Here is a 72,089-nt window from a genome sequence, read left to right as displayed (position 1 = left end):
GATTTTCGACACGTGTTACAATCTGACGGGGTTGGAGAGCGTGGAGGTGCCAACGGTGGCGTTCCACTTCCCGAGGGGGCAGGAGCTGCAGCTGCCGGCGAAGAACTACCTGATTCCTGTGGACGATGCCGGGACCCACTGCCTGGCGTTCGCGCCGTCGTCGGTGCCGGCGAACATCATCGGCAGCGTGCAGCATCAGGGGATACGTGTCAGCATCGACCTCGTTCGATCCCGAGTGGGTTTCACTCGACGCATGTGTTAAAAAATGACTTAAAATACTTTCTTTTTCTTTAAATAAAATAAACAAGTACGGCAATAAGTACCTTTATTAGCCTTTATTTGTTTATCTTCTTAGATTTATGTATTAAAAAATTTGTTGACTTAAATTGATAAGCAATAAAAAGTAAAGAAAATGAAAAAACAAACAGTCTCTTATTACCGTTTTAAAATAATATTAAAACTACGTCTTATTCTATTTTCCTTTTAAAAAATATTTCTGTTTTTTTAGTATTATTGCAATAGTTTTTGACTAAAACTAATAATCTTATAGTAGTTTTAACCAATATTTCACAGACGGATCTTGTCTAGGGCTGTCCGATACTCTAGTCCAATTCCCAATTTTTTTTTATTACCTATTTTAATTTTTTACTTAAAACTTCTTCGATACTCAAAGTTTAGCCTATCTCATTAAGTTCAAGTGGCATTGTAATTTTTGGATCCGTCCTTAAATATTAAAATAATAATATTTAGGTATTTTAAATAAGTTGATATATATAGAAATAATTTTTTTTTTTATAATGACCACCAGATGAGGTTGATGGAATATTGACTGAATCGCGATGTCCCAAAGGGGGTATACTGAGATGACTTCTATATTGACCAAGTCGTCAAAAGTCCTTTGGTCAATGCTACCTGCAGCCAGTGACCGAGTTACCCTGGTCTTTGGTACCCCGATGCTCGAGGGAGATCCAATGAATATATAAGAAACAATCTAAGACGTATAATAATGAAATGAATGTAGAGTGAGTACGCAGAACGTACCCTGGCCCAAGGGGGCGCCCTCAGGTGGGACGCTGCTCGAGTTGTCGTGACCTGGAAGAGCAGATGACTCTGAGCAGGCTGGAACTGGATCCGACGACACCTTGTAGAGCACGACCTGGATCCGGCCGGCTGGAAGACGACATGCAGACTAGGACCTAACAGCGACGCGCAGGCCGGGATATAACATCGGCACGCAGACCGGTAAATACCAACAACTCACAATCATAATAGCAGTGTGAAGAGCGAAACACAGCAACTCATGGTCGGCACATTGTTAGGATCGACGGTCGCGGCTAGAGAGGGGGGGTGTGAATAGCCGACCCCAAATCTTCGTTTCTTCCTACGATTAGGGTTAGCGCAGCGGAAATAACTAAATAGAAACGCAAAAAGAAAAGATCAAACCTCAAACTCGAACTCGACGATGTAACGAGGTTCGGAGATGAAACTCCTACTCCTCGGCGTGTCCGTGAGGTGGACGAAGCCTATCAATCCGTTGGTGGATGAGTCCTCGGAAAATCGGCTAATAAGAACTCCTTCTGGGTGGAGAAACCTCGCCACAATGTCTTGCAACAGCAAGATAAACAGGAGTACAAGAATACAGCAGGAAACTAAGTACAATACAAAAATGTAATAACCCTAGCTAGCCTTCTTGTCGACTGGATGAAGCAGCAACTTCACGGGAATCCAACCACAGCACCAACTGTCCAGTTGAAGTCCCAGCCGAGGGAAGCTCACGCGAAGCTTCAGCGAAGAGGAGCTCAACAAAGCTCAAGCAGAAATACTTCAGCAGTCAGCAGGAAGAAGAGGAAGAAGAAGAAGTCTCGCTGTAGAAGCCCTCGATCCTTTTATAACCTCTGATATCCTGAGCCAACCTGCGAACCTGCAAGCAAAAAGGCCAGAACACAGACGCCCGAAATAGCCTAGCCGTTGAGTCACAACGGCTAGGCTTGGACCGATCAGGCTCCACCCTGATCGGTCCAGAGCCTATCTGATCGGTCATGGGGACCGATCAGGCCCTAGCCTGATCGGTCCCCAGACCGATCAGCTGTTCCTTCCCGAGCCTGTTGCCTCCCTCTGATCGACCTTCTGATCGGTCTCCAGACCGATCAGATAACACACAGAAGCTCACTGTGTGGTTACTGATCGGTCACCAGACCGATCACTCGTATCGCTGGATAGGTCACCAGACCGATCCAGGTTTAGAGCTCCAGCCCTAAACCCTAAATGGTCCTGAGAACGAGCTACCGAGCCCTCTCTTGACCTAGTCCGGAGAACGAGCTACCGAGCCCTCTCCGACTTCGTCCGGTCCAGAGAACGAGCTACCGAGCCCTCTCTGACCACAGTCCGGAGAACGAGCTACCGAGCCCTCTCCGACTTTTCGTGCCATCTCCGTGCCAAGTCTCCATACTTGGACTTTTCCCGTGCCAAGCTCCCTGCTTAGACTTTTCACCAGATGTCTGGTCAACCTTGACCCATCTGGATTTCCCTTGCCTGGTTTCACTCATCAGGACTTTCCAACTGCCTGGCTTCACTCACCAGGACTTTCACAACTGCCTGGCTTCACTCACCAGGACTTTCCTCAACTGCCTGACTTCACTCACCAGGACTTTCCAACTGTCTGGCTTCACTCACCAGGACTTTCACAACTGCCTGGCTTCACTCACCAGGACTTTCCCCAACTGCCTGGCTTCACTCACCAGGACTTTCACTTTCACCTAGCTTCACTCACTAGGATTTTCACCTGGCTTCACTCACCAGGATTTCCTGACTGCCTGGCTTCACTCACCAGGACTTTCCGAACTGCCTAACATCCCAGTTAGGACTTCCCAGTCAAGTATCCGGTCAACCTTGATCTACTTGACTCTTCTTCTTCCAACCTGATCAGACCCTGATCAGTATCTCTCCGCATGAACAACTGCACCTGCATTGTCCATGTCTACATGTCTTTCTGTATTGTCAAACATTGAAACCATGACCAAGGTTTACGCTTGGTCAACTAGGTCAACCTTGACCTACTGGAAATTGCACCAACAATCTCCCCCTTTTTGATGTTTGACAATACCTTTAAGTTAGGCTAATCCACTAGCCTCAACTTCCTCAATGTCACTAGGTAGTGAAACATAAGTTACAACCTTACATTCTCCTTCTAAGAAAACAACCTCCTTCTTAGATAATGAAGGCCTAACTTAAACCCTTCATTCTCCCCCTATTGGCACACATCAACAAACTCTCCCCCTGAAGAGTAAATTATCGTTGTTCACAACTTCACTCGTTGTGATCAACAAACTCTCCCACTAACTCCAATGTTCTTCCTTGAACATTCTCTAGACATTCTCTCCCCTTTTTGATACACATCAAAAGGAGTAAATCAAGGTCAAGAGTTTCTTCCTAATGAAAGTCTCATACCTTTCATTGAAACCCTTAATTTCCCCCTTGACACTAGAGTCAACAATTAACTTAGTGATAATCCCATATCACTTAAGTCTTTTAGGAGTAAAAACTCCCCCTAAAAGTCAACTCCCCCTTGACTAATAGGTAAAACTCCCCCTAAAGGTCAACTCCCCCTTGACCATTGCACCAACAATGTCTTGGAGAGTTTCAACCCTTTAGAAATCCAAAACATCAACTTCATTGCTGAAATTTCAGAAATTTCAGACAGCACAGTCGAAACTGGCACGCCCTGATCGGTCACCAGACCGATCAGGTCTTCCTCTGGATCGGTCACAGTGACCGATCCAGGCTCCCCTGGACCGATCAGAAACCCTTCTGATCGGTCCACAAACCTGATATCGGTTTGATTTCCTTCCGAAATTCAGAAACCCCTACAAAATTCCAAAAAATTCCAGAAATTATAAAACTTTGAGGATACATTCCTCATAACATATACTATCAAGGAAAAATAGTTTTCTATGAAAATATCTTCCACTTTCAAATCTTGATACAAAGTTCAAAAGTCTTTGAAATAGCTCAAAGTTAACTCATCTTTGTATCACTTTGCTCAATGATGAGAGCTATCACTAGAAAAGCTTCATCAAGGTTTTTCAAATCAATTTTGAAATGATTTTAAAACCCTTCAATTTGGGACCACAATCTTAGGGCTAAATGTACATGACTTGTACACAAGCTTTCCCTATGATCCCCAATTAGAATTAGGCTCATCTAGGTACAAGAACTATGCACCTTGATCCTAACTCACAATCCTAATATCTCACACACATCTAAGGTGTATCAAACACATCCAAGTCAATTTTGATGTGAGATATGGGTTTAGGTTAGCTTAATCTAAGTTCTCATGCATTTTCTAAACAACAATTTGATCTCCATATCAAATTGTGTTTTAGTCCTTAAATCAATTTCATTGATTATAAATGCATGAGATGATGACATGACATAAAATAGTATCATAAATGGAACATGTGCCAATGTCATGATGTCATGACATAAAGTGTGAAACTTAAATAAAGCATGACATTTAACTAACCTAAGCATTATCATGACATTTCAAATGATGATAAATTAAGTATGATGTCATGGCATGGCATATGACAAACAATACATGGCAAATAATATATAAAGGTATAGAAAATACCTAATTCTAGCCTTAGTTGCTATTTTTGATAATTTTGATCATTTTGCCATAAATTCTATATTCCTAAGTGTAATAGACCTAAAATCATATCCTCAAGACTTTTAGATCACTATGTGCCAACTAGATTGATTCTAGAAAAATCCTCAAATTTGATTGGCACATTCTAATCACCTTAGGAATAATTCTTAATTTCATTTTCAAGGCTTGATTATACCTTGAAAAATCCTAAAGTGCCACCTTTTGCCATGATTAGGTTAACTACCTATTCAAGTAAGGTTGGCACACCCTAACTCATCTAGCGTGATGAAATCACGCTCCTAGGAACCCAATACCTATTGGAGCTCATTGGGTTCACTAAATATTCACTAGGGATGTCTTCCCTAGCAACCCTCCTAATGACCCTCCTAGGCTTTAAAGCCTTGGTCATTTGGGACTCATCAAGATCCACTCTAGGGGTGACTCCCCTTGTGACCTTGGTGATGGTCTTCCTAGCCCTAGATTTTGTTCCATAATCGAATGGAACATTATGATAAGTGGGCTTGACCACTTGGGACTTAGGTTTGTGACCCAAACCTTTCTTGTCCTTGGACATTGGTTTTTGACCCTTAAACTCTAGAGATGACTTCTCCAAGTTCTTAAGAGTCTTTTCCAAAGTATCAAGTCTTGACCTCAAGACTTGATTCTCCTTCTCTAATACCTCAATTTTTAATTTTTAATTTTTCTTTGAGGTATTCCTAGGCATGTGTCTAGTTGTTTTGGGGTTTCTACCTAGATTTTCCTTAACCTTAGATGAATTAATCCTAGGGTTGACATTTCTAGTATTATCCTTATCTAGGTTAACATGTTTGGCTCCTAAGCTCATATATTGGTTCCTAAAATTAACATGCTTATCATTATTAGCAATTGCAACAAAACTACTAGCATGTGTCTTATTGCAAGAGTGAGACTTAAATGTTACCTTAGGGTTTGCCTTCGCTCCCCCTATTGACGTGCTCAGTCTTTTGTCCTTGTGAGGTTGCCTCCCCCTCGGACATTGACTCCTATAGTGTCCCCTTCGCTTGCATTGGAAGCACACCACGTGCTCCTTGCCCATGCGTGTTGGGACTCCGACTTCCTTGACCTTTGGCGCCGGTGGAGTCTTTCTAACCCTCTTTGGACATTTACTCTTGTAATGTCCAAATTCCCTACACTCAAAGCACATTATGTGTAATTTGCTAGAAACTAAATGGCTTGAGTTACCTAGAGTTGAGGATGGATGAACGCTCTCTCCTTCATCCCTTCCGGAGGTAGAAGCTTCTTCTTCTTGCTCCGAACTTGAAGAAGAACTCTCCTCCTCTTCTTCTTTAGATGTTGAGTAGCCCTCAACTTCTAAATCCATCCCTCCATGATGTGAACTCCTTGGCTCACTTGACTCCTCTTCATGGCTTGAAGTGGAGTTCCCCTCATGGAACTTAGCCAAGTTGTTCCACAACTCCTTGGCATTGTTGTATCCACCTATCTTACATAGAATGTCATTAGGTAATGAGAATTCAAATACTTTCATTACCTCATCGTTGATTGTGGAATGGTGGATTTGTTCCCTTGTCCACTTCTTCTTCTCGAGTGGTTTTCCTTCCTTATCCATTGGAGGCTTGAAACCTAATTGAACACAACTCCAATTTTCAAGGTTAGTCATAAGAAAATACCTCATTCTTACCTTCCAATATGTGAAGTCATCGCGGTCATAGAAAGGTGGAATGGTGATGTCTTCTCCGAGTTGATCCATCTCTAGCTTGTGCTCCCTCGGGTGTTAATCCGGCGAAGAGCGACCTCGCTCTGATACCACTTGTTAGGATCGACGGTCGCGGCTAGAGAGGGGGGGGGTGTGAATAGCCAACCCCAAATCTTCGTTTCTTCCTACGATTAGGGTTAGTGCAGCGGAAATAACTAAATAGAAACGCAAAAAGGAAAGATCAAACCTCAAACTCGAACTCGACAATGTAACGAGGTTCGGAGATGAAACTCCTACTCCTCGGCGTGTCCGTGAGATGGACGAAGCCTATCAATCCGTCGGTGGATGAGTCCCCGGAAAACCGGCTAATAAGAACTCCTTCTGGGTGGAGAAACCTCGCCACAATGTCTTGCAACAGCAAGATAAACAGGAGTACAAGAATACAGCAGGAAACTAAGTACAATACAAAAATGTAATAACCCTAGCTTGCCTTCTTGTCGATTGGATGAAGCAGCAACTTCACGCGAATCCTACAACAGCAGGAACCCAGCCGAAAGCTCAAACAGAGCTCAACAAAGCTCACAAATACTTCAGCAGAAGAGAAGAAGAAGAAGTCTGCACTGAAGGCCCTCGATCCTTTATAACCTCTGAAGAAGAAACTGCGAACAAACAAGCCGTTGCGACGCGAATAGCCTAGCCGTTGAGTCACAACGGCTAGGCCTGGACCGATCAGGCTCCACCCTGATCGGTCCAGAGCCTATCTGATCGGTCATGGGGACCGATCAGGCCCTAGCCTGATCGGTCATGGGGACCGATCAGGCCCTAGCCTGATCGGTCCCCAGACCGATCAGCTGTTCCTTCCCGAGCCTGTTGCCTCCCTCTGATCGACCTTCTGATCGGTCTCCAGACCGATCAGATAACACACAGAAGCTCACTGTGTGGTTACTGATCGGTCACCAGACCGATCACTCGTATCGCTGGATAGGTCACCAGACCGATCCAGGTTTAGAGCTCCAGCCCTAAACCCTAAATGGTCCTGAGAACGAGCTACCGAGCCCTCTCTTGACCTAGTCCGGAGAACGAGCTACCGAGCCCTCTCCGACTTCGTCCGGTCCAGAGAACAAGCTACCGAGCCCTCTCTGACCACAGTCCGGAGAACGAGCTACCGAGCCCTCTCCGACTTTTCGTGCCATCTCCGTGCCAAGTCTCCATACTTGGACTTTTCCCGTGCCAAGCTCCCTGCTTAGACTTTTCACCAGATGTCTGGTCAACCTTGACCCATCTGGATTTCCCTTGCCTGGTTTCACTCACCAGGACTTTCCAACTGTCTGGCTTCACTCACCAGGACTTTCCAACTGCCTGACTTCACTCACCAGGACTTTCCAACTGCCTGACTTCACTCACCAGGACTTTCACAACTGCCTGGCTTCACTCACCAGGACTTTCCCCAACTGCCTGGCTTCACTCACCAGGACTTTCACTTTCACCTAGCTTCACTCACTAGGATTTTCACCTGGCTTCACTCACCAGGATTTCCTGACTGCCTGGCTTCACTCACCAGGACTTTCCGAACTGCCTAACATCCCAGTTAGGACTTCCCAGTCAAGTATCCGGTCAACCTTGACCTACTTGACTCTTCTTCTTCCAACCTGATCAGACCCTGATCAGTATCTCTCCGCATGAACAACTGCACCTGCATTGTCCATGTCTCCATGTCTTTCTGTATTGTCAAACATCGAAACCATGACCAAGGTTTACGCTTGGTCAACTAGGTCAACCTTGACCTACTGGAAATTGCACCAACACACATAACAATGGTCGAATCTGTGCCGGAAGCGGCGACAACGACTATAGAGGTGGTGGGGTTGGCTGTAGTGGCGTCGAAGGGTGGCTGAAGGGGTGTTGGAGAAGGCGGACAGTGGTGACGAGAAGAGGGGAAGCGGTGGTGGTGTTATGAGGCCGATGAAGATCATGGGTAGATCGCTGGCTACTGTTGGAGGCGGCGGCTTGAAGGGGGCGGAGCCGGCGCAAAGCACCGCAAGGGGTGCATGGCTACAGCACCCTGGAGGCCTGAGGCGACGATGATGTCTGACTGCTACTGCTTCCAACATCGGCGGATCGTCGACGTCGAAAGCTAACGGCTTTGTCTTTGAAGGAGGCCGGTAGCCGACCAGGGACGCGCCCCATGCTTGGCGGTGGCGACAACGCTAGTCTAGCGTTGTTGGCATGAAGAAGGAAGAAAGAGTGAGGGGATATCTGACGGAGCCGGCTTCGCCGGACTTGAATGGCCGCCTACAAAAGAACATCGGAGAGGAGAAAGGAGAGGTAGCATGCGTCGCTGTGGTGCCGATGGTGGTGACCACCTAAAACCTCAACCTCTCTCCCCTTGTGTGCGACCTTGGAGGTGGTGTCGGGAGGAATATCCCTGGGTGGAGATGGCAACGGGAGGAAGAAAAGGAGGGGAGAGATCAATGTCGACGAGGAGAGGAGCGTGAGAGGGAGGAAGAAGGTGACCCCCTCCTTGGCGGCGGGACGAAAGCACAAAGAAGCTCCCCCCTTTCACACGTGAACAATGCCCCTAAAAAGGGATGCTACAGTAAAATGGTAAAAATACCTCTCTCCTCTTTACTTACCGCATCACAAACCTCCCCTTCAAGTCTAGTTGAAGGAGACGCAAGTCCGACTAACTAGACCAAGCCCAACATAACGTAGAATCGCCCCTGAATGCGGAGTCAGATCGCTAGGCCGGTTGTATAACATCAAACGAATAGCTGTGATGATGCCGAACAAGTGACGAAAATAATACTGACCGAGCGACGAAAGATAATACCGAGCAGGCAAACAATCGAATGACAAGCGAGAGACCGAGCGATACTGAGCAGACAATTGAGCAACATTGAGCCAAAAACTGGATCGATGCCAGCCATGCTATCAAATGGGACAAAATTGTTGGTCCAATGGGTCGGCTGGAGATGGTTGAGTTACCTAAAACACTAAAATACCTTTCTCGATCTTCCAACTTAGGTAGCAGTAATAGCAAATAAAATAATACAGAAATAACAACTTAAATAAAATTAGTAAAAGACACCAGAATTTACTTGGTTACAACCTAGCTAGTTGTTAATCCAAGCCAAATGGGCGCTGTTAAAAAGTCTCCTCAACCGAAGGCGGAGAAGCCTTTTACACTTGTTAATAGCTCAGACTATTGCTAGGAAATCAATACAGAAGTTGTTGTTTCTTTCCTAGGTTCAGGGCTTTTTTATATCCCTTGAAAAAACTTATCCTCAGGCTGATGGCGCCTTCCATAGGGCTAGAAGGCACCTCCAGCGAGGCACAGGATAAACCTTTATCCTTTCCGCCAATGGCCAGATTATATTGCCTAGTCGAAGGCACCTTCCATGGCTGGTTGAAGGCGCCTTCTGCCTGAAGGTCGCGGAGGCGAGTTGAGTTGAAGGCGCCTCTAGCAGCTCCATAACTCCACTTGAGCTCTTCGACTACTCCGATCGCTTGGGTGATTTCAGCCAACCGAAATAAGGCTCACCCTAACCCAATTTTGGCCTTCTCCTCAAGCAGGCTTCCGCTCCGGCTTCTCATCCCTCGAACATCGCACACGTCCTTCTCATCCATCGGTGTACTCTTCTGCAGTGTCTCGTCTCTCGAACGCACCGAGCCTGACGACTCTCTCCCGTGTCGCCCTTCTCGCTGGTCGCGTCTTCCGCTCGACTTCTTGTGCTCCTAAGCTCCTACACACTTAAACACATGGATCAGAAAATAACAGGACCTAACCTAACTTGGTTGATCACACCAAAAACAACCTTGGGGTTCCAATAATCTCCCTCTTTTTTGATGTGAGCAACCCAAGTTAAGTTAGGGTAAACAAATATAAAGTTAAAGCAATAAAAATATAAGTATGCAATAAAGTGCAGAAAGATTTTCAAATTAAATTTTTTAAATTTAAAATGTTAATTACTACCTCCCCCTAGACTTAATTTTATATTCTCCCCCTTTGATCACATAAAAAAATGGGTATATATATATAAAAAAAAAAATCTAAGGGCAATTATTAAAAAAACTTACAAGTGTTTGAAAAAATTTGAAATGTATTTTGATATCACTTAGAAAAATTGCAACAATTTTTGAAACTTTAAGTTTTGAAAAAAAATTTTCTAAATTATGAAATTGATAAGAATTGAAAGCAATATTTTAAATAACTATTTCATGCTTATTAGTTTGTCAATTAAATATTCAATTCAGTAATTGACTTCCAGCTTGTGGCGAGGTACTAGGTCTTCTTGGCTATTGGATCATCAACCACTTCTAGACAAAGCCTCTTAAAGAATTCAAATATTTAATGTACTTTCTGAAAGCCCTAAGTCTAATTAAACTTTTAATTTAGACAAGTCTTTGGAATCTAATATAGGTTCCTTCCAACTGGGTTAATTAAAAATTTCGGGGGTACGTAACTTTTGGATATTTTTTTGATTTGACCCCTGTGAAAGCTAAGATACTAGTTCAGATTTTTATATTTCCTAATATTTTTATTATATGAGCATGCATTATTTTTTAGATATTCTATCTCTATTTTCAATTTGTCATTTTCTATTTTCAAATTATCATATAAATCTAGTGGACATGCTTTAGATAATTGTATTTTCAAATCTAAGTTTTCTTTTTCTAACTTGCAACAATTTTTTTGATAAGAAATTAACAAATTTGAATAACTTATCAGGTAGAAGAGATCGTACCTGACTTACCTTGTCGATCTCGTCATCCGTAGCTCCCCCTGAACTGCTGCTTTCTTCTGATGTAGCTCCCCCTTCATCGATGCTCATTTCGGAAGAGCTTTCTGTTGGTTGCTACTCGGAAAACCTAGAGGTTCCACTGTACAAAAATTTTGTACAAAGGTCTGAACCTTTTCCTAGCTACTATGTGTTCTTTTAAATTAAATTTTGGATCGCCTGCGGAACTTAACACGTTTGATCCAAAACTTAATCTATTTATTCTTTTAGGTTTTGACTTAGATCTCCTGCGGAACTTAACACGTTCGACCCAAGTCACCTTAAGTTATTAATTCTATTAAATATTAATTTCCATAATCGGTTCCCAGTACTGACGTGGCGAGGCACATGGCCTTCTTGGATATGGGAGCAACCACCACCGACTAGACAAAACCTTTTATGGAAAGCTAATATTTAATTTCCTAAAATAACTTTAGGTTAACCGAAAAGAACAATCAAATCACAAGGAAAAGAAAAACAAAAGAACACTATATCGAAAACAAATTCGAAATACTAGAATCGTAAGCCTCTTGTATTTGGTATTATTTCCATAAATAACTAGTATGATGCGGAAAAGGAAAAACTACTAGTTATACCTTCTAGAAAGACCTCTTGATCTTCTACCGTATTCCTCTTCTAACCTCGGACGTTGTGTGGGCAACGATCTATCAAGATGAGAAACCACCAACCACCTTCTTCTCCTCCTAGCTAGGTTCGACCACAACAAGAAAGCTTCACCAAGGAAGAAAATCAAAACACCAACCAAGCTCTAAGAGATGCTAGCTTTCTCTCCTTCTTCTTCTTCTTCTCCAAGTAGTATCCGGCCACCACAAGAGCTCCAAGCAAGAGATAAGTTTCGGCCACCACAAAGAGGAAGAAAAGAAGAAGATGGCCGGCCAAAATAACTTTCTTCAAGCATGAAGAATTTCGGCCACCACCAATGCTCCATGGGATGCTAGAGACGAGACTTGCTTTCTCTCCTTCTTCTCCTTCCTTGATCCGGCCACCAACAAAAGCTCCACCAAGAAGATAGGTTTCGGCCATCAAGAGGAAAGGAGAGAAAGGGAAGGGCCGGCCACCATACCAAGGAAAAAAGAGGGAGAAAAATAATAGAGGTTCCCCTTCTAAAGGCACCCCAACCCCTTCTTTTATATTCTTTAGCCTTGGCAAATTAGGAAATTTAATTACAATAAAATTTCCTTAATTTTCCTTGACATGAATTAATTTGAAGTATTAAATAAAACTTCCTTTTTATCCATGTATTGGCCGGCCACAATCAATAGGGAAAAATTAGGAGAATTTCAATCAACAAATTAAAATTTCCTAATTTATCTCCGGAAATTTTTAAAATTAAAATTTTTCTTCAAAATTCCCTTCATGGTTAATAAAAATAAATTTCTATAATTTTATTTTTTAACATGTGAATAATTTTTACAAAGAGAAAATAAAATATTTTTCCAATCTACAAATAAGGAAAGAGATCTAATCTCTTTCTTTAATCTTTTGTAGATCCTTTTAAGAGAGATATTTTAATTTTAATTCTCTCCAATAAATTATATCTTCCACATAAGAAAAATTAAAATTAAAATTCTTTTTTATTTTATTATGGCCGGCCCCCTTTAGCTTGGGTTCAAGCTTAGGGTCGGCCACCTCATTAACCATGCTTAGGCCGACCCTAGCTTGATCCAAGCTAGCTTGGCCGGCCCCCTTTAGGTGGGTATAGAAGGTGGGTATAGGTGGGTATAGTACTCTATAATTAAGAGATTACGATAGGGACCGAGAGGAGGAATTGGTTTTGGTCTCCCGATAAAATTAAGCATCCCGTGTTCGCCCCGAACACACAACTTAATTTTATCAATAATAATTCATTCCACTAAAGAACTATTATTGAACTACCGCACCAATTCCAAATTACATTTTTGGGCTCCTTCTTATTATGAGTGTGTTAGTCTCCCTGTGTTTAAGATATCGAATGCCCACTAATTAAGTGAGTTACTGACAACTCATTTAATTAATATCTTAGTCCAAGAGTAGTACCACTCAACCTTATCGTCATGTCAGACTAAGTCCACCTGCAGGGTTTAACATGACAATCCTTATGAGCTCCTTTTGAGGACATTATTAACCTAGTATCTCTAGGACACAGTTTCCTTCTATAATCAACAACACACACTATAAGTGATATCATTTCCCAACTTATCGGGCTTATTGATTCATCGAACTAAATCTCACCCATTGATAAATTAAAGAAATAAATATCAAATATATGTGCTTGTTATTATATTAGGATTAAGAGCACACACTTCCATAATAACTGAGGTCTTTGTTCCTTTATAAAGTCAGTATAAAAGAAACAACCTCAAATGGTCCTACTCAATACACTCTAAGTGTACTAGTGTAATTATATAGTTAAGATAAACTAATACCTAATTACACTACGATCTTCCAATGGTTTGTTCCTTTCCATCTTGGTCGTGAGCTACTGTTTATAATTTATAAGGAACCGATAACATGATCTTCTGTGTGTGACACTACACACCATGTTATCTACAATATAAATTAATTGAACAACTACATTTATCATAAATGTAGACATTTGACCAATGTGATTCTTATTTCTAAATAAATGTTTATACCAAAAGCTAGGCTTTTAGTATACATCCCAACACTTTCTTTGTGCTCGTCTTCTTGATGACTTGCCATCAATGCAAGCCCAGAAAAGGCTTCGACCTCAATTCGGACGATATTTCGTCCCACGTCACCTTTAGGGTCTTGTATTTGTTCTTTTGAACGGGCTTCTTGTTCTTTCCTTTATCCTTCTTGTTGATCTTTAACTTAGGGAAGTTGTCTTTAACGTGCCCTTCTTCATTGTAGTGATAGCATCTGATTGTCATTTTCTTTCTACCCTGCAGATGGTTAGATTTTCAAGTTTTAAATAATTTCTTAAACTGTATTACCATCATTACCATTTGGTTGTCGTCGAGAGAGGATTCTGAAGTTTGTTCATCCATCTTTACCTTAAAGGCAATATTGTGCTTCGGCTCCTTCGGATCTGCACATCTTGTTTTATGGACTTCAAAGGTGGAAAATAACTCTTCTAACATAGTTGAATCTAAATCCTTAGATATGTAATAGGCATATACTAATGATGCACATTCAGTACTTCTAGGGAATGCGTTAAGCACGTACCTTAGCGAATCTCGGTTACTTACCTTTTCTTTGAGATTCGTGAGTTCAGTGATGAGCTCCTTGATCCTTGAATGAAGGTGTGCAACTATTTCATCTTGTTCCAGTTTGATGTTGCTGATCTGGTTTCTGAGCATATCCCGTCTTGCGAGTTTCGCCTCAGAGGATCCTTCGTGTAGTTCCAGGAACTTCTCCCAGAGCTCCTTCGCAGACTCGTAGGCTCCGATCCGATTGACTTCTTGTTACGGTAGAACGCTTAGCAGATGGAACTCTGCTTTGCCGTTTGCCATGAAATCAACTTGCTCCTTTTTGGTCCAGTGGTATTTATCTTTACCTTTGGGTGCTACAAAACTAAACTCCATTATTAAAAAGAAATCAAAATCAGTCTTGAAAAATACCTCCATCTTCTTTTTCCAGTTGGCGAAGTCCCCCTTGAACTTTGGTGGGTGGATGCTTGAACCGGTCATCTCGTGTGCTTCGTTCAGCGGTTAGTCCTCCTGAAGCTGTTAGGCTCTGATACCACTTGTTGGTCCAGTTGGTCGTCTGGAGAGGGTTGAGTTGCCTGAAACACTAAAATGTCTTTCTCGATCTTCCAACTTAGGTTAGAAGAAATAGCAAATAAAATAATATAGAAATAACAACTTAAATAAAATCAGTAAAAGGCACCAGAATTTACTTGGTTACAACCTAACTGATTATTAATCCAAGTCAAATGGACGCTCTTAAAAAGTGTCCTTCATTGAAGGCGAAGAAGCCTTTTACATTCGTTAATAGCTTAGACTATTACTAGGAAATCAATCCAGAAGTTGTTGTTTCTTTCCTAGGTCCAGGGGTCTTTTTATAATCTCTAGAAAAACATATCTTTAGGCTGAAGGCGCCTTCCATAGGTCTAGAAGGCGCCTCCAAGTAGGCACAGGATAAACCTTTATCCTTTCCGCCAATGACCATATTACCTGATCGAAGGCACCTTCCATGGCTGGTTGAAGGTGCCTTCTGCCTGAAGGTCACGGAGGCACCTTCAACTCTTGTTGAAGGCGCCTTTAGCAGCTCCATAACTCCACTTGAGCTCTTCCGCTGCTCCGTTCGCTTGGGTGATTTCGGCCAATTGAAATAAGGCTCACTATAACCCAATTTCAGCCTTCTCCTCGAGCAGACTTTCGCTCCGGCTTCTCGTCCCTCGAACATCGCGCACGTCCTTCTCGTCCACTGGCGTACTCTTTCGCAGCATCTCGTCCCTCGGATGCACCGAGCACGTCGACTCTCTCCCGTGCCATCCTTCTCACTGGTCACGTCTTCCGATCAACTTCCTGTCATCATAAGCTCTTGCACACTTAGACACATGGATCAGAAAATAACAGGGCCTAACCTAACTTGATTGATCACACCAAAAATAACCTTGGGGTTCTAATAAAAATGAATGACCGAGTGTTTCTAAGCGAAAGCCGAGCGAGTGACTGAGAGAAACGTCGAGCGATAGGCCAAATGGGTGGAAAGACGATGGGAGAGCGGTGTCGAGTGCGTGATCGAGAAAATATCGACCGAGTGATAATAACTACGACCGGGCGACAGAAAAATATCGACCAGGCAATAGGGAGAATGCCGAGCAGGTCGAAAGACGATGAGAGAGCTGTGTCGAGCGCGCGATTGAGAAAATATCAATCGAGCGACAATAACCACGATCGGGCGACCGAAAAATGTCGATTGGGCAATAGGGAGAATGTCGAGAGGATCGAAAGACGATGAGAGAGCGGTGTTGAGCGCGCGACCGAGAAAATGTCGACCGAGTGATACTAACTGTAACCAGGCGATCGAAAAATGTCGACCGAGCAATAGGGATAATGCCGAGCGGGTTGAAAGACGATGGGAGAGTCGTGTCGAGCGCGCGACCGAGAAAATATTGACCGAGTAACAGTAACCATGACCAGGTGACCAAAAAATGTCGATCGGGCAATAGGGAGAATGTCGAGCGGGCTGAAAGACGATGGGAGAGCGGTGTCTAGCACGCAACCAAGAAAATATTAACCGAGCAATAGTAACCCTGACCGAGCAACCGAAAAATGTCAACTGGGGAATAGGGAGAATATCAAGCGGGTCGAAAGACGATGGGAGAGCGGTGTCAAGAGCACTATCAAGAAAATGTCAACTAAGCGACAGTAATCGCGATCGGGCGACGGAAGAATGTCGACCGGACAATGGGGAGAATGTCGAGTAGGTCGAAAGATGATGGGAGAGCGGTGTCGAGCGCGCGACCTAGAAAATATCGACCGAGCGTCAATAACTGCGATCGGGCGATTGAAAAATGTCGACCAGCCAATAGGGAGAATGTCGAGATGGTTGAAAGACGATGGGAGAGCGGTGTCGAGCCCGCAACCAAGAAAATGTCGACCGAGCGATAGTAACCCCGACCGAGCGATTGAAAAATGTCGTCCGGGCAATAAGGAGAATATCGAGCGAGTCGAAAGACGATGGGAGTGTGGTGTCGAGCGCGCGACCGAGAAAATGTTGACCGAGCGACAATAACCGTGACTGGGTGACTGAAAAATGTCGACCAGGCAATAGGGAGAATGCCGAGCTGGTTGAAAGATGATGGGAGAGTGATGTCGAGCGTGCGACTGTGAAAATGTCGACTGAGCGACAGTAACCGCGACCAGTCGATCGAAAAATGTCGACCGGGCAATAGGGAGAATGTCGAGCGAGTCGAAGGACGATGGGAGAGTGGTGTCGAGCGCGTGACTGAGAAAATGTCGATCGAACGATAGTAACCTCGACCGAGAGATCGAAAAATATCAACCGAGCAATAGGGAGAATGCCAAGTGGATTGAAAGACGATGGGAGAGCGGTGTCGAGCCCATGACTGAGAAAATGTCGACCGAGAGACAATAACCGCGACTAGATGACTGAAAAATGTTGACCAGGCAATAGGGAGAATGACGAGCAGGTCGAAAGATGATGGGAGAATGATGTCAAGCACGCGACCGAGAAAAATATCGACGGAGCGAGAGTGGTGAGCAAAACGTGAATGGTTAGTGCCAGACAGAGCTGCGAGTGAAGCGAGTGTGATAAGTGTGAGTGAGCGGTGAATACCGACCGAGCAACGGCGGTGAGCAAAATGCAAATAGAGAATGCTGGGCAGAGCGGCGAGTGAAGCGAGTGTGAGGAGTGCCGGGCAGAGCGACGAGTGCTTGACACTAACCAGGAGGGAAACCTTACCAACTAGTTGTGCGCGAGAGCCCTGCTCGCTTATAACTCGCACTGGGGCGAGAGTCTGGAAACCTGACCGGGAGGTCATTGGTCGTGAGAGCATTCTCACTTATAACTCGCGCTAGGGCGAGAGTCTAGAATCCTGACCGAGAGGTCGTTTGTCGTGAAAGCATGCTCACTTATAACTCGCGCTAGGGCGAGAGTCTGGAACACCGACCGGGAGGTCTTTGGTCGTGAGAGCATGCTCACTTATAACTAGTACTGGAGTGAGAGTCTGAGACACCGACCGGGAAGTCGTTAGTCATGAGAGCAGACTCACTTATAACTTACACTGGGACAAGAATCTGGGAGTCGTGAGAGCATGCTCACTTATAACTTGCACTGAGGCGAGAGTCTGGGACACCGACCGGGAGGTCATTGGTCGTGAGATCATGCTCACTTATAACTCGCGCTAGGGCGAGAGTCTGGAGCCCGACCGAGAGGTCGTTGGTCGTGAGAGCATGCTCACTTATAACTCACGCTGGGGCGAGAGTCTAGAGCCCAATCGAGAGGTCGTTACTCGTGAGAGCATACTCGCTTATAACTCGCTCTGGGGTGAGAGTCTGGAGAACCGACTGAGAGGTCGTTGGTGATACTCTAGTCCGAGACCGATGGCGATACTCTGGCCCAAGACCAGTGGCGATAGTCCAATTCGAGACCGTTAGTGATAGCTCGACCCCGAATAAGGGAGGTTAAGCCCTGAAGTCCATAGAAGCGGAGCCCGTAATAATATGAGGGAGGAGAGCCTTTATCATACCTGATCGCGGAGTATTGTTGACCGCCTGAGGATTTGTCTTAATCCCTCAACTCCCGAATACCCATGGAGTCGGGGAAAAAAATATAATGGAAAAAGTAGCCTGTTGGCAGGCTAAAGCTCCAAGTTAATCCCTCAACTCCCGAATACTCATGGAACGAGGGGAGAAGATAATAATCTGAGCCCTGACTGTCAAAGGGAGTGAAGCCCAAAGTAATATAAGGGAGTAGAGCTCATAGCAATAGAAGAAAAGAGAGTATCGTGGGTGAAGGGAGCAGAACCTATAGACGTAAGAGGATGCAAAACCCCATAGATAGAGGGTACATAACATATAGTAGTAATAGAGTGCAGAGCCTATAGCAGTAAGAGGATGTAGAGCCCCATGGTGAAGGGTGTAGAGCATATAGCAGTAAGAGGATGCAGAACCCCATGGTGAAGGGTGCAGAGCTTATAACACACCTGACCGGGGAGCTGAGCCCCTAGTCCCTGATTGGAGAGTAAGACCCCTAGCCTGTAATCAAAGAGCGAGGCCCCTAGATCCTGATCAGGAAGCTGTACTACGAGTCACTGATCGGGAAGTTGTGTCCCTAGTGTCTGATCAGGGAACAGTGCCCCAATGTTTGATCGAGAGTTGTGCCCCTAGTGTCCGATCAAAGATCTAGGGCCCTAGTTTTTTATTAAGGGACTAGGATCTTTCTCTCTTATCAGGGAGATATAGTAGATCCTATAACCGTAAAAAGGAAGCATAGCCCGTAACGTACCTGATGGAGCAGTCGTGCCAACCGACTGAGGATATGTCTTGATCCCTCGACTCTCAAATACCTATGGAGTCGGGGAAAAGATATAATTGAAAGACTAACCTGTTGATCAGCTGAAGTTCCAACTCAATCCCTCGACTCCCGAATACCTGTGAAGCGGAGAAAAGATATAATTGAAAGTCGTATAATAATGAAATGAATGTAGAGTAAGTAAGGAGAATATACCCTGGCCCAGGGGGCGTCCTCAGGTGGGACGTTGCTCGAATTGTCATGACCCGAAAGAATAGATGACTTTGAGCAGGCTAGAGTTGGATCTGACGGCACCTTGTAGTGTTAGAGTGTATACTAAAAGCCTAGCTTTTGTAAACATTTATTTGTTGAAATAAAAGAATCACATTGGTCAATTTCTGCATTTATTTGTTAAATGTAATTGTTCAATTAATTTATATAGTAGATAACATGGAGTGTGGTGTCACACTCAGAAGATAATGTTGTCGGCTCTCTATAAATTATAAACAGTTCCTCACGACTAAGATGGAAAGGAACAACTCATCAGTATAGTCGTAGTGTAATTAAGTATTAGTTTATCTTGACTAATAAATTACACTAATACACTTTAAGTGTATTGAATAGGATCATTTAGGTAAGTTCTTTTTGTACTGACTTAGTAAAAGAACTAAACCTTAGTTATTATGGAAGTGTGTACTCTTAATCCTAATATAATAACAAACACATATATTTAATATTTTTTTTCTTTGACTTATAAAGGGTGAGATTTAGCTCGATAAATCAATATGCCCGATAAGTTGGGAAATGATATTACTTATAGTGTGTGTTGTTGATTATAGAAGGAATCTGTGTCCTAGTTATCTAGGTTGAGAATGTCCCCAAGAGGAGCTCATTGTTAGGATCTTCGGATCGCGGCTAGAGAGGGGGGGGTGTGAATAGCCGACCCCAAATTCTCGTTTCTTCCTACAATTTGAGTTAGCGTAGCGGAAATAAAAAGTAGAAACGAAAATGGAGAAGATCAAACCTCAAACATGACGATATAACGAGGTTCGGAGATGATACTCCTACTCCTCGGCGTGTCCGTAAGGTGGACGAATCCTATCAATCCGTCGGTGGATGAGACCCCGGAAAACCAACTAATGAAAACTCCTTCTGGGTGGAGAAACCTCGCCATAATTTCTCTTGCAACAGCAAGATCAGAGTACAAGAAATACAGCAAGAAGCCAAGAACAATATGAATGTAAAAACACTAGTTTGCTTGCCTTCTCGTCGACTGTTGATGAAGCAGCAACTTCACGGATGCCAACCACAACAGCAACTGATCAGTTGGAGTCCAGCCGAGGGAAGCTCACACGAAGCTTCAGCAGTGGAGAGCTCAGCAAAGCTCAGATCGCAGGAGCAAGAAGAAGTCAGCCACTCTGTAGAGGCCCTCCACCTCTTGATTTATATGAACCTGCGAAGAAGAAGACACAGACACAGAAATCTAGCCGTTGTGACTCAACGGCTAGACCTGGACCGATCAGGCTCCACCCTGATCGATCCAGGACGGATCTGATCGGTCAGGGGACCGATCAGGCCCTAGGCTGATCGGTCCCCAGACCGATCCCAACTCTCACAGAGAGTTGGTTGCAGAGCCCTGATCGGTCTGTGGACCGATCAGGCCATAGGTGGATCGGTCCACAGACCGATCCCTCCTATTCCTTCTCCCAATCTGTTTGGTTACTGATCGGTCACCAGACCGATCAGATGACCCACAGTGAGAATCAGTGTATCACTGGATCGGTCAGCAGACCGATCCAGATACCCATAGTATCACTGGATCGGTCAGCAGACCGATCCAATTTCCCAGCCTTAAACCCTAAAGCCTTCCTGATCTAGAGAACGAGCTACCGAGCCCTCTCTAACCTAGTCCGGAGAACAAGCTACCGAGCCCTCTCCGACTTTCACGTCCGGTCCAGAGAATGAGCTACCGAGCCCTCTCTGACCTAGTCCAGAGAACGAGCTACCGAGCCCTCTCCAACTTCATCCGGTCTAGAGAACGAGCTTCCGAGCCCTCTCTGACCTAGTCCGGAGAACGAGCTACCGAGCCCTCTCCAACTCCATCCAGTCCAGAGAACGAGCTACCGAGCCCTCTCCGACCTCCCATGCCAAGCTTCCATACTTGGACTTTTCCCCGTGCCAAGCTCCCTGCTTGGACTTTTCCCGTGCCAAGCTCCCTGCTTGGACTTTTCCGTGCCAAGTCTCCATACTTGGACTTTTCCCGTACCAAGCTCCCTGCTTGGACCTTTCCGTGCCAAGTCTCCATACTTGGACTTTTCCCGAATCAGGTCAACTCAAGTCGGGTCAACCAGGTCAATCTTGACCAAAGGTTGCACCCACAATCCCCCTAAGTTCCTATTCTTGTCAAACATCAAAATACAACTTCTCTATTCTTGTCAAACATCAAAATATATCTCGAGTTAGGTCAACTCGAGTCGGGTCACCCAGGTCAACCTTGACCTAAGGTTGCACCAACAATCTCTCCCTTTTTGATGTTTGACAAAAATCATAATCAAGTTAGGTTAACCCGATAACCTAACTTAGGTTTTCCAATAGTTCTCCAATGTTCTTCCTCGAACATTCTCTGAACATTCTCCCCAAACTCCAATGTTCTTCCTTGAACATTCTCTGGACATTCTCCCCCTTTTTGACACACATCAAAAAGTGTGAATCAAGGTCAAGAGCTTCTTCCTAATGAAAGTCCCATACCTTTCATTGAAACCCTTAATTTCCCCCTTGATACTAAAATCCACAATCAACTTAGTGATAATCACTTATCAAAAAAAAAACTTGACGAGCTAAAATTCCCCCTAAAAGTCAACTCCCCCTTGACCATTAGGTAAAACTCCCCCTAAAGGTCAACTCCTCCTTGACCATTGCACCAACAATGTCTTAGAGAGTTTCAACCCTTTAGAAATCTAAAGCACCAACTTCCATAGCTGAAATTTCAGACAACAGTTGAAAATCAGCATTTTGGCACGCTCTGATCGGTCACCAGACCGATCAGGACTCCACTAGATCGGTCACCAGACCGATCCACACTGCCCTGGATCGGTCCAGTGACCGATCCAGACTTCCCTAGACCGATCAGAATCTTCTCTAATCGGTCCATAATTCTCTGATAAGAATTTCTGATTTTTCTCCCGAAATTCAGAAACCCCTAAAAAATTACAGAAAATTACAAAAATTGTAAAATTTTGAGGATACATTCCTCATAACATATATTATCATGGAAAAATAGTTTTCTATGAAAATAACTCTCATTTTTTAATCTTGATACAAAGTTCGAAAGACTTTGACATAGCTCAAGGTTAATCCATTTTTGTATCAACTTGCTCAATGATGAATGCTATCACTAGAAAGCTTCATCAAGGTTTTTCAAATCAATTTTGAAATGATCTTAAACCATTCAATTTAGGACCACAATCTTAGGGCTAAATGTACATGACTTGTACACAAGTTTTCCCTATGATCCTCAAATTCGAATTAGGCTCATTTAGGTACAAGAACTATGCACCTTGATCCTAACTCATAATCCTAATATCTCACACACATCTAAGGTGTATCAAACACATCCAAGTCAATTTTGATGTGAGATATGGGTTTAGGTCATCTTAAGTTAAGTTCTCATACATTTTCTAAACAACAATTTGATCTCCATATCAAATTGTGTTTCTATCCTTAAATCAAATTAATTGATCATAAATGCAAGAGATGATGACATGGCATAAAATAATATCATAAGTGGAAACATGTGCCAATGTCATGATGTCATGTCATCAAGCATGAAACTTAAATAAGGCATGACATATAACTAACCTAAGCATTATCATGACATTTCAAATGATAATAAAATAAATATGATGTCATGACATGACATATGACAAACAATGTATCGCAAATAACATATAAAGGTATAGAAAATACCCAATTCTAGCCTCAGTTGCCATAATTTTGATCATTTTACCATAAATTCTATATTCCTAAGTGTAATAGACCTAAAATCATATACTAAAGATTTTTAGATCACTATGTGCCAATTAGATTGACCCTAGAAAACTCCTCAAATGTGGTTGGCACATCCTAATCACCTTAGGAATAATTTTTAATTTCATTTTCAAGGCTTGATTACACCTTGAAAATTCCTAAAATGCCACATTTTGCCATGAGTAGGTTAACTACCTATCCAATTAAGGTTGGCACACCCTAAACCATCTAGCGTGAAGGAATCATGCTCCTAGGAACCCAATACCTATTTGAGCTCATTGGGTTCACTAAATATTCACTAGGGATGTCTTCCCTAGTAACCCTCCTAATGACCCTCCTAGGCTTTAAAGCCTTGGTCATTTGGGACTCATCAAGATCAACTCTAGGGGAGACTCCCCTTGTGACCTTGGTGATGGTCTTCTTAGCCCTAGGTCTTGTTCCATAATCGAATGGAACATTATGATAAGCGGGCTTGACCACTTGAGACTTAGGTTTGTGACTCAAACCTCTCATGTCCTTGGGCTTTGATTTTTGACCCTTAGACCCTAGAGTTGACTTCTCCAAATTCTTAAGAGCCTTTTCTAAAGTGTTAAGTCTTGACCTCAAGACTTGATTTTCCTTCTTTAATACCTCAAGCTTTAATTTTCCATTTTTCTTTGAGGTATTCCTAGGCATATGTCTAGTTGTTTTGGGATTCCTATCTAGGTTTTCCTTAACCTTAGATGAGTTAACTCTAGGGTTGGCATTTCTAGCATTGTCCTTATCTAGGCTAACATGTTTGGCACCTAAGCACATGTATCGGTTTCTATGGTTATCATGCTTATCATTATTGACAATTGCAATAAAACTACTAGCATGTGTCTTATTAGAATTGCAAGAATGTGCCTTAAAGGATACCTTAGGGTTTGCCTTAGCTCCCCCTATAGATGTGCTTGGTCTCTTGTCCTTGTGAGGTTGCCTCCCCCTTGGACATTGACTCCTATAATGTCCCCTTTGCTTGCATTGGAAGCACACCACGTGCTCCTTGCCCTTGCGTATCGGGACTCCGGCTTCCTTGACTTTTGGTGCCGGTGGAGTCTTCCTTATCCTCTTTGGACATTTACTTTTGTAATGCCCATATTCCCTACACTCAAAGCACATTATATGTAATTTACTTGAAATTAAGTTGCTTGAGTTACCTAGGGTTGAGGATGGATATAAGCTCTCTCCTTCATCCCTTCCGGAGGTAGAGGCTTCTTCTTCTTGCTCTAGTCTTGAAGAAGAACTCTCCTCCTCTTCTTCCTTAGATGTTGAGTAGCCCTCAACTTCTAATTCCATACCTCCATGATGTGAGCTACTTGGCTCACTTGACTCCTCTTCATGACTTGAATTGGAGCTCTCCTCATGGAACTTAGCCAAGTTGTTCCACAACTCCTTGGCATTGTTGTATCCACCTATCTTACACAAGATATCATTAAGTAATGAAAATTCAAAGATTTTCGTTACCTCGTCGTTGATTATGGATTGGTGGATTTGTTTCTTCGTCCACTTCTTCTTCTCGAGAGGTTCTCCTTCAAACCTACTTGTACACAATTCCAATTTACTAGGTTAGTCATAAGAAAATACTTCATTCTTACCTTCCAATATGCGAAGTCGTTGCGATCGTAGAAGGGTGGAATCGTGACGTCTTCTCCAAGTCGATCCATTCTCTAGCTTGTGCTCCCCCGGGTGTTAATCCGACGAAGAGCAACCTGGCTCTGATACCACTTGTTAGGATCTTCGGATCGCGGCTAGAGAGGGGGGGTGTGAATAGCCGACCCCAAATTCTCGTTTCTTCCTACAATTTGAGTTAGCGCAGCGAAAATAAAAAGTAGAAACGAAAATGGAGAAGATCAAACCCCAAACATGACGATATAACAAGGTTCGGAGATGATACTCCTACTCCTCAGCGTGTCCGTAAGGTGGACGAATCCTATCAATCCGTCGGTGGATGAGACCCCGGAAAATCGGCTAATGAAAACTCCTTCTGGGTGGAGAAACCTCGCCACAATTTCTCTTGCAACAGCAAGATCAGAGTACAAGAAATACAGCAAGAAGCCAAGAACAATATGAATGTAAAAACACTAGTTTGCTTGCCTTCTCGTCGACTGTTGATGAAGCGGCAACTTCATGGATGCCAACCACAGCAGCAACTGATCAGTTGGAGACCCAGCCGAGGGAAGCTCACACGAAGCTTCAGCAGTAGAGAGCTCAACAAAGCTCAGATCGCAGAGGCTAGAAGATTCTAAAATCTGCCTTGTAGGCTCCACCTGCTTTGTTGTTAGTGACATGAACTGCGAAAAGAGGACAAAAAGACATGTATGTGACTCGCTATAGCTCGATCGGTCGTGGACCGATCGGGAGGATGCCTGATCGGTCTCATGGGGTACAACACCTAATTCGGTGCTCACTCGACACATTCCTAGAACAGAGTGGAGGAAAATTGAGCTCGATTGACCTTGAGGTCCGAACGATTCTGACCGCGGATCAGGGAAATTGTTATTTACCGATGAAAAGAGCTTGTCGGTCCACGGTTGCCCATACTATCACTGGATCGGTCAGCAGACCGATCCAATTTCCCAGCCTTAAACCCTAAAGCCTTCCTGATCTAGAGAACGAGCTACCGAGCCCTCTCTAACCTAGTTCGGACAACGAGCTACTGAGCCCTCTCCGACTTTCGCGTCCGGTCCAGAGAACGAGCTACCGAGCCCTCTCTGACCTAGTCTAGAGAATGAGCTACCGAGCCCTCTCCAACTTCGTCCGATCCAGAGAACGAGCTTCCGAGCCCTCTCTGACCTAGTCCAGAGAACGAGCTACCGAGCCCTCTCCAACTCCATCCAGTCCAGAGAACGAGCTACCGAGCCCTCTCCGACCTCCCATGCCAAGCTTCCATACTTGGACTTTTCCCCGTGCCAAGCTCCCTGCTTGGACTTTTCCCGTGCCAAGCTCCCTGCTTGGACTTTTCCGTGCCAAGTCTCCATACTTGGACTTTTCTCGTGCCAAGCTCCCTGCTTGGACCTTTCCGTGCCAAGTCTCCATAGTTGGACTTTTCCCGAATCAGGTCAACTCAAGTCGGGTCAACCAGGTCAATATTGACCAAAGGTTGCACCCACAATCCCCCAAGTTCATATTCTTGTCAAACATCAAAATACAACTTCTCTATTCTTGTCAAACATCAAAATATACCTCGAGTCAGGTCAACTCGAGTCAGGTCACCCAGGTCAACCTTGACCTAAGGTTGCACCAACACTCATAAGGATTGTCATGTTAAACCCTACAGGTGGACCTAGTCCAACATGACAATGAAGTTGAGTGGTACTACTCTTGGTGCTAGATATTAATTAAGTGAGTTGTCAGTAACTTACTTAATTAGTGGACATTCGTAATCTTAAACACAGGGAGACTAACACACTCATGATAAGAAGGAGTCCATAATGTAATTTGGGATTGGTGCGGTAGTGCGGTAATAACTCTCTAGTGGAATGAGTTATTATCGATGAACTTGAGTTGTGTGTTCAGGGCGAACACGGGATACTCAAGCTCATCGGAAGGCCAAAACCAATTTCTCCTCTAGGTCCCTGTCGTAGCCTCATTATAGCCTCAAGTCCATCCAAATGTAAGACTCTTCTTGGTGTCCAAGAAGGGGGCCAGACCATTGCTTGGTGACCAAGCAATGGCCGGCCACATCCTCTTGAAGGGGTCGACCCTATAGCTTGGTGACCAAGTCTGTAGGGGTCGGCCATAATAATTCAAAAAGGGAGGGTTGTTTTGAATTTTTAAAATCTTCTCTTTGTAGAAAACTATAAGTTTTAAAAAAGAGATTTTAATTTTTAAAACTTTCCTTATTTGAATTAGGTCACATGTTTAAATAGAGAGTTTAAAAGATTTTAAAACTTTCCTTTTTTAACCATCCTTATGGTTTAAGAAAAAAAAGGAAAAGAAGTTTTAAAATTTAAATTTTCTATCACCATGTTAATAAAGGAAATTTTATAAAAGAGTTTTTAAATTTTAAAACATGGTTTTAATTTTTAGAAACTTTCCTTTTTTAACTCATACTTTAGGAAAGAGGGCTAAATTTTATAAGAGGATTTCTTCTTGTAAATTTTTTTAAAAAAAATATTTTTCCTTTCCTTTTAATTATGGCCGGTCACCTTGCTTGGTGCCCATGCAAGGGCCGGCCAATAGGATTAAACCAAATTCAATCCTAAACCAAATAGGATTGATCATAACCATTGATTGGTGATTGATTCAATCAAGAGGAAAGAAAAGGAAAAATAAAAAGGAAAAAAGGAAAAACTCTTGGATGATTTTATTTTTTGTAAAATTTTTTTCCTTATTTGCCTTGGGCAAGTAATATAAAAGAAGGGGTGAGGGGGCTTCATGAGACACAACTCTTATTCTTTTGCTTGGGTTATCTCTTGGTGTGGCCCGCCCTCTCCCTTCTTCCTCTCCCTTTGCTCTCTTCTCCTTGGTGGTGGTGGTGGCCGGATTTTAGAAGAAGAAGGAGGAAGCTTTTGGGTGGTGTTCATCTTGGAGGATCGTCGCCCACACAACGTCTAAGGCGAGGCGAGGAATACGACAGAAGATCTCGAGGTCATTAGCTTACAAAGAGAAGGTATAACTAGTATTTTTCTTCCGCATCATACTAGTTATTTTTCTTTGTATGAATTCTAAATACAAGAGGCAATTAGATCTAGTTTTTCGAAATAGTTTTTCGAGTTTGTGTTTTCTTCTTTTTCGAACTTGTGATTCGATTGTTCTTTTTGGTTAACCTAAAGTTATTTAAGGAAATAAATATTAGCTTTCGTTAAAAGGCTTTGCCTAGGCGGTGGTGGTTGCTCCCATATCCAAGAAGGTCATGTGCCTCGCCATGCAGTCCTGGAAGCTAATTTTGGAAATTAATATTTATGGAATTAATAATTTAGGTAGATTTGAATCAATAGTGTTAAGTTCCGCTTGCGATTCAAATCTAAACCATTAAGAACAGATAAGTTAAATTTGGAATCAATGATGTTAAGTTTCGTCTGTGATTCCTAATTTAATTTCTAAAGAACACAATAGGTTATTTAAGGAAAGGTTCGACACTTGTACAAAAATTTTTGTACAGTGGAACCGGTATGTTTTCCTAGGTTTAACCAACAATTGGTATCAGAGCTAGGGTTTGCCTCTGTATATTTTTAGAATTCAAATAGGTTATGCACATGTCATACATAATTTAGGCAGGAAAATAGTAGGATGTGCTAACTCTTTGGTTGCAGGCTCCAACTATTATGGCTTATTAATATTGTGTGTGATTGGACCCTTGGACATGTCATGGGCATTATTTGTGTGCATGATTGTATGTATAAAATACAGCAGGAGCTGTATTATTTTTAGAATTTTATTTTTGATCTAGAATACATGTACATTCCCTCGTGGAATATAGGATCGATATATGTAAAATTCTATTTTTGTCGCGGATCAGATTCTTGCGAGGCGAGGTACTTTTGGAGCACCAGAGGCGCAGCGGAATCAGAAGCAAGAAGGATGCGACAACTCGACCCAATAGCGGTGGCTAAAGATGGCAGCAGCTAGGGTTGGAGCATACTAAAGACAGTGATGGAAAAGGCCATAATAGTTGGAAAATTAATTTCCAAATTTATTGCTTTTATTTACTGTGATGTTTATATGCATGTGATGAATGCTAGTATAGGTTAAAATCCTCATTTCTAAATAACTAAGTGGGAGAGAGATTTTAATAAATCCCATGGTCTCCATTACTGGTTTGTAAGTGATGCAACAAGCTTGCGTGTTAGCTCTGAGTGCCTCCCTCCACAACGGATGGGTTTGTTGCGGATCACTAGATCAAACTTCCTTTTATGAATGGTTAAAGGAAATTATTTAGGAGCGTGTGATCTTCTCCAACTGAAGGGGCACAATCCTATTTAATGGACTTAGTATCAAGTAATGGTATATACTTAGACACATTCAATAGTATCCTCCCCAACGGAGTCACTGTTATTGTCTTGTGTGACCAAAGTGAAACCAACTATTAATTTTATTTGTCATAATGTTAGGATGACAAGATAATAAAGTTAATAGGTCACACCCTCCTCTTACAAATGATGAATTTGTATACGTCCACACTAATATGACATGCAATATTCACGGTGATTTGAGGTGTTGGTTAATTTAAAATAGTATTGTTTGAGGAATCAATATTATTCTAAATTTAGAGTCTTGACCAAAGTTTACTTTTGTGATTCTTAGGATGACTTTCAACCCACTAGCCATTATACTGAAAGAGAACAAACTTACTGGTCCCAACTATATTGATTGGAAAAGAAACCTGGACATAGTTCTTACTGCTGAAAGCTATAAGTTTGTACTGACTGAGACTTGCCCTGATGCACCTGATGGTGACTCTACCCCAGAGGAGATTGAGTATCATAAGAAATGGGTAAAAGCTGATGAGATGGTGCGGTATTACATTTTGGCATCAATGTTAAATGTATTACAACATCAGCATCAAGATTTACCAACAGCTTATGATATAATGAACAATCTCAAAAAACTCTTTGAGCATTAGAGTCGGACTGCTAGGCAAGAGGCAATGAGGAAGTTAATGACAGCCACCATGTCTGAGGGGACACCCGTAAGGGATCATATCCTCAAAATGATGGCTTATCTGAATGAAATACAAGTCCTTGGAGGAGAAATCGATGGGGAAACCCAGGTCGATATAATTCTCCAAACGCTACCCAGAAGTTTTGAGCAGTTCCGCCTGAACTATAACATGAACAAAAGAGAGTATACGTTGGCGGAACTTCTGACAGAACTACAGGCAGCAGAAGGAATATTTCGTCACAGTTCTCAGATTCACTATGCTGAAAATGGTTCTACTTCTAAGTCAAAAGGCAAGAAGAAGAAGAAACTGTTGGGGTTGCAAGGTTGCAAACATAGTCCCATATTGAAAACACATGGAAAAGATCATGGGCTTATAAGAGAAAGATATCTTCATTGGCATGAGACATTTTGGGTAGAGCCCAAGAGCAAAACCATGAGGGCTTAGGCCCAAAGTGGACAATATCATGTCATTGTGGAGACACTACAACAAAATCGCTCATAGACATCGGTTTTCCACCGGTGTCTATTTGATTTTCGACCGATGTCTATGAAGCCGATGTTAAAAGTCTGCCATTTTAGACATCGGGTTAAAATCGGTGTAGTATCACTTAACGACACCGGTCTTCGAATCGGTTATTAACCGGTGTAGTATCACTTAACGACACCGTTTCATCAACGGTGTAAAACCGATGTAATATTGTATGTTAATAACACCAGTTTTGGCAGCGGTAAATGACCGATGTAATATTACTTTATAACACCGATTTTACATCGGTGGAAAACCGATGTAATATGTATATTTTTTAACAGCACAGATTTGATTTTAAAACCGACAATAACAAAAAAAAATACACAAATATTCACAAATTGTACAAATATTCTTCATTCAATAATATCCATAAAATACACAAATATTCACAAATTATATAAATAATCTTCTTACAACAATATCCATAAAATACCCAAACATTCTTTTTACATCAAAAGCTAGCTAATAGATATCAAAATCAAAGTATAACATTCTGTTAACACATCAAGGTACAACTGTCTCAAATGTAATCTAGCATGCATTCAGCCCACTCGAACCGCACTTCATCAATTTCAACACTGGAGTACTTGAGATTTGTAAACTGTAAAAACACATAAATAATATATTAGTAAATCAAGACCAAAAATCATAGTTGAAAAAGTAGTAAGAGCACCAGGTAATAAGATGACTAATTTGAATGCTTAAAAAGAGACCTATTCATCATTTATCTCAACCACATCAATGCTTACTTCAATGCTTGCAATAAGGATCTTCAGTGATTCACAAGGTATCAGAAAGTTGAATTTGCAGTTACAAATGAAGTAAAAGAATCATATTCAGCTGTCAAAAGATAACTAGGTCCATGCTCTTAGAGAGAACCATACAAAACAAAATGAAAGGTTTTGAACATAAAAAAAAAAAATGTTAGTCATGCCAAGACTGAGATCACTCATCTATCTATCATTTCAACCTAATAAATTAGTTACTTTGGTTTTACAAAGTCTCCCAATTGTGTAGGAAGATCACAGAAGAATATTCCTGATAAAAGTTAACTTTCTTTAGTAGAAACAACCAATAGCGCTATAACAAATCCAGGAACAGCAACCAACCATTAGTCACTAATATATGAAGAGATTGCAAATGGAAGTGAACTTAAAGAAACAAAAAGAGCAAATAAAAATCAACTAGACAGCAATGGATCCAACATAAAAAATTGTGCAAAAACTAATAAATAATAATAAGGGTTACAAATCACTCCTACACAATCAGCACTACACTTGCTTCCAACTAAGAGAGCCTATAATTAAACAATCAAAAGTGTACCAATAATTCTCCTTTCTGATAAATAGCTGTAATAATAAATCAAAAGCATAGCATGTTGTGCTCATATAGCTAACAATAAAAGTGAAACAAAAAATATAGCTCTTGGGAATTAACTGACACGTATGGTAAACATGACCACCAAATCAAAGATGAAGTGTGAAAAATACCTTTGGTTTCTCTTCCTCCTTTGGTTTCAGTAGCTCTTCCTTTGAAATAGCTTTCCCTGCAGAAAATAATTCAGTCACTCAGCAGTCAGAAACATGCAAATATAAAACTACAAAACCGGTAGAATCTGGGCTTCCAAATGTACATGAAAAAATTTCAAATTCAATGTCGTGTCAGAGAACTCAAACCTTTTGCATCACGATATACTGGTTCTGCACTTTTACCACTCAAACTAGGATCCAAGGATGCAAATGTGGGACAAAAAAACAAAGAATAGTGAACATATATATACCAGTCATGAAGGCATACTCAGCCAATGTCGTATCCTTTTCCCAGTCCTTCCATCTGTGTATCTGCCCAAGAGAAGATTATCAATGCAAAGTGGATACTGCAACAGCTAAACTAAATCATCCTCAGGCAATGCTATGGAATTATTCAGAATGATACATAATGTAATCCACTACTCTGTCACTGCAGATTCACCTTTACTCTTCCAAGGACCATTATAAGAGCACTATTTACCACATGAAACTCAGCCAAAAAGAAGATCAGAATGTGCAACTGGTGCAAGCCTGTGGCAGTAATCAGTTGCTCCTTTTCCTTCAAGTGATCGCAACTGAACATTTTAGTGAAAGCTTCTTAGATTTTGTTTACAATAGATTATTTTTAACCAAACAATCGAATTGCTAATTTGTCCGACCGACTCTGATTCCTGGTTAATACCCGATCATTGTGTGATAAGTGCAATCGACTATCGGCTCTTACTTCTTTATTTCTGCATCAGGGCGACATGGCAGCATAGAATCTGCAACTGCCTTTGGCACGCAGATTTTCACGATTTGGTCCTGACTAAATGTCAACAGCAAGGAGATGAAGCCGAGAATCATCAACTCTGCGAAAACCACAATGGATCACAGAGTTACAGTAATTCATCTATTCCGGATACCATGCACGTCGAAAGAGTGCTCCAATTTAGGTATGAACTTTCTGGTTTTACCGGCTTTCACCTTATCAAGAACTTCAAAAAGAGTTCTCTTTTGCCTCTTGATAAACCACTGACAACGAAGTCAAAGCAGATGTAACTGTCAGTCATATGATAAAATGATGCCAATGCAGGACAAGATGGAGTAGCATAATTCCAAGCTAGGAAAAAGATAAGCCATTCAAGGATCTGAAGTATGAAATTATCAGGACAATTTCTCACTTGCAGCCCCAGACATTCCAGAAACTGAAAAATGATTAATCTTTAAGATATAAACTGAGAATTTATAAAACCATGCTTCCTCGTGAAACATGACTGATAACTCGTAAAGAAACCGCTTTCGCTTCATTTAATTTCTTGATGTTACTGATAACTCCCAAAGAAACAACAAAGCAAAACAACTTTTTGTATTCGCAAACCAAGTTCATCCTGATCAAGATAGTTTAGATTTTTTTTTCCCAATACATACATACATAGATCAAGATTGAGACAAACGCCTCATAATTTTCCTTTAAAAATTATAGTAAAAAAAATAAATTCCTGAGCAACTTTCCTGTCAAGAAAAATACCCAAACACATATCAGACAAAGTGAAGCTCTGACTCACCTCCCGGACATGATGAAGTCCCTTCTCCAGCAACAGGGAGATGATGATGATGGCCAACTCAAAAATCGAGCAATCGACCTGCCTATCCGTGAGCTACGCCATAGGACTCAAAAATCGGCCCGGCGTCGAAGATAGAACCCTCAAATGCCATGCCTTTCTTAGGGTTAAATCGGTCGCTCATGTTCCTCGAGAGCAACAAGAAATGGAAATTCAAGCTAACATCTTTGCTTTTGGAGTAGTTTTACTGGAAATAATCAGTGGAAGACCTCCATATTGCAAGGAAAGAGGGTGTCTGATAAATTGGGTAAGATGCATATTTGAAAATATTTGATACTCAAAAACAGCATCAGCTTCTTGTAACAGATACTGAGGGCATAAACCCAAATTTGTTCTTATTTCCTACAAACTTCCGATAATCATTTGTTCCATGTAGTTTAGAAGCTTAATTCTCAACAAGCCCTCTAATCAGTTCATACAATAGTCAGGGTAAGTTAAAGGTTGTATTACCTCTATTTAGCTACCTTATCACATCCCAACTGAGGAAACCATAGCCTCGCTGCAAATCACAAGTTTCTTTCAACATTATCTTCCCTTTGGAGATTCATTAGTTGGAAAAGACATAACATTGTTTGCCCTTTGGGTTCGCTAGTCTCAAGATATATCCTTCTTGATCCAACAGTTTGTGATTCATATTAGTAGATTCATGCTATATATCCACGGCTCATTGTTCTTCTATGTTATACAGGCCACAAAGTATCTTCAAAACCCAGAAGAGATAAGTAAACTAGTAGACCCTGAACTGAAAAACACAAAGTCAGAAGACCTCGCGGGTTACAGTTAGCCATGTGCATGAAGATGGGGTCTAAAAGTATCTAGTTAAGTAGGGTCATACTTGATGGTAGATGTACAAAAAAAAATTGGTTCTCAAAATTCAGAAAATACACTTAAACAATAAAAAAAAAACTTAGTTTAGAGTCACAAAATGAACCTTTTGCTATGAAACAGGAGCCCAACATTTAAACAATCAAAATAAGGATTAGTATTGATTACCCATTTATCTTAATAGGTTAGGTTAAATTCGAGTATCAATCCTTTAATCCTAAGGTTACCATTTAAGATAGCTTATCCAGCCACTCTACTCACTGCATCTCCTAATCTCTAATTCCTTTCTTCTTAGGCAATCATTTAGTCTCCAACTAGTATATGGTTTGTAACAAAAGCATAGCATTCGGTTTGTATAAAAAAAATCATTGTAACAAAAGCATAGCATCCGGTTTGTATCAAAAAATCATAGCAAGCACGAGTTTGTAAATCACGAATAAGTATTGGCAACATAATAGGCAATGAATGAGCCATATTGGAATTCAAGCAGGACAAATTGAACTTGAGATTAAGTATTGCATAAAGAAAGAATTGGATTTACCATATCCTTCCATAGAGATAATTTGTAAATCACCACCAAAATAGCGAGCATAGAGACGACTAATTGGAAGCCCATAACCATAACCGGCCATAATTACTCCATCTGAGCTTCCTTCATCGTTTTCCTCGAGTGGATTTTTAGCAGTGCTATAGAGATATGTGAAAATCTTTGGAAGACCACTTCTTGGTATGCCACCCCCTTCATCTGATATATGAAATAATTGATAGCATATCAAGATCAGTATTCCAAAGCTAGAAAAACTAGATGATTGATATGTAACAAGAAATTCCTCGAACCATGAGTATTAACAAACAGAGAAATGCCATAAGATATAATTTAATGATATTAAGAAGAAGATAAATTACAAAAATTAGAAAATTTTTGCATTTATCCGGGTGTTATACTTGTATCAACAGCAGATGCTGATATACATGTTGGCAGTAAAAGATTTTCAACAGGCTCTGACGTATTCTTGTATGCATATAGTCAGATATAGACAAAGTGGAAGACTCTTGGATTTCACATAATCATTGTCTGGTTTAAAAATAACCAATAGCAATGAGCCCCAAATTCATGAAATATTTGAGAATTTCCCTAACTTTCATTTGTAATAGTTTTCTGATAAATCTGATTAACCACTTTAAAGAGTGAGGAGTTAGTCCAATTATGTTCTTCAATGTATAATTGTTCTCTGTCTTGCAAATCTACATCTGGTGGTTCTACAGTATCAACATTTTTCAAGAAATAAAAAATGCCTGCAAGACATCAGTAACTGTCAAGAATTCCCAAAGAAAATATAATTTAAATTCATATTTTTCATCTTCACTACATCTAGTTTCTATTTTCTAGAGTACCTAGTATTCTGTGTTAAATTCAAATTCTGCAACTTGCCAAGACAGCATGAATTTTTAACTAATCCTTTCTTATTCTTGAAGTATTGCAATCTTGCTTACCAAGTAGAATAACAGTAATTGAAGATTAAGTATTTATTGGTATCGTACCTTTATTGTAACATCTTCAATCCCATCAGCGACAATAATTCTAACAGGAGGGGCATTCTTATCAGAATTCATAAAACATTCTTGAACCGCACGCAGAGAGTTTTTTACCAACTCAAAGACCATAAGGTGCAAATGAGAAGGAACATACCTGGTCCACAGTAGCAAGTTGAAAGAAATAATCAGATAAGTCATAAATATACAATATCATCAAAAAATTATTTATACAGTAAGGATGTGAACCTCAAACAAAAAGAAAGTTATAATCATATTACTCTAAAACGAGAGGATTGGTTATACTAATTCCTCCTCCTCGCGCTCTCCCCTGCCTTGTGTCTCTTGGGGAAGCACGAGTTTGGGATGAGGATCATGGCCTTCGTGACCTTCTGCGGGCTGAGGACGGGGGACCTGCGGCTGATCGCTAGGACTGTGCTGCAGAAAATTTTCTTGGAGAACCTCCATCTGCATGCATGCGAGGTGCTGAAAGGGAGGCGAGCTGTTGTGCTCACCACCTTGCCGAGGCTCATGGTGGAGGGATTCTTGAAGAAGTACTTAGAGGTGGGGGAGGTGGTGGGGGCGGAGCTGCAGGTGGTGAAGGGCTGCTACTTCACGGGGGTCATCTCTTGGCCTGACAAACAGAGAGCTCTCAGGGACATGGTCAAGGCCGGTGTGGCCATTGTGAACCTCTCCAACGTCCACCACCACCAACTCTCGGCCAAGGTTGGACCTGCATTTCTTTCGATTCCACGTTAGTCGATCAAAGATATGAGTTAAAAGTGATTGTTTTATTTTTCAAAAAATTTATGTCGTGAGAGAGGAGGAATCAAGGAGTGAGAGCAGCAAAATGCCGAGAAACAAGTACCCGAAGCCACTTGTGTTCCATGACGGAAGACTGGCTTTTCTCCCGACGCCATGCGAGATGATGGCGTTCTTCATGTGGATACCCGTGGCAATCCCTTTGGTCGTGTTCAGGATCGCGATGGGGATCGTTTTCCCTTATAAAATATCCATCTTCATCGCCGCCGTCACCGGAATCCGATTCCGGAGGGCTGGAGATGGGAAAGCGAACGGGGAGAAGAAGGGGGTGGTGTACGTGTGCACGCACCGGACGCTGTTGGACCCGGTGATGCTGTGCTCGGCGCTGGAGAGGACGGTGCCGGCCGTGACGATGCGGCGGCTGCTGGCGGTGGAGGGGGGCCTGGCGGTGTGCCCGGAGGGGACGACGTGCCGGGAGCCGTACCTGCTGCGGTTCAGCCCGCTGTTCGCGGAGGTGGCGGAGGAGGTGGTGCCGGTGGCTCTGGACGCGCGGGTGGGAATGCTGTACGCTACCAAGGCCTCCTCTTCTCAACCAAATGGAGGAGTTGGAGGAGATGCGGTGTGGTTGGACGGAGAAGCAAGTTCGTCGTGTCTTGATCCTGATCGGGAGAGGATCTAGGAAGGGGGGAAGAGGGAGATGAGGTTGAGAGAGATGGTCGGAGGTTTAGGTTTAGGCTGAGAGAGATGGTCGGATGGTCGGAGGTTTAGGTTATCGCGAGAGAGATGTCGCGCAGAGGAAGGGCGGGATAAAGATTTAGGTTTGGAGGGAATTCGGTGTGCAGATTTTGGCTTGTGGGGAAAAATTAAAATATTATTTGGGTTCATTAACATCGGATTTTAAAAACCAATGTTAAAATCGGTGTCTATTAACCAAAAAAAAGGGCGCTCATAGACATCGCCTAAAAAACCGATGTCTATAAGCTAAAATCTGCGCTCATAGACACCGGTTTTTAGAAAAACCGGTGTAAAATACTCAAAGACATTGGTTTTAGCCTAAAACCGTTGTTGTTCCACTGATGTCTATGAGCGATTTTGTTGTAGTGAGATATCTAAATTCTTTTCGATCCTACAATTGGTATCAGAGCCCGGACTGCCAGAAGGTTTAACCGCCGACTGTGCACAAGAGCTATGGTCTGATTGAACCATGTGAGTACAATTTTGACCTCGAACAAAGAAAGTGGGGGCTCCTATGTTCGGATCAAGAGGACCAGACACCAGGCAGGAAGTCCTAGTAGGTCGGGTAGACCGAGGGGCAGGAAGTCCTAGTAGGTCGGGTAGACCGAGGTGCAGGAAGTCCTAGTAAGTCGGGTAGACCGAGGGGCAGGAAGACCTGGTGGGTCGAGGATCGGACATGGGAAGCCCATGGTCCTTTGTTTGAGGGGGGGATTGTTGGGGTTGCAAGGTTGCAAACATAGTCCCATATTGAAAACACATGGAAAAGATCATGGGCTTATAAGAGAAAGATATCTTCATTGGCATGAGGCCTTTTGGGTAGAGCCCAAGAGCAAAACCATGAGGGCTTAGGCCCAAAGTGGACAATATCATGTCATTGTGGAGATATCTAAATTCTTTTCGATCCTACAGAAACAAGTCTTTTCAGCAAAGAAAGTGAATAAACCTCAGAGTACAGGACAGAAAGCTGGAATGAAGAAGCCGAAGGGCAAGTGCTTCATCTGTAAGCAGTTTGGACATTGGAAAGCGGACTATCCTCGTAGGAACCAGAACAATAAAGGTATATCTCATACTCTAGTAGTTGAAACATGTTTAGTGGTGTTATCTACCAGCACCTGGTGTGTAGATACGGGAGCCACTGATCATGTCTGCAATTCTTTGCAGGGGTTCCAGGAAACCCGGCGACTATTTGATGGAGAGATAACCGTCTACATGGGCAATGCTACTAAGGTGGTGGCTGTTGCAGTGGGAGACATCTACTTATCTTTTGATAGGAATAGAAATTTGATTTTAAGAAATTGTCTTTATGTACCCAGTTTTAGAAAGAATTTAATTTCAGTTTATAAACTGTATATGGATGGATATTCAGTCTCTTTTAGTAACAATGTCGTTATAAAGAGAAATAAGGTGATTATCTATTCTGGTGCATTAGTTGGCAATTTATACACTTTAAATCCAATTTCTCTCACAAAGCAAAATATGGAAATTAATAACACATCTTCTAACTCTAATAAGAGAAAAGAACCTTCGGAAATAAACCAAACATATCTTTGGCATCTAAGGCTTGGACATATTAACCTAAGTAGGATTCAAAGGCTTATAGCCGATGGACTCTTGGGTTCATTAGAGTTGGAAAACTTTCCAACATGTGAATCCTGCTTGGAAGGTAAAATGACCAAGAGACCTTTTAAGGCCAAGGGGTATAGAGCCAAAGATGCGTTAGAACTGGTTCATTCTGATTTGTGTGGTCCTATGTCTATCCAGGCAAGAGGAGATTATGAATACTTTGTCTCCTTTATAGACGATTATTCAAGATACGGATACATTTACCTGATGCGCCGCAAGTCTGAATGCTTTGACAAGTTCAAAGAATATATGGCTGATATGGAGAAACGTCTTAGTAAAAGTATCAAGACACTACGGTCTGACCGTGGTGGCGAATACCTCTTTGGAGAGTTTAGGAATTACTTATCAGAAGTCAGGATTCAATCCCAATTATCTGCACCTGGTACACCCCAGCAGAATAGTGTGGCAGAACGAAGGAATAGGACTCTTATGGAAATGGTTAGATCAATGATGAGTTATTCAGAATTACCGAATTCATTTTGGGGATATGCTTTAGAAACAACAGTGTACATTCTGAATATGGTACCTTCTAAAACAGTTCCTTCTACTCCCATGGAATTATGGAATGAGCGTAAGCCTAGTCTGAATCATATCTGGATATGGGGTAGTCCAGCACATGTGCTGAAGGGAGATACTGACAAGTTAGAATCACGTACAGAAGTTTGTCTGTTTGTTGGATAACCTAAAGGAACGAAAGGTGGTTTGTTTTATAATCCTAAAAATCAGAAGATCATTGTTAGCACCAATGCTCGTTTTTTAGAAGAAGATTATGTAATGAACCATAAGCCCATGAGAGAAATAGTTCTAGAAGAAATTAGAGAGGACACATCTACTTCAGTACCAACAGTACAAGATGAAGTACCACAAGAGACTACAACACGTGTTGCATATGATACACAACCACAGACGGTGCCTCGTCGTAGTGGGAGTTTGTAAGGCAACCTGAGAGATTCATGTTTTTGGGAGAGTCTTCGGACTTGATCCCGGGTAAACATGAACCTGGTCCCCGGACATATGATGAAGCACTCCAAGATATAGATGCAGTATCTTGGCAAAAGCCAATGAATTCTGAAATAGAGTCTATGTACTCTAATAAGGTCTGGGAGCTTGTAGAACCACCTGATAGTGTAAAATCCATTGGATGCAAGTGGATCTACAAAAGGAAAAGAGGGACAGATGGGAAGGTAGAAACCTTCAAAGCAAGGCTTGTTGCGAAAGGGTATACTCAGAAAGAGGGAATCGACTATGAGGAGACTTTTTCGCCGGTAGCCATGCTTAAGTCTATCCGGATACTCTTATCCATTGCTGCTAATATGGATTATGAGATTTGGCAAATGGATATCAAGACAGCTTTCCTTAACGGAAGTCTTGAAGAAAACATCCATATGAAGCAACCAGAAGGGTTCATTGAAAAAGGCAAAAAGCATCTAGTGTGCAAGCTTAATCGGTCCATCTACGGATTGAAGCAAGCTTCAAGATCTTGGAACATCCGGTTTAATAAAGTAATCCAGTCATATGGATTTATTCAGTGTCCGGATGAGTCTTGTATATACAAGAAATGTAACGAAAACGTGGTGGTATTTCTTGTACTATACGTAGATGATATTTTGTTAATTGGCAACAATGTCAATGTATTATCAGACGTAAGGGTATGGTTGTCCAAACAATTTGATATAAAGGACTTAGGAGAATGTGCACACATTCTTGGGATCAAAGTTATAAGGGATCGCAAGAAAAGAATGTTGTGTCTATCCCAAGCTTCATATATAGATACAGTCCTTACTCGTTTTAGTATGCAGAACTCCAAGAAAGGTTTCTTACCTTTTAGGCATAGAGTAGCCTTATCTAAAGAGATGTCTCCGAAGACATCAAAGGAGATTGAGGACATGAAGACAGTTCCTTATGCTTCAGCTGTAGGAAGTCTTATGTATGCAATGCTGTGTACGAGACCTGATATCTGTTTTGCCGTGGCCATGGTCAACAGATATCAGAGTAACCTTGGACAAGGACATTGGACTGCGGTAAAGCATATATTGAAGTATCTGAGAAGGACTAGAGATTATATGCTAGTTTACCAAGCAGACGAGTTGCTCCCTGTGGGTTACATGGATTCGGACTTCAAATCAGATAGGGACAATAGTAAGTCAACATCAGGCTATGTGTTTACTCTAGGAGGTGAAGCGATTGCATGGAGGAGTGTTAAGCAGAAATGCGTCTCGGACTCAACTATGGAAGCTGAGTATGTTGCAGCCTCTGAGGCAACAAAAGAAGTTGTATGGCTCAGGAACTTTCTAATGGACTTAGATGTGATTCCTGGTTTGCCCAAGATCATCACAATTTATTGTGATAATAGCGGTGCAGTTGCAAACTCGAAGGAACCACGAGCCCATAAAGCAAGTAAACATATAGAGCGCAAGTACCACCTGATACGAGACATTGTCAAGCGAGGAGAAGTTGTCGTCGCCAAGATTGCATCAGAAGATAACCTAGCAGATCCTTTCACAAAGGCCCTTCCGGCGAAAGCTTTTGATCGACATGTGGAGAAGATGGGAATCAGATGTAAGGCAACAGATATGGCAGCTTAGACTTTTAGTATAAGTGGGAGATTGTTAGAGTGTATACTAAAAGTCTAGCTTTTGTAAACATTTATTTGTTGAAATAAAAGAATCACATTGGTCAATTTCTGCATTTATTTGTTAAATGTAATTGTTCAATTAATTTATATAGTAGATAACATGGAGTGTGGTGTCATACTCAGAAGATAATGTTGGCGGCTCTCTATAAATTATAAACAGTTGCTCACGACTAAGATGGAAAGGAACAACTCATCAGTATAGTCGTAGTGTAATTAAGTATTAGTTTATCTTGACTAATAAATTACACTGATACACTTTAAGTGTATTGAGTAGGATCATTTAGGTAAGTTCTTTTTGTACTGACTTAATAAAAGAACTAAACCTTAGTTATTATGGAAGTGTGTACTCTTAATCCTAATATAATAACAAACACATATATTTAATATTTTTTTTCTTTGACTTATCAAAGGGTGAGGTTTAGCTCGATAAATCAATATGCCCAATAAGTTGGGAAATGATATTACTTATAGTGTGTGTTGTTAATTATAGAAGGAATCTGTGTCCTAGTTATCTAGGTTGAGAATGTCCCCAAGAGAAGCTCATAAGGATTGTCATGTTAAACCCTGCAGGTGGACCTAGTCCAACATGACAATGAAGTTGAGTGGTACTACTCTTGGTGCTAGATATTAATTAAGTGAGTTGTCAGTAACTTACTTAATTAGTGGGCATTCGTAATCTTAAACACAGGGAGACTAACACACTCATGATAAGAAGGAGCCCATAATGTAATTTGGGATTGGTGCGGTAGTGCGGTAATAACTCTCTAGTGGAATGAGTTATTATCGATGAACTTGAGTTGTGTGTTCAGGGCGAACACGGGATACTCAAGCTCATCGGAAGGTCAAAACCAATTTCTCCTCTAGGTCCCTGTCGTAGCCTCATTATAGCCTCAAGTCCATCCAAATGTAAGGCTCTTCTTGGTGTCCAAGAAGGGGGTCGGACCATTGCTTGGTGACCAAGCAATGGTCGGCCACATCCTCTTGAAGGGGCCGACCCTATAGCTTGGTGACCAAGTTTGTAGGGGCCGGCCATAATAATTCAAAAAGGGAGGGTTGTTTTGAATTTTTAAAATCTTCTCTTTGTAGAAAACTATAAGTTTTAAAAGAGAGATTTTAATTTTTAAAACTTTCCTTATTTGAATTAGGCCACATGTTTAAATAGAGAGTTTAAAAGATTTTAAAACTTTCCTTTTTTAACCATCCTTATGGTTTAAGAAAAAAAAGGAAAAGAAGTTTTAAAATTTAAATTTTCTATCACCATGTTAAAAAAGGAAATTTTATAAAAGAGTTTTTAAATTTTAAAACATGGTTTTAATTTTTAGAAACTTTCCTTTTTTAACTCATACTTTAGGAAAGAGAGCTTGTAAATTTTATAAGAGGATTTCTTCTTATAATTTTTTTTTAAAAAAAAATATTTTTCCTTTCCTTTTAATTGTGGCCGACCACCTTGCTTGGTGCCCAAGCACGGGCCGGCCAATAGGATTAAACCAAATTCAATCCTAAACCAAATAGGATTGATCATAACCATTGATTGGTGATTGATTCAATCAAGAGGAAAGAAAAGAAAAAATAAAAAGGAAAAAGGAAAAACACTTGGATGATTTTATTTTTTGTAAAAGTTTTTTCCTTATTTGCCTTGGGCAAGTAATATAAAAGAAGGGGTGAGGGGGCTTCATGAGACACAACTCTTATTCTTTTGCTTGGGTGATCTCTTGGTGTGGCCGGCCCTCTCCCTTCTTCCTCTCCCTTTGCTCTCTTCTCCTTGGTGGTGGTGGTGGCCGGATTTTAGAAGAAGAAGGAGGAAGCTTTTGGGTGGTGTTCATCTTGGAGGATCGTCGCTCACACGACGTCTAAGGCGAGGCAAGGAATACGGCAGAAGATCTCGAGGTCATTAGCTTACAAAGAGAAGGTATAATTAGTATTTTTCTTCCGCATCATACTAGTTATTTTTCTTTGTATGAATTCTAAATACAAGAGGCAATTAGATCTAGTTTTTCGAAATAGTTTTTCGAGTTTGTGTTTTCTTCTTTTTCGAACTTGTGATTCGATTGTTCTTTTTGGTTAACCTAATGTTATTTAAGGAAATAAATATTAGCTTTCGTTAAAAGGCTTTGCCTAGGCGGTGGTGGTTGCTCCCATATCCAAGAAGGTCATGTGCCTCGCCATGCAATCCTGGAAGCCAATTTTGGAAATTAATATTTATGGAATTAATAATTTAGGTAGATTTGAATCAATAGTGTTAAGTTCCGCTTGCTATTCAAATCTAAACCATTAAGAACAGATAAGTTAAATTTGAAATCAATGATGTTAAGTTCCGTCTGCGATTCCTAATTTAACTTCTAAAGAACACAATAGGTTATTTAAGGAAAGGTTCGACACTTGTACAAAATTTTTTGTACAGTGGAACCGATACGTTTTCCTAGGTTTAACCAACATGTAGAGCACGACTAGGATCTGGCTGGAAGACGACATGCAGACCAGGACCTAATAGCGACGCGTAGGCCGGAATATATATAACATCGGCACGTAAATCGAGATACGATATCGACACACAGGTTGGGATATGACATCAGCACGTAAATCAGGATACAATATTGACACGCAAATCGAGATATAACATTGGCACGTAGACTGCTAAATACCAACAACTCACAATCATAATAGTGGTGGGAAGAGCGAAATGCAGCAACTCGATGGCCGACACATAACAATGGTCGGATCTGCGTCGGAAGCGGCGACTGTTAGGATCGATGATCGCGGCTAGAGAGGGGGGGGTGTGAATAGCCGACCCCAAATCTCGTTCGTTTCGTTCTACAAATCAAGGTTAGCGCAGCGGAAATAAAAACAACGAAACAAAGAAAAGAAATCAAACCTCAATACGCGTCGACGTAACGAGGTTCGGAGATGAAACTCCTACTCCTCGGCGTGTCCGTAAGGTGGACGAAGCCTATCAATCCGTCGGTGGATGAGTCCCCGGAAACCCGGCTAATAATCACTCCTTCTGGGTGGAGAAACCTCGCCACAATGTCTTGCAACAGCAAGATGAACAGGAGTACAAGAATACAGCAAGAAACTAAGTACAATACACAAATGTAATAACCCTAGCTTGCCTTCTTGTCGACTGGTTGAAGCAGCAACTTCACGTGACGCCTACAACAGCAGGAACCCAGTCGAAGAAGCTCACACGAAGCTTCGGAACTCAGCAAAGCTCAAGAGCACACCAGCAGCTCAGTAGAAAGAAGAGGAAGAAGAAGGGAGGAACAGTAGCTCTTCAATCCCTTTTATAACCTGCGAAGAAGACACAGAAGAAACTAGCCGTTGCGTAGCAACGGCTAGCATGTGGACCGATCAGGCTTCATCCTGATCAGTCCACAAGGGTCTTGATCAGTCACAAGACCGATCAGGCCCTTCCCTGATCGGTCATGGACCGATCAGGTCCTTCCCTGATCGGTCCCATGACCGATCAGGCCCTTTCCCTCCTTCTGATCGTCTCCTTCTGATCGATCACTGATCGGTCTGCTGACCGATCAGATAAGCAACAGAATACTTCTGTTTGGTTACTGATCGGTCACCAGACCGATCAGATAACCCAGCGTATCACTGGATCGGTCACCAGACCGATCCAGGTTTAGAGCTCCCAGCCCTAAACCCTACTTGGTCCTGAGAACTAGCTACCGAGCCCTCTCCGACTTCGTCCGGTCCAGAGAACGAGCTACCTATCCCTCTCCGACTTCCCGTGCCAAGTCTCCATCTTGGTCTTCTCCGTGCCAAGTCTCCATACTTGGACTTTTCCCGTACCAAGCTCCCTGCTTGGACTTTTCACCAGATGTCTGGTCAACCTTGACCCATCTGGATTTCCCTTGCCTGGCTTCACTCACCAGGACTTCCAAACTGCCTAGCTTCACTCACTAGGTCTTTTACCTGGCTTCACTCACCAGGGTTTCCCATCTGCCTGGCTTCACTCATCAGGACTTTCTCCAACTGTCTGGCTTCACTCACCAGGACTTTCACTTTCACCTAGCTTCACTCACTAGGATTTTCACCTGGCTTCACTCACCAGGATTTCCCGAACTGCCTAACATCCCAGTTAGGACTTCCCAGTCAAGTATCCGGTCAACCTTGACATACTTGACTCTTCTTCATCCAACCTGATCAGACCCTGATCAGTATCTCTCCGCATGGACAACTGCACCTGCATTGTCCATGTCTACATGTCTTTCTGTATTGTCAAACATCGAAACCATGACCAAGGTTTACGCTTGGTCAACTAGGTCAACCTTGACCTAGTGGAAATTGCACCAACAGCGACAACGGCTATAGAGGTGTCGGAGTCAGCTATAACGGCGTCGAAGGGTGGTTGAAGTGGTGTCGAAGAAGGTGGACAGTGGTGACGGGAAGAGGGGCAGCGGTGGTGGCGCTATGAGGCCGGCGGAGGTCGTGGGTAGACCACTAGCTGCCGCTGGAGGCAGCGGCAACTACTTGAAGGGGGCGGAGCCAGCGCAAAGCACCGCAGGGGGTGCATGGTTGCAACACCCCGAAGGCCTGAGGTGGCGACGATGTTTGACCGCTACTGCTTGCAGCGCCGACAGATTGTAGACTTCTGAAGCTTACGGCTTTGAAGAAGGTTGGTAGCCGACCAGGGACGCACCCCATGTTGGAGGTGGTGACGACACGAGTCTAGCATTGTTGGCGTGAAGAAGGAAGAAAGAGCAAGGGGATATCTAACGGAGCCGCCTTCGCCGAACTTGCGTGGCCGCCGACAAAAGAACATCAGAGAGGAGAAAAGAGAGGCAGCATGCGTCACTGTGGTGCCAATGGTGGCGGCCACCTAAAACCTAAACCTCTCTCCCCTTGCATGTGACCTTGGAGGCAACGTCAGGAGGAATGCCCTTAGGTGGAGATGGTAACGGGAGGAAGAAAAGGAGGGAAGCGGCTGACGTTAGTGAGGAGAGGAGCGTTACAGGGAGGAAGAAGGTGGCCCCCTCCTTAGCGACGGGGCGAAAGCACGAAGAAGTTCCCCCCTTTCACGTGTGAAGAGTGCCCTAAACAAGGATGCTACAGTAAAATGATAAAAATTACCCCTCCCATCTCTACTTACTCATATAATAATTTTATTTAAATTAAAATAATTTTATTTTATATTATATTAGTTTTAGCAGTAACGACAACATGTTGAATAAAGATATATTTATAATAAAAAATAGAATAGGATATCGTTTTGAAAATTCAATCATAATTTAAACTTTACATGTCGTCCTTGTATTAAAAAAACTTTATTTCCACTTTATATATATATATAATTTTATTCATGTAGTCCTTGTATTAAAAAAACTTTATTTCCACTTTATATATATATAATTTTATTTGCTTTAACTCCTTGTATGCAAATGCCATTATCTAATTGTCCTTTATTTTTTTAAGGTAAAAAAAGTCCAAAATGGGATACAATTATTTCTAAATTTAGTACATTTAAACTTGAAGAGTATATTTTCTATTAAATTAATAAATTTAGCATCATTTAAAAAAATTATAGTATATTTTTTATCCAATTGAGTATCATTTAAAAAGAATTTAGTATATTTTTTATTTAACTGAGCATAATTTAAAGAGAATCTAATATCTTTTCCATCCAGAGTCGTGCTCAATTTGATAGAAAATATACTAGATTTTAGTTTAATATGCTAAATTTAGAAGGACTTATACTTATTTTGAACTTTTTGTACCTCAAAAATATGAGATAAATTGGTATCTATTGTATTTGGTTAGGAAATTGTAATTGAAAATTTTAAGACAATTTTTCCAAAATAAAATGTGTCTTTTAATTTTTAGCTACAAGAGGAATTTCTAGACTTTGATGGCATAGTGTACTAATTGTGAATTTTTTTAAATTTCTTTTCTATTTTTATTAATGTGATTTGAGATTTGACTTACTAGTAATTCTTATATTGTTAGTTCATAGAGATATGACATAATGCATATATATTCATAAAGCTGATTGACTCAATGAAGTTGTGTTGATTATGCTTGATGACTTGAATACCAAGAATGAGTGGAGGAGCCTAGAGTACACTTTAGGATAGAGAGATGTGGTTATGCGGATTATGTGTATAATGGTTCGAAGGTTTGAAACAAGGTGGACCTACCGACATGGAAGGCCTACAGGCATAATGAATTTGTGAAGATTAGATGGTATGGAGCGAGCTTGGGAACTTAATGCATGTGATGGCCCAAAGACTTGATACATGATTGACTTTATGATAAAGAGCATTAAGGGATCAAAGATTTGGAGACATGAAAAAGTGAGAGATTATGTGAGTGAATTATAATTTTGAGCTTTTGTGTTTGAGCAACATTATTGAAGTTGAACTAGGTATGAAACTTTTGACCAAGGGATTGTTGATCCCGAGTTATGATTTACCTACTTAGCTTAGTTCTAAGACTGTGTAGACTTAGATAAGATAAGCTAAGTAAAAAAAAACTAGTGATTGGACTCAGTTGAAGACTAGCACATGATTTCGATTGACTATCATGTCGATAGATAAGAGAGTCAATGCTATATAAGAAGGCTAGCCTATCCATCTTGGCCTCGTGGGAAGCAATGAGCTTGTTCAACATGTTGCTTTCCTTAGCCATCTCCTTGTCCTATATAAAAAAAATTCTAAGCTAATTGTGAAATTGATCAAGTGAACAATCAACTAAAATGATTAAATATATGAACAAAATTCTAAATATATTGATTTTTCTCTAAATCCTAAAATTCCCAGGGCCTTGTCCCTTCCTAATTGTTGGATCGTTACGCACGTGAGAGGGGGGTAAATAATCACATAATTTTTAAAACACTCAATTGTTTTGGTTTTATAAAAACGAGTATGCAGTAGAAATAAAGTAAACAAAAACTGAAAAAAGCATAGTACGTGAGGAGTTATTTGGTTCGGAGCATTCGGCAATTCCTACTCTAAAACTCAAGTTCTACGGATCTATCGATGGGTAATCTACTAATGATCACTTCCGGAAGTCAGAAGAGGGAATCGAGTACAATAAAAATGAGGATAAATATAACAAACTACACTTTCCTTAAACATTAGTTTAGCACAAAGTCAAATATTTGTTACCCAACACTTTTAAAGATAGTCAGATCGAGCTTGGTGTTGAATGACTCCTCAGCAGTAGTCAAGTAGCAACGTCGTAGCAAAGCAGTAGCACAACGTTGAAGTGATCAGAGCATCGAATGGATGCGTAAAAGCTTATAGAAGAGTTATGTTGAATGCACTGGCCGAAATTCTCTTTTATTGAGCATTGAAGGTGCCTTCCATGGCATTGGAGGCATCTTCAACCCTCCAACTTTTATCCCGAGTAGCGTGCCTCTTATCATCGATGAAGTCCTCAATGTTATCCGACTGAAGGCGCCTTCCAAGTTCTCGAAGGCGCCTTCAGCGCCAAGCTTCAAGCTGATTTCCTTCGCATGGAAGACACCTTTAGCACTATTCATCAAAGCTTTTTTTTTTCTTTCTAACTCCTGTAAGAATATGTTAGTTCAAAAGCAAAGAGTAACTTGTAAAATAGAGTTAGCACAGTAATAAAATAGCAGTATTAATTAGTTCTTATTCTTCCAAGACTAGGAACTAATTATGGTCTCAATTTAGATTTCTAAAATAGACCTAAATTGAATTTGCACCTAAAGTCACAAATTGAGACTTGTACTCGCTGGACACTCTCCTGCAGTGACTTCTTTACTTACCCTACATATTCGCTTAACTCTACCTTGGTCCACTAGGTCTTCCCTCTAATTGTCAGGTACGCATATTCAACTGGACTTTGGCTAGCTGTCAGGTCCTACGGACCCAGCTGGACTTCCCGTCTGATATCAGATCACTTCTTGATCTATCTAGACCTCTATACCAGCTATCATATCCTCTAAATCTAGTTAGATTTTAGTCTGGTGTTAAACCAGTCAAGTCCTATACATTTGATAGAAAAATTAGATCATAATATATCTAATTTTAATTTATTTATCATTCATCAAAATTTAAATTTAATCATTAGTGTCAACTAACACTAACAACCTCAACCTCCTATGCAAGATAGAAATTTCCAACCACCATCCTCGTGGAGGCTTCTCAAGATTACTAGCTCAACCTTGAGGCCTACCTGATTCAGCTCGGATGTGTAAAAGAAAAATTTTCTCTTAAAACTATGAAAATGTGATTTGGTAATTATCAAAGTTTAATGGTGTACTTGATAAACGAGGTAATTTTTCATTTCGAAGAAAAAAAAATCCTTTTTTAACATTTCATCGATATTATTGTGAATTCACTTAACCTTCTTACGCTTACCTTGCCCTAGCCGCCGACCCAACGCCACTTACCAGCTCACATCTGTTCTCCGTTCCCCGACCGAGCAGGCGAGCACCGCCGCCGCACGGAAGCCACCGGCGTCCGACACCAATTAATCTCCCCCTCCGCCTCACCTCACCTCACCACACCACGGCCACGCCGCCGGATAGTCACCTAGCCGGAACGTCCCCCTCCACCTCACGTCCTCGTCCTCACCTCACCCGCGCCGCTGGTCCTGCACTTCGTCGGTCGTGCAATCGTCCACAGGCAGCCGTCTTCCTCCTCCGTTGGTCATCAGTAACCCACTATACAGCAGGTCTACGGCCGTTCATGTTTTATGATTTTTTTTTCCCAAAATTAGATTCCTCATTTCCTTGTTGACGTGTATAAGAATTACATATACACATACAAGCACGCCTCCATCCTTTAGTCGTCTTTTAGGTTTGTTAATTCGTTTTTGTAGTATCTCTAAGCTTCGCTTGTGTCTGCAATAGCCGGTTAAGGCCTTTAGCTATTTCTGTTGCTGGGTTTGAGAAGCTTCTAGACAAGAGTTTTTCTTTCTACTTAGATGTGTATTCAAGCATTGTCCAACTTTTGAATGCATGTTATTTTTAGAATTTATTTTTGTATTTGAAATCCATTCAATTTATTTAATTTTCTTAGCAATTGCAAGGTATACTGTTTTTTGTTTTTTGTGTTGTTTTTTTGTTAGTCATCCGATTGAATACATATTATTATTAGCAATTGTGATTCTTACGATAATTGATCTGGGTCATGTATTAAGAATTTTCAACTCATGGTATGACTTACATTTGTGATTTGCTTTGAAAACACTTAGCATCTTGTGAGGCTGAAGTTTGTGATATTTATTTATTCTTGCTTGTGATTCTTGAGGAGTTTTTTATTTGTATTTATTATGGCGTGTGCTTTTGGTGATTTATGACTTTGCCATTGAGTTAGTTTATATTTGGCTTGTTTGTACCTTTCATTTGTTTGTATAATAGTTTTGCTTTTTATTGTCACCAAATTATTTATGCTTGTTGGCTTTAGCCCAACTCAATTGGCTGCCATGTTAGTAGGGCTTTGAACCATGTTTACTTTAGGCATTGATCATTTTTTTGCGTGCAGCAAGAGAGCAGCAACTGCAATGGCGGTGGCTCTGGTGAACCATCGACCCTCAATGCGCAATGCAATGAGTTTATTTTTCCGTTCACTCGATGTTGTTAGATCCTTCAGTGATGTTTCTGCAACTCCCTCAATGGGCACACAGGAGGATGAGAAACTGAAGCCGAAGAAGAATAAAAAGAAGAATCTTTTTGATGTTGCCCAATTCCTACCCAACTGGGGAATTGGATATCAAATGGCCAAGAGCAAGTGGAGGGACCTCTCGTACAAGATAACCAAGATCAACTTGTATAAGGATGGACGTCATGGAAAAGTGTGGGGAATTAGGCACAAGGCCGGTTTACCAGTTTCAGATACTCCTGTCAAGATGAGTGGCGTAAACAAGCGTGGTTGGAAGTATATTAATGAATCCAAAAAGAAAATTGAAGACGCCCCCAAAGTGGAGAAGCAATCCTCTACTTAAATTTGGTATTTCCTACATGAGGCTTCCACATTATGTGGGAGTTTATTTCCTTACTTTCTCTAAAGTGCTCTCAAAATTGGACGTCTTAAACTTTAAGCAGCAAACTTTGTAAGGAGCTAAATTTTCTAGCTGCAAGTTTGTGCATTTTATTTCTGTGTCTACAGTATGTGGCCATGTGGAAGCATGTCATCCTCTCGAATTCTGCATTTTATCAACTTTTATATGATAAGAGACTGATTAAACCACTTGATTGTTATCTCCATCTCATTGATCTTCTCCCTCCTTTTAGTTGGCTATCTGTAATAATGTTTAAGCCAGTTGATTGTCCACAAATTATTTGCTCATAAAAATGTTTCTGGCCCAATGTGTGTATTAGTGTAAGGATAAAATAATTATATTGCTTTATATAAATTCCTCTAACATAGGTTTTTGAGCAACAATGACTCAATGAGCCATAAGTGCCAACTATTCTGGATGTCCTTCATGTAGTATTTTTTGTATACTCAAGTTTTATGCCTTTGTATCCTCAACAGTTGGAGCAGTAAATGTATGGATTGAAACATCAACATTCATTAGTTTACGCCAACTGACCTTCTCAAATGTATTGTTCATAGTTTATCTTAATCATAGTAATCTCCTTTTCTCTTTTGCACTACTCAACAATTTCAGCATCAGAGTGATAACAATTCTTAATGGTTTAACCTTTTACTAAAGGCAAATTAATGTTTAGAAACCGTCTTCTGAGTCATAGCTTATAATCAACTATCATAGTTTAAGTACACATGAAGGTCTCAGTAATAACAGTCAATCATCTTTCAATTCCTATTTATTTATTATTGTTATTATTTTTGTTGTAGTGTTAATTTTTGATGTTAGCTTTCAATTTTCTTTAATGCCAATAATTTTATCTCATATGCTTCAAGCTATGTTTATGAGAAATTCTATGGAGAATTTTAGAAAAGAGAGGTATTAGCGTAACATATATTGAACTAATTAAGGATATGTACGAGGATGTAACGACAAGAGTGAAATATTTCCCATAAAATTAGGGTTAATCTGTCTAAAATCTTCATCTGTTTAATATGTAACCCTAGTTTAATATGGACCATGTCTTGGATGAAGTTCCTAAACACATGAAGTCTGTATTTGTTTACATTAATCATGGATGATTCACTAGACACATCCAAAACACGGTACAATGATGCATGTTGCTTGTAGATGATATTGTTTTGTTAGATGAGACATGTAAAAGAGTAAATGCTAAAGTCAAATCTTGGGGAGAAATACTTGAAGTGAAAGGTTTTAGACTTAGTAGAGTAAAGATAAAATATATGAAATTTAAGTTTAGCAATATTAGATGTAATGAAATAATTGTTAAGATAGGAGATGACGAGTTATTTGGAACGAAGATATTTAAGGCTAGAGGGACCGATTAAGAAAGATGTATTACATAAAATACAAGCAGGATGTTGAAATAGAGGAAAACATTGAGTGTTCTATGTGATCATAAAGTACCTTCAAAACTTAAAGGAAAGTTTTACAAAACAATAGTTAAATCTGCTATGTTATATGAAGTTAAATGTTGGGTTATGACTCGAGCATATAAGCAAAAGATGAGAGTTACAAAGATGAAGATATTAAAGTAAATATGTGAATATATGATGATGGATAGGATACGAGAATGGACATGATAAGAAATGAGAATATTAGAGAGTCAGAGTTTCATTTATTGAGGGAAAACTCCGAAAGACATGTTTAAGATGATACAAACATGGACTTAGATGATCAATAAATGCTCTAGTTAAATGATGTGAAATTATGATAAATATGCACATCAAATGAGAAAGAGGAGACCAAAAAAGACTTGGTTAACAACAATAAAACAAGAGAAGATTTATTTAAATATAGATGATGATATAGTAAGGGATAGAGACTAATGACATAGAAAGATCCATACAACTAATCCCATCTAGTGGGATAAGACTTAATTATTATTGTCGTGTAGTCTTCAAGCTGTGTTTTAGGATTCATTCAAGAGGATTATGATGTATCTTTGTATATATGTGTGCCCCATTTGAGATTATCTCAGGATAAAGTTGTTAGGAAGATCTAGCAAACTACCTACTTGATCAAGATATCCCTTCAAGTTGTGCAAGCGAGTTATAAATTGATGAGCAACAAAAATTGTCGTATATCATACTGCAAAGGATGCTAAGGAATGTATCTCTAGAGTTTGGTGCTCTGGTGTATTGCTGGCAAAATTAATTTTGCTCCTGAAATGTTCGATTTCTGATTTTTTTTTTTCTAGTTTTTTATTCTGATCTAAGATGTGATGTTAGACCTACCACTGGGATAGTTACATTGATGTTCATGTAACAAATGGGATTTATTGTCATTTTGGAATTAAAATGACTTGATTTTTATGTCAGGCAAGACAAGTGGATGGAACAAATTGATGGCGAGCTAGGAGCTACAGGTTACACAAGCAAGCTCGGGTAAACTAAAATGCTGTTTTTCTTTTTGTTATTATCAGCAATAATGCTATGGATTCTATGTCATCTTAGTTTTGAATTGTTCTCTGAGACATTCATAGTTCTTCCTCCTCTTTTAATTAATCTTCTATGCCTCTCTGAGTCCATGAATCACAAGGATGATTTGTTAGACATGGATGATTACTATTAAGATTTAAAGTTTGATCTTAGTTTTGACCCATGTTTAAGATCAAAATAACTTCAATCCCAACACACCTGGCCTCTTCACTAGATACAAGTTACTTCGAATATTAAATGCAGTCTCCCCACCTGTTTCATGCATCCTACTCTTTGCACCCACCAAGATGAAGGTCAGACATACCTTTCTTAAATGACAGGAAACTAACAATGGACACTAGCTGTTTCTACCGCCACAATTATCAGAAACATGATATAAGATTTAGAATCGTGGGTTTGAATTGTCGACATAAAGACATTTCTAATGGTTAGAATTCTAAATGATTTTTTTTTTAATGATTCTAATATACACATCAAGATGAAAGTTTTTTGAAACATCTTCAATAATTAGAATTTTAAATAAGCTTTTTCTGGCATCAATTTTGAGATAAAAAGCAAGTTTAAGATTTTACTATTGTTCTTAAACTTTACACTTCAAACCTCACATCTCGGTTTAAGGTTTTTTATTCAGTTTTTTAAATTTTAGCCTAAGAAACCAAGAAATCTAAAGATTTCACGGTACTCTACTTAATTCGCTGCCATGTCTCGCAATGAATTGCCTGGAAAGCGATCAGAGGTAAGTAAATAAATTAATTAATTAATCATTTAGTTGGGAAGGTGTGTCTATTCAATGCCATTGATTGCGGGCCATCTTGTTTAAGCCGCATTAACATCGCGAGATCAGGATTTGTTTTTATCGACCAAAGCAGTGTATGGAACAGAATGATTCATTTAATCTACCAGATTCATCGATCGCTCTATAAAGAGCCGGGGTCTCTCCCATTCACTTCACCACCCACCTGCTTCGATCAAGATGATGATCAAGCCCGCGTGTGTCTTCTTATGCTCGGTGACCGTGCTGCTCCTGCTGCTCGGAGCTCCGACGGCGGTGGAATCAGCGACGTGTAACGTGTCGCAGTTGTCTCCCTGTGCCGGCGCATTCTCAAGCGGGAGTAAGCCGTCAAGCCAATGCTGCGGAGTGATCAGGTCCCAGAGCTCCTGCTTCTGCCAATACCTGAAGGACCCCAACCTGGCTCCCTTCATCAACCGAGGCCGGCAGGTGGTTGCCTCCTGCGGAGTGTCCATTCCGAGCTGCAAGTAGCTGCAGCCTCGATCGATATCTCATCGTCTTCGTCTTAACTATTGCCGCATATGTATCTACTAAATAAAAAAGAAAGACACTGCTCTGTGTCATGTATGTGTGGGCGACTAGCTGTGTCTCGATATCTCTATCTATGCACTTCATCTACAGAATAGTTTGGCTGCTTTTAATTTGTAGTACCATCTCAAAAACACACCAGAATTTAGATGAGAAAGGAGCAACAACGGAATAATAACACTAAACTCAAACTTTGATGTTGAGGAACTAAAACTGAAAACTATGTTGCAAAGGTTGGAACCGCCAACCCAGCGGCCCCCTCACCCCGGTCCCACAAGTATGAGAGGGAGTAAATCACGGTGAATACGGGCCCGGCTATGACATGGTGGTCTCAGGTGTTTAGCACGGACAGATATTGATGTTATCGTATTTGCTGCCGTAGACCCTCGACCTCTCGACCTATGTTGCAAGAATCCATGTCATAACCGGCTGATCCCGCCCGTGGGGGCACTAAAACTGAAAACTAGTTCATCGCGACCAACGTCGTTGTCATCATGAAATGGAGTTTTGTCTCTGACTAATCTGACAAAAGTAGCTATCCGTCTGTATCGTACAGTAAATGATTAATCTCGGCTTGTTGACAGGCCAACCGATGTGCAAAGTCTTCATCTTTATGTTTCTTAATCAACTCTTTTTCCATGATGGGACCCAATTAGAAGATAGATTCAAACTTAGTCCCTTAGTAGAAAGTGATTTGTTTATTTGCTTCTCTAAGTTTAACTTCTTTGTAGAGTTGACTGGGTCAATGCTTTAGTCGGCGTGTGGTTTGATGATTGATCCCCTTGCTCCATTAAAAAAACAACAACAAAAAAAAACAATAAGTTTGCTATAAATTTGCCTTTTGTATATCTACATATATACTTATATCAGTTCAATAGTTTTTAGCCACGTTTGATGTATCTTTCAAGTTTGGCAGATCTACAAAGCAATTAAGAGTATTATGAAAAGGAAGCATGCACCACAAATCATTAAGATTTATGCGAAAAATCTTTCTAAGTGAAGGATACAAGGCCACGGCACATAAATGAGAGAAGTCAAGATTTGCTTCTAAAGTTTGCTATACGTCAATTTCATGTTGTGTTGTAAGTTGTTTGTGAAACTAAATGAACCATTTGGATTATGTTAACTTGATTAAAGTTTTACTGTTCAATTTCTTGTTGAAACATATCACTAAGTTCTACAATGTATTCTTACAGTATGATGCATGAAAATTGAGACGATCAACTCATAGGGAGTCTTGACGGCACAATCACATCATCTAAGAATCTCGTATCATATTATTATCATGATTAGAAGGGGCATAACTAGGATTCAAAACTATCAAGAAATGACCGTCGACTATAATTTATACAATAAATTAATTAATTTTAAAACATAAATAAAATAAAAAGTACATTAATATTAATTTTTTAAAAATATAGAATAAAAACATTTAATATTCAATGTATTCAAAAGCATGGCGCAAAAATACTATTGAAATTGTGCTATTGGATTATTCTTAAAATCAAACTTATTAATTATTATATTGTTATTAATTTTTTCAACCAATTCCTATTCAAGGTAGATGACCTATAAAATCTATTAAAAACTTTTTTTTTCATATTGTTACGAAGACCTGTTTTAATAAATTTCGTAATTGAAAATATTCATTCTATTGTTGTTGTCGCAATAGAAAAAGTTAAAACAAGACGAATCAACCTGCCAATTAAATACATATATTAGATTATATATATAAGTATATGATATAGTTATAATGTTTAAATTATAACAAGTGAGAAAAATACTTGTCAATCAAATTATAGGTTCTTGATTTATTTGTTTCAATTAATCTTTGACATAATTTAAAAATAGTCGATAGATTTAGAAATCTGTATGACTAGCAACATCAAGCTTATAATTATTAAATTTCATTCTCAAGTGGTGCAAATCTCGTACATTGAAATTAAGAAGATAGAATTTCTCAATAAGTCAATAGATATGATCAACATTAAGAAGCTTAAAGTTTTCTTTAGGTTCCAAAGCATAACTAACTTTAAGAAATTCGACTGTCTTATCATTGAATCTACTATTAAGCTTTTCAACTTGAAAATTTATTGCAATAGTAAATATATCAAATCGATAGTGGTGTTTAATTGAGATTGAGTCATTTTGTTGATAATAATAGCTAGTGGCATATTTATAATGAGTTTTCATGTTAGATATATCAATGTCATACTTGGCACAAACTTCTTTCACATAACTAAGTAGAAGAACAAATCCTTTTTTTCTCAAAATATGAAGCAATGTTTTAGTAGTTGAAACATAGTCCATTGCATTAAAAATATTTAACGATTTCTCTTGCAGCACTGCTCGACAAAGCAGATTCATTATCCTCATTATCTTTTGCATCAAGTGTAATATGAATATGAAATCAAAAGACTTCATCGCTATTCACCACGGATATGGTTAGAAGACCCATCATCCACCATATTTTCTAGTACGGTAATCATAGAACTATACATATCAATCATGCTACAAATTAAGTCAAAATTAAAACTCCAATGAATCTTTTCAAGTTGTAGTAAATTTTCAATTTAATTGCATCCTCTATCTGTATCATGTTCACTAATAGCTACTATATGCACAATTTCAATTCTTTGAGCATAATATAACTCAACATGGCATTTAGGAGATGCATTACTGATATTACAAATGTAACTCAATTTTGAAAAGAATAATCAAATGGATACATCTTTTTCAGCAACTGCAATTAATGATAGTTGAAGTTGATGAACATAACAATGTACATAATATGCATTCGAACAATCTTTCAAGAAAAAAGCTTGTAATTTATTTGAAAAGCTACTCATATTGCTCGTATCGTCATATCCTTGTCCATGCATTGTGTGGATATGCAAGTCACAACGACCAAGAGCATCAGATATTTCTTTTTTAAGTATTGCAGCAATTGTATCAATCACATGTATAATGACAAAGAACCGCTCTAGTAAAAAGTCATAATATCTATAAATCTTAAGTAGATCAAGGTTAACTAGATACTTAACAAGATTTGAAAAGTTTAAGTGGATCATGGTTGACTAAATACTTGACGGTCGAAAGTCTAGCATGAAGTTAGCATGGGACGAAAAGTCTAAGTGAGTCACGGTTCACCGAACATTTAGTGATTGGAAGTCGAACAGGTAGTTGACAAGAAAAAAGTCCAAGTGAGTCACAATTGATCGGACACTTGATAGTCAGAAGTCCAATAGGGAATTAACATGACGCATAAAGTCTCGACAAATCAAGATTGACTAGATTCTAGGTAAAGATGAAGTCTCAGTAGGTTAGATCGATGGGATGCTAGGCAATGAAAAAGTCCTGACAGATTAAGATTGACCAGATACTAGGTAATTGGAAGTCTCGACAGGTCAAAGTTGACCAAATGTCAGACAAAAGAAGTCTTAATAGATTCATCGATCACTCTATAAAGAGCGGGAGTCTCTCCCATTCACTTCACCACCCACCTGCTTCGATCAAGATGATGATGAAGCCCACATGTGTCTTCTTATGCTCGGTGACCGTGCTGCTCCTGCTGGTCGGAGCTCCGATGGCGGTGGAATCAGCGACGTGTAACGTTTCGCAGTTGTCTCCCTGTGCCGGCACATTCTCAAGCGGGAGTAAGCCGTCAAGCCAATGCTGCGCAGTGGTCAGGTCCCAGAGCTCCTGCTTCTGCCAATACCTGAGGGACCCCAACCTGGCTCCCTACATCAGCCGAGGCCGGCAGGTGGCTGCCTCCTGCGGAGTGCCCATTCCGAACTGCAAGTAGCTGCAGCCTCGATCGATATCTCATCGTCTTCGTCTTAACTATTGCCGCATACGTATCTACTAAATAAAAAAGAAAGACACGGCTCTGTGTCATGCATGTGTGGGCGACTAGCTCTGTTTCGATATCTATCTATGCACTTCATCTACAGAATAGTTTGGCTGCTTTTAATTTGTAGCACCGTCTCAAAAACACACCAGAATTTAGATGAGAAAGGAGTAACAACAGAATCATTTTGCTAAACTAAAACTTTGATGTTGAGGAACTAAAACTGAAAACTAGTTCATCGCGACCACCGTCATTGTCATCATGAAATGAAATTTTATCGTCCTTTCGGGACGGTGCGATGGTTAAAATATGGGGTGTTGTCATATGAGATCTTGGGATCAAAACTCGGTGTGACCGAGCATAACCTCCCCCATGTCTTGGTCATTTGCACTAATGACTAGTAGCCACCCGTGATTTACCTCCTCCGTGTTGGCCTAGGAACGGGTTGGCGAGGCGCTAGGGGCGAGCGAATCGCCTTTTTGCCACATGAAAGAAATTTTATGGTCCCCTCAGATGGGTCTAGTGGTTAACACATGAGGTGTTGTCACAATGAGGTCTGGGGTTCGAATCTCGGCAAAGCCAAGGTAAATACCTCACTTATGTGCTAGTCATTATTTCAAAAACTAATAATCATCCGTGATTTATCTCCTTTGTGTTAGTCCTGAAATAGATCGACGGAGATATTAGAGGTGAACGTATTCACTTTTTATCACACTAAAATAGAATTTTGTCTCTGACTAACTGACAAAAGTAGCTCTCCGTCTGTATCATTCAGTAAATGATTAATCTCGGCTTGTTGAGGTGCCAACCGATGTGCAAAATCTTCATCGTTATGTTCCTTAATCAACTCTTTTTCCATGATGGGACCCAATTAGAAGATAGATTCAAACTTAGTCCCTTAGTAGAAAGTGATTTGTCTATTTGCTTCTCTAAGTTTAACTTCTTTGACTGTGTTTTGTAGAGTTGACTGGGTCAATGCTTTAGTCGGCGTGTGGTTTGATGATTGATCCCCTTTGCTCCATTAAAAAAACAACAACAAAAAAAGACAATAAGTTTGCTATAAATTTGCCTTTTGTATATCTACATATATACTTATATCAGTTCAATAGTTTGTGGCCACGTTCGATGTATCTTTCAAGTTTGGCAGATCTACAAAGCAATTAAGAGTATTATGAAAAGGAAACATGCACCACAAATCATTAAGATTATGCGAAAAATCTTTCTAAGTGAAGGGTAAAAGGCCACGGCACATAAATGAGAGAAGTCAAGATTTGCTTCTAAAGTTTGCTATACGTCAATTTCATGTTGTGTTGTAAGTTGTTTATGAGTCTAAACGAACCATTTTGATTATGTTGACATGATTAAAGTTTTACGGTTCAATTTCTTGTTAAAACATATCACTGAGTTCTATAATGTATTCTTACAGTATGATGCATGAGAATTGAGACGATCAACTCATAGCCAGTCTTGACGGCACAATCACATCATCTAAGAATCTCGTATCATATTATCATGATCAGAAGGGACGTAACTAGGATTTAAAACTACCCAAAAATGATCGTCGACTATAATTTACACAATAAATTAATTAATTTAAAAATATAAATAAAATAAAAAAAATACATTGATCCTATCTGAAATCTGCAAAGTGGTGTAGTGGTTCCGGTGAACGACGATCCTTGATGAAGATAGCCTCCTGAAGATCTAGAAGAACTTTTCCACGATCCTGCGCATAGTGAGACAAACCAACAAAGTGTTAGTGACCTAAAACCAAGGTGGAGATCTCTGGTTAGGTCCTCTGACGCTCAAGTCAGTTTCTCTCTCAAGGGTGGATGAAGAGGAAGAAGAACAGTAACTGAAGTACTTTGAAATAGAGTTTAGATGTTAGAACTTGCTTACCTTGCCAACGGAGAGGATCTCCCTTTTTATACTACCTCGTGTAACTCCGTAGTCATGAAGTAGTCTCCAGTTTGTTATAGTTTGTTAGGAGATGAAGTCATCTCTTGAGCTTTGTGCAATAACCTTTTTAAGGAATCTTTTTTGTACCCTAAATGTACCTCTTTTGTCGTTTGCGACTCATATTTATGATGAGATATGCATATGAACACATCATTATAACTGAAAAAGCTTCTATAAGATATTTCTCATCATACTTATATACTTCTATTAAGCATGTCTCGACCGATCGTTCAAACCGGTCTTGTATATATTGAGAATACCTTCTGCTAAGCATGTTTCGACCGAGAATGTTCATGAATTTTATAAGGTTGAGTGCCCTTATGCTCGATCGAGTTCTACCCGCTCGGGCACATAGAACCCGGTTGGGCACATAGAACCCGGTCGGGCACATATACACACACTAGTGCTTGCTAGGCTTTCAATCGGCCGGTGATATATTAAAAGCTTCCATAAGGCTAAATATCTTTACGCTCGGTTGGGATTTTCTTGACCGAGCAAGTGTAAGCACATAGGTGCTCGCTCGACCCTCACTCGATCAGTAATATACTACAAGCTTCTATAAGACTAAGTACCTTTATGCTCAGTCAGGCTTTGTCTGACCGAGCGCATGTAGGCACATTGGTACTCGCTCGACCGATAATATACTATTAGCTTCTATAAGGCTAAGTACCTTTATGTTCTGCCGGACTTTGCTTGTTCAAGCGCGTGAAAGCACCTTGGTACTCGCTCGGCCTTAGCTCAGTCGGTAATATACTACGAGCTCCTATAAGACTAAGTACCTTTATGCTCGGTCGGGCTTTGCCTAACCGAGCGCATGAAGGCACCTTGGTACTCGCTCGGCCTTAGCTCGGTCGATAATATACTACAAGCTCCTATTAAACTAAGTACCTTTACGCTCAATCGGGCTTTGCCTAACCGAGCGCGTGAAGGCACCTTGGTTCTCGCTCAGCCTTCACTCGACCGATAATGTACTACGAGCTTCTATAAGGCTAAGTACCTTTACACTCGGTCGGGCTTTGCTTGACCAAACGCGTGAAGGCACCTTGGTGCTCACTCGGCCTTCACTCGGTCAATAATGTACTACAAGCTTCTATAAGGCTAAGTACTTTTACAGTCGGTCGGACTTTGCCTGACCAAGCACACGAAGGCACATTGGAGCTCGCTCGGCCTTAGCTCAGCCGATAATATACTACGGGCTTCTATAAGGCTAAGTACCTTTACGCTCGGTCGGGCTTTGCCTGACCGTACGTGCAAAGGTACCTTGGTGCTCGTTCGGCTTTCACTTGGTCGATAATGTACTACGAGCTTCTATAAGGCTAAGTACCTTTACGCTCGGCCATGCTTTGCCTGACCGAGAACGTGTAGGTACATGGTGCTCGCTCGGCCATCACTTGGCCGGTAATATACTACGAGCTTCTATAATAGCTAAGTACCTTTACGCTCGGTCGAGGTTTGCCTGACCGAGCGCGTGAAGGTACATTGGCTATATACCTCTCCTATCCTTCTCGATCATGAGTCCTTCTTCATTCGATAGGCCGACCTATCATAACTTGTATCACTAGCCTCCCCTTCAAGTCTAGTCAAAGGAGGTATAACCGACTGACTAGATACGAGTTTTAATTTTATTTATTTGCTCTATTTGCCTAACTTATTTTTTTTACCTTGAGAATCGAACGATTTTTCAAAATTGTCTCTTTGATAATTGGTTCTTTAACATAAAGAGAATGTCAGAGGGGCTCGAAGATATGACATCTCAGCATATGATTTGGTCTATTTTGTCTATCATAAATGTCTCTTTATGGATAATTACCACGTAGCATTTTTTCCCTATTTCTTGAAGCAACCTTTAACATGTTTCTTTATCGACGTCCAATCATATGCCCCTTAGCAAATCAACGCTTCTCCCAGCATGAGCCATTTCATTTTGACGGAGATCCTTATACCCTCTTAAATCCTAAATCTTTTAAATTTCTTTACTCTTCGTCTTCCTCAACTCATTTCCTGGCGCATTTCTTTTTTGACCTTCTTCAACACTCTGCGCTTCTTCATCTTCCCTGACCTTCTTCTGTTATCTTTCATCCTTAAGGACCTAGTAAGTTACATATCCCTTAAGTGTTTTTGTTTTTCACCATGGCTGGGGAGTTACTAGTTCCTTGGTACGCTCTGACTCATTCCTCCTTTAGTATCGATGATCAAATTTCTATTCGCTCTCAATATGAAATCCCTAAAGAATATCGCATCAAGGTTCCGCAACTTGATGCTCATCCCCATCTTCCTCCTGATAACTATGTTTCCTTCTTCAAAGATCAATTCGTGGCAGGCTTACGCTTCCCTATTCCTTCCTTCTTTTCAGAAATAAACCAGTATTTCGATATCCCTTTACAACAATTTGCTCCAAATGCTTTTAGATATCTATGTGGGTTATACATGTTATTCCACCTTTTCAGTATCCCCCCTACTTCTCAAAACTTCTTCATGTTTTCCTATCCCCAAAAATCAGAGTTGGGAGTATTCCTTTTTCAATCTCGTCCTAAGATGGTGTTTTTCACAGACATGCCTTCCTCCAACAAGGGTTGGAAATCGCGCTTTGTATTTATAAAATTTCCGAGACCTGTTACATGGTTTACCGCATGACAATCTTCTTTCCCTCCTTTTCCTGATGTAAAAGAACTTCATCAATAGTCGGCCTTCTCTGATTATTACAATAGATTACTTAGTCACCACTTTTACATCCATAAATGGCTACGTAATGATCTTCTATACCTTTTTGGCCTGAGCCCTGTTCAAAAAATATTGCAATGTTCCTTTGGTAAGTCTTTACATTTCATCCATTACTCTTTTACTAACTAAAATACTATTTTTATTTGTTGAAGTGAATGTTGTATTTAGAGTTTTGGTTGACAAGGAAATCTATCTGGAAGAGGAGGCATTACTAGCCAAGGAACAGGAGCTCAATACAGAGCTTAACGCCGCATCAACTAAAACTTCTGATGCTCCTTTGCCTGAACCCTCACCCAACCTACGCTCGCTTCTAGTTCTTACACCACCTCTAGGGAGACATCCACAAGTTTACCTCCTATGCCGGAGGACGTCCCTTTGGAACTACCAAAATAGGCACCGGAAACTACTCCTACCAGAAAATGCCCTGGGCGGAGGTTAACCTTAGCACCCCTCCCCAAGAGACGGGCTATCTCTGTTCCTGAGGATATACTTGTAGGAGATATTCAACCCACTTCTCTCGAACCTACCTTATCTTCCTTATACCCTATGCTCGCTTACCAACTTATTCAACCACTGGAAGATCCTCCCATTCAAAGTGTCAGTTTGGATCCTGAGTTCATGATGACATTCCCAAAACTAATTCCTTTACCTAACCAAGGAATTCAGGGTCCTCTTATTCTTCTCTTCTCTCCTCCTTCACTTCACAGTTCTTTATCATCCTCCTACACATCTTCTTCCACCCTTCCAATATTATTAGGGGATTCTTTGACCACCGTTTGGGCAGAGGCCTACCAACAACTTGAAAAACTCACTTCTGCTGAGTTGGCTGATAAGTTTTCTTTTGAGGAAACTAAGGTAACATACCCTTCATCTCTTTGTTTTTTCATTAATGTATTCTAACAATAACTTTCCTTTCTATAACGATGGGTCATTAATATGAGTGTGGCACACCAATTATATGATCTGTCTCAAGAAAATAACACACTGAGGCAGCAAACCCCTAGAGTGTCCTCTTCTCACGCCTCTAGAGAACTAGCGGAGTTATCCAGCCAACCATAAGAGACCCGGAAATTTCTTGAGGCAGAATCTAAAAATTCGAGTAAATGGAAAGCTTCTACAGAGAATTTTGAGTCTTAAGTTAAATTAGAGGCTAACCTTCGCTTTGAATTGTCATCCAAGCTAGATAAATATATCACCAAGAATGCTCAATTATATTCTCAGTTACAGGCACTAAAGGATGCTCATGCTTTAGAATTGGCTAATAAAGCCTCTAATTTGCAATCTAAGGACTCTGAGCTAAACCTTCTACATTTATCCTTAACCACAGCTCAAGCAAATATTTCCTCCAAAGAGTCTGAATTGAAAACCTCTCAGGATGCTCTAGCGGATTATCAAGCGGGCGAAGATGTTTGAAAAGAGGAAAAGAATACTTTTAGCATCTCCTAAATTCAATGCTCCTATTGCTGTTTTAATTGCCAGAGCTTTCACTATGGGGCTGAGGGGGGTATAAAGCAACAAAAAGAAAAATGACATATAATTTCTGATCCTCCAGCTAATTTCCTTGATCTTCAAAAATTGTTTGATATCATACCTCCTGATTTGTTCCCCAAGCTGATCTAACTTTTGTTCTAGTTTTCAACATGCTTTTATAATGTAGAACAATTCTAAATATTAATCTTTTCTTATGGTGTTTTACCTATTCGTACAATTTGTTTTTGTCCTTATTTGAGAGTATTCAGAGATTTGCATGACATTATGCTAATTGTAGTTGATTTGATTTCATTACTGAAGGGGTGAGTTATTATTTTTAATCGGAATTGGTATGTTTTAACATTCGCTCAGATTTGTTTTATTGCATTTGGGGTTATCATTTATTAATCTCCTACAAGCATATTATCTTTATTTTAATCTATACATTATTTCTTGATAACAATTTTTTGTTAGACCTTTACTGGTCGGGCAAGTTCATTCTGTATTTAATTTCCATTGAACTTAATACTCGACCGACCTTTCATAACTGGTCAAGTTTAGATATATATGTACATATATCCTTAACTAACCTTTGAACTCGATCATCCAGTAATCTTAAGACTCGATTACTTGATACTGTCCGACCGAGTTTATACATACATATGCATATTTTGAACTAGCCTTAAGATTCTATCGGTCGGTAATGGTCGACCTAGTTTACAATACGAGAAGCATATAATTTTTATTTTATGTAAATATTCAGTCTTTCTCAGGATCTTGAAACTTTTAAGTTTAACCTCGGTATTGACTTTAAAATCTTGGGAACATAATCATTCGTATTGGTTATTAATACCATTTTTCTATTGATGACACGTGTACCCATGACATCTGGAATGTACCTATTTCATTATGTTCACTGCCTTATCAATCCATCCAATGACTCCTCTTTGACCCCGCTTTTTTCCTTACTTCGATCTAATGTTCCTTCTTAAAACACCCTTTTTGATACCCTGCTAAGGTTTTTAAAGAGAAAAAAGAGGAAAATCCCTAACACTTCATCTTCTTCCTCTAGTGTGCATATTTCTTATTCTTCGCCTTCCACTAGTTATTCTTCTTGTTCCCACTAATCCTTCAATGTCGATCCCCGATGACTGGTACACTCAATGCTCCTCTAGATTTACAATACAAGAGGCCTATGAGCTTCAATGGAACTATGACTTTCCTCCATACCTAGCCACCCTTACTTCCAAGGATCGTCCTCATCTTCTTCCTCCAGCGAGTGTGGCCATCTTCTGGGAGCAGGTCCTATGTGGTTTCAGGTTTCCTATTCATCCCTTTTTTGTTGATGTTAGTAGGTATTTTGACCTTCCTCTGAATCAACTCATCCCCCAATCATTCTCTATTATGGTTGATTTTGTTGTTGTTTCTCGTTTACTTGACTTTCCGTTATCTCACTGACTATTCCACCATTTTTTCATTCCTCGTCAAGTGGAAGATAATGTTTTTAAGTTTCAATCACGTCCTAAAACCACTCTATTCCATAGAATTACCCCTCCAGGAGAATGGTGGGACAACTTTTTTTTTATGCATCTTCCTTCTCCCTCACCATATTCTATAACCTGGCATCGAAATCTTTCTCCCATTCCCCAATTAGGTGATATTTCTAAAGATCCCGCTCTTCGCTTTTCCATGGGAAAATTAAAAGGAGCAAAGTTCAACCTACCTACCTTAATCACTGAAAGTTTATTGTTTGACTTTGGTCTTAGTCCATCCGACACACCCTTGGATGTTCCCTTTGGTAAGATTATTCTCCTTATGTATGTTTTTGATCATTTTCATATTGTTTTTAACATGAATTTCTCTCTTTTTTTAGCTGATGCTATTCTTCCTACTTTCATGTACAAGAATACTTAACTAACAAGGGCATTCTTGACTATAATGGGGGAAGACTTACTAAGGGATCGTCGTCGCAATCACCCTTCCTCTTCTCTTGATTTATTACCTCCATCTGAGCAACCCCAGGAATCATCAAGCTTATCAGATCAGGAAGATCCCTTCGTTGTGAAGCATAAAAAACCTCGTGCCTCCTCCCCATGTCCACTTGCTTCCACCATAGCTACTTTTGAACAAATTCCTATTACTTCTTCCCAAAGCTCCTACACTAAAGGTAAGGAACTCGCCCCTTCTACACATACTCGTTCCAATTCTACACTAAGTATGATGAGGCCAGGGCTTCTCACTCCTATGTCTTTTGCTATTCCTCCAGCTGTTAATGCTGAGAGGAGTAGGTGAGATCAAGATAATCCCCAGTGAGGGAACAATAGATTTCGGTTCAACCTAGAGTTTCAACGAAACTCAAAGTCAGAACCGGATAGTCAGAGACTGTCAAATTTCAGTTTATATATATTATTTTATGTCTGGACTAACTTTATTTTGCAGAAAATAAGGAACTGAAAAAGTTAGTCCGGGCGCCCAGAAGGGATTCGGTCGCCCGGAACTGGTCGGGGCGCCCAGAGTCAGTCTAGGCGCCCAGAACTCAAAAGCTATCGCCAAGCTAATGTGGCGCGCACGGAGTGGCCGAGCCACGTGGTCTAGGTGCCCGGAGCCCCTCCGGGCGCTCGAAACAACTTATAAAAGTAGCTTCGACCAGGAGCTTTAGGACAATACAACGAACAACTTCCGCTTCTTCGAGCTGCTCAAAAAACGTTTCCGGGACCCCCGAAAGCTCCGACGATATTTTTTTTGAAGATTTTCTTCTGTCGGTATTATTTTTATTTAGAAGTTCCTTGTACTACAACTGTAATCATTTTGTACTATTTCGGATTGATTAGTGATTATCTATCGAAAGTACTCTTACGTACGAGCCTTGGAATAGAAATTGTCACATGATTCGAACCAAGTAAAATCTTAATATTTACGTTGTGTGTTTTATTTTCCACTACGTATTTTATTCTAAACTAATAAATTAACCACGTTCGTCTCGTTCCCGTTCTAACACTTTCTATCCTCCTCTCTCTCATTGATGTCTCCATGTTTGATTTAAAAGTCCGTAGTTTTTTTTTTCTTCGTTCTTTTAGATTTTTTATTAAAATGAATAAAATTTAGAAATTATTAACTAGAAAAATCTAATAATCTAAAAAATTTCTCACAGGAATTAATTTTTAAATTTTATAATCATTTTTCTATTTGCAGAAGATCACGCTGTTTGCACAATTGTTGTAGCTAATTTTTCGACATTTTGAGATATATCTAAATTCTCTAGAAACCCCATTACATCAAACTTAAAAAAAAAAAAATCTAGTCTCCAATAATCCTGCTTATTATATGAAACAAAAACAAATCAACAAAGTCACAACTTGTATAGAAAAAAAAGCATATACACAAAAAAAAGAAATTTAAAGCAATAAATTGATAAATGGAACCACAATTAGTAGGAGAAAGACAGAAGCATGCTCCATGGACAAAGAGATGCAGTATTTATATGGATTTTTTTTTTTTTCAAATAGGATGTTTAATCATGGAATGTTAAATTTCTAAGTTTTCATTATAAGCACTTTTCAATTCACATGACCGTCAATAAAAAATTTCTATGAAGTTGAATAGTCATCCTAAATTTGATATTACCTCATTCTTCCATCTAACCATCTAATATGGGCATCTTCAAAATTAATTGATTCAAATTATATATTTGGTACCAATTAAAAATAAAAATAATAAAATAAAAATGTTAGGTCATAGCTCTAATTTCCGTCCATGAAAATTGAAAATAATTGTCAATGTCAATTTTTTAAAAGAAAACTACATCTTTTGAATCATTGGGACATTAAAATTTGTAAGAAGTGTCAACCTAAAAAAATCTTAAGGAAAAAATTTAGAAATAGATATATAAATTTATAAGTCATCATTATCATTTTTATAGGTCTATTATTTTAGAGTAATGATATACCTAGAGAAAAAAAATTTTAAAAAAAATTAAGAATAGATATATAAATTCATATCTTATCATTTTATTTTTGTTGACTCCATCATTTTATAATTTTATATGTCTATTCTTGAACTTTTCTTTAAGATTTTTCTCCTCTATGTATTTTTTTCATCATTTTATATGTCTATCCTTATATTTTTTAAAAAAAAATTCTTTTTCTATCATTTATTATAAAAAATATATTTATTAATTTCCTGATGCAAGTTGTAGGCTTCACAATTGTTTCCTATTTGAAAGGCTCCACAATTGTCTTCCCATTCACTTCACCAACTATCTACCTACCTGCTTCCATCAACAAGAAGACGACGACGACGACGACGACGACGACGATGACGATGACGATGACGAAGCCCGCGTGTGTGTTCTCCTGCTCGGTGGCCGTGCTGCTCCTGCTCGTCGGAGCTCCGATGGTGGTGGAGTCGGCGACGTGTAACCCGTCGCAGCTGTCTTCTTGCATCGGCTCAATCTCGAGCTCGAGTCCGCCGTCCAGCCAATGCTGCGGAGCATTCAGGTCTCAGAGCCCCTGCTTCTGCCAGTACATGAGGAACCCCAGCTTGGCTCCCTTCATCAGCCGAGGCCGGCAGGTGGCCGCCATCTGCAGAGTGTCCCTTCCGAGCTGCAATTAGCTGCAGCAAGCAGCTCGATCTCATCGTCACTGATCACCTTAAGTCTTAACTATGGCCGCATATGCATCTACTAAATAAAAAAGAAAGACACTAGCTCTGTTTCGATATCTATATCTATATATGCACTTCATCTTCAGAATAGTTTAATTTGGCTGCTTTTAATTTGTAGTACCATCTCAAAAACACACCAGAATTTAGATCAGAAAGGAGTAACAACAGAATGATATCACTAAACTTGAAATTTGATGTTGAGGAACTGAAACTGAAGACTAGTTCATCATGCTTGATCCTGTCCGAACGGCTAACTCAACGGACGCTGGGCACGTAGCGCTCTCCGGTTGCTGATGTGGGTCTTCGACTGGTCGTACGAAGCTCCGGCGACCCTGCACAGAAGTCGGGCCGGGAAGGGGTTCCCGGCGGCGACCCTCCGACGCTCAAGTCAGGCAAGCAAGTGATAAAGAAAGTGGCTCCAAAGCTTGTCGAATGCGTACCTCCGGCGAAGTCTGCGGCTCTTTATATAGAGCGGTGAAAGAGCCTCTACACGCCCACCGAGGCGCGTACATGTCCGCAGCCCATACCTCGGTGTGTGTTTGTCAGAAAGCTTACCTGACGCCATACTGCAACAGTCCCATCGCGCCTCCGATGGGACAACAAGACACCCCGTTGTCAGACTAGGAGTATGGCTTAGCCATATGACTTGACGGCTGTCAGAAGATGTTCCTGTTCTCCTTTACCCACCGCCGGCCGGGACGTACGTCCGGTCGGCTGGACGGAGACCATCGTCCGGACGGCCTTCATCCCCTGCGTCGGCCGGGCGGCACGCCCCTCACGTCTCGCCTGTCGCTTGCGTTGAAACGCTGGGGAGACTTCCGGGCGAGTGCCTTCCGCTCGGCTCTTAGACATTGTTTCATTGAGCGTCGGAACCCCAACTTTAGTCGGGACGCCTATTGCCTCAGTCATTCACCGGTTGGTCTGCCTATCCGGTCGGCCACTTGGCCTTTTGACTCCAGCGTGGTATGGACCCCTCAGAATGGGGGTCCCCCGTTCTAACCGCCGGATCACTTGCCTCCCCCTCGAGTCTAGTCAAAGGAGGCGAAGTCCGACTGACTGGACTGCCGATCTGATCGAGCAATGATCGCTGCATTGGGCCGCTCGGCCAGGCATAGGGATACTCATCCGTTCGGCGGTATCTTGTCCGTGCCTTAGCGTTCTCTTGGAATCCATGTCCGATGCTCTCCCATACTACCCATCACGTGCGCTGTGCACGGTAAGGGGAGCTCATTAAATGCGGCCAATATCTTGCTGACACGTGGCAATCGTGCGTTTGTCAGCGTATGGCGGTGGCGTCATTTCCGATGGGACAGCCGCCGTTTGAAATGAACGGCTGGATGATGACCTCGTTATCGACGACCTGGATCGGACGGTGGAGGTTGCTCCCGGGCGGCGATATAAAGCCAGCGACTCCGTTTCCGCCGCATTGTTGCTTCATCCTCCTCCGGCGCTCCTCTGCTCGTTTTTTTCTCCGACGACCTCTCCCCTCAACTCTTCGGCAACTCCCAGGCCCCCGTCGATCATCTTTCTTGCTCGTAAGACCCTCTTTCTCGTTCCCAACGTTTTCTTCTTTCTGTTAATCATTTCCTTCAGTCGGTGTTCCTCCATTCCTTGCTTGAACCTTCCCTTTTGGTCCCGTATTCTTGTCTTTCGACCATGACCAGCACCTCGCAGTCAACCGGCGGCGCTCCGGGTCTATGGTACACGACCATGGAGAGTCGTTTTGACGAGGAGGACGTGTTGCGTCTCGCTCAGACTTACAACATTCCTTCCAACCACCAAATAGTATTAGCCACACCGACCGATCGGCCTCATGAACCGCCGCCCGACACAGTTCTTTTTTTCCGAGACCAATTTTTTGCCGAGCTACGCTTCCCACCCCATAAATTTTTCTTGCAAGTTTGCAACTACTTCCGCATCCCGCTCGGCCAACTAGTTCCGAACTCCGTAAGGTTGCTGAGCAGGGTGATAATTTTATTCAAACTGAACGGCATCCCCCTCGACCCTAAGATTTTCCACTACTTTTTTTATCCCAAGCAAGCCGAGTGGGGCACCTTTGTTTTCCAGTGTAGGATAGGTTTCTGTTGGTGCGGGAAGCATCCGACGATCGGACCTATGTTTTGATTATGTCAAAGGATTCAAAGTTAA

The 72,089-nt window shown here is 40.7% G+C and overlaps 3 protein-coding genes and 2 long non-coding RNA genes across 6 annotated transcripts in view; 4 read left to right on the top strand and 1 right to left on the bottom strand.

The window, feature by feature from the left end:
• Positions 1 to 262, top strand: part of LOC121993687 (protein ASPARTIC PROTEASE IN GUARD CELL 1-like) — a 1,053-nt gene extending 791 nt beyond the window's left edge. Inside the window, exon 1 of the mRNA XM_042548037.1 lies at positions 1 to 262. This exon is cut by the window's left edge and continues 791 nt beyond it. Coding sequence (XP_042403971.1) covers positions 1 to 262 — 262 coding nt within the window.
• A 31,472-nt stretch (positions 263 to 31,734) lies between these two features.
• Positions 31,735 to 31,957, bottom strand: LOC121993686. Its single transcript, XR_006115366.1, has 2 exons — positions 31,922 to 31,957; positions 31,735 to 31,791 (listed from the first exon to the last, which is right to left on the bottom strand). It is a non-coding gene; the product is annotated as an uncharacterized LOC121993686 (long non-coding RNA).
• A 1,540-nt stretch (positions 31,958 to 33,497) lies between these two features.
• Positions 33,498 to 34,113, top strand: LOC121993685. Its single transcript, XR_006115365.1, has 2 exons — positions 33,498 to 33,625; positions 34,067 to 34,113. It is a non-coding gene; the product is annotated as an uncharacterized LOC121993685 (long non-coding RNA).
• A 1,998-nt stretch (positions 34,114 to 36,111) lies between these two features.
• LOC121994581 (glycerol-3-phosphate acyltransferase 1-like) lies at positions 36,112 to 46,087 on the top strand. The gene is made up of 3 exons (XM_042548568.1): positions 36,112 to 36,409; positions 36,513 to 37,075; positions 45,869 to 46,087. The coding sequence occupies exons 1-3, from the start codon at positions 36,112 to 36,114 to the stop codon at positions 46,085 to 46,087; spliced, it is 1,080 nt and encodes a 359-aa protein (XP_042404502.1).
• A 3,711-nt stretch (positions 46,088 to 49,798) lies between these two features.
• Positions 49,799 to 54,048, top strand: LOC121995693. Of its 2 annotated transcripts, XM_042549434.1 has the most exons (3): positions 49,800 to 50,140; positions 50,953 to 51,417; positions 53,842 to 54,048. In XM_042549434.1, the coding sequence occupies exon 2, from the start codon at positions 50,972 to 50,974 to the stop codon at positions 51,410 to 51,412; it is 441 nt and encodes a 146-aa protein (XP_042405368.1). In that variant the 5' UTR covers positions 49,800 to 50,140; positions 50,953 to 50,971; the 3' UTR covers positions 51,413 to 51,417; positions 53,842 to 54,048. The 2 variants fall into 2 exon arrangements, with proteins under 2 accessions (XP_042405369.1, XP_042405368.1); XM_042549435.1 differs by lacking the exon at positions 53,842 to 54,048 and having other exon boundaries at positions 49,799 to 50,140; positions 50,953 to 51,776.
• The last annotated feature ends 18,041 nt before the right edge of the window (positions 54,049 to 72,089 follow it).

This window comes from Zingiber officinale, chromosome 6A (assembly GCF_018446385.1).
Source record: "Zingiber officinale cultivar Zhangliang chromosome 6A, Zo_v1.1, whole genome shotgun sequence".
NCBI lineage: Eukaryota > Viridiplantae > Streptophyta > Magnoliopsida > Zingiberales > Zingiberaceae > Zingiber > Zingiber officinale.
This window is presented reverse-complemented; position numbering and strand designations above follow the sequence as displayed.

Coding starts and splice junctions, on each gene's coding strand:
- LOC121995693 (XM_042549434.1), top strand. CDS start 50,972: ATGGCGGTGGCTCTGGTGAACCATCGACCCTCAATGCGCAATGCAATG.
- LOC121994581 (XM_042548568.1), top strand. CDS start 36,112: ATGGCCTTCGTGACCTTCTGCGGGCTGAGGACGGGGGACCTGCGGCTG. Junction 36,410..36,512: donor CAGGGACATGGTCAAGGCCG/GTGTGGCCATTG, acceptor CAAAGATATGAG/TTAAAAGTGATTGTTTTATT. Junction 37,076..45,868: donor GAATGCTGTACGCTACCAAG/GCCTCCTCTTCT, acceptor GTGTCGAAGAAG/GTGGACAGTGGTGACGGGAA.